The 60,948-nt window shown below is 37.8% G+C and overlaps 2 protein-coding genes across 7 annotated transcripts; both read right to left on the reverse strand.

Moving 5' to 3' along the window:
- Positions 1–9,254: 9,254 nt before the first annotated feature.
- On the reverse strand, positions 9,255–9,752 carry LOC140514047 (ribonuclease 8-like). Its single transcript, XM_072624022.1, has one exon. The coding sequence runs from the start codon at positions 9,750–9,752 to the stop codon at positions 9,255–9,257; it is 498 nt and encodes a 165-aa protein (XP_072480123.1).
- A 26,059-nt stretch (positions 9,753–35,811) lies between these two features.
- Positions 35,812–60,738, reverse strand: LOC140513290 (ribonuclease pancreatic-like). Of its 6 annotated transcripts, XM_072622861.1 has the most exons (4): positions 44,180–44,384; positions 39,432–39,619; positions 38,803–38,883; positions 35,812–36,568 (listed from the first exon to the last, which is right to left on the reverse strand). In XM_072622861.1, the coding sequence occupies exons 2-4, from the start codon at positions 39,432–39,434 to the stop codon at positions 36,095–36,097; spliced, it is 558 nt and encodes a 185-aa protein (XP_072478962.1). In that variant the 5' UTR covers positions 39,435–39,619; positions 44,180–44,384; the 3' UTR covers positions 35,812–36,094. The 6 variants fall into 6 exon arrangements, with proteins under 6 accessions (XP_072478962.1, XP_072478959.1, XP_072478963.1 ...); XM_072622858.1 differs by lacking the exons at positions 39,432–39,619; positions 44,180–44,384 and adding an exon at positions 60,553–60,738 and having other exon boundaries at positions 35,812–36,563; XM_072622862.1 differs by lacking the exons at positions 39,432–39,619; positions 44,180–44,384 and adding an exon at positions 60,553–60,576.
- Between the last annotated feature and the right edge of the window lie 210 nt (positions 60,739–60,948).

Below are 60,948 nucleotides of genomic sequence, written 5' to 3' on the forward strand. Positions count from 1 at the left end.
CTCTGTGCTCTATGATTGTTTCATTGTATTCCAAACCCAAGCCTGGACCTCTGGACCACTCGACCCCTGGCTGGCCTGGTCCAGAAGTTAATTTGAATTTAAAGAATAAATGCATTTTGAATATGAAGAGTAAATTTTGAATTTGAAGAATAAATATGTTTTCTTTAACCAAATTGATTTAGAAATCATTTGAGATTTCTGAGGACTTGTCTGGATCAAGCTCCTCTCTTTCAAATGATAATTTCTTGGCTTCATTTTCAGTGTAGAATTATAGTCTAGAATTCAGCCAATTGCACTGAAAATTTAAAAAATATTAATAATAATGACTTTCCTGGCTTCAAATTCCACCTAAAATTTCACTTTCTATGAAAAGTCTTTTCTGATCCTCCTTCATTCTAGTTTCTTCCTTTGGTTTATTATTTTAAATTTATCCTTTATCTATTTTGATTGTATATAACTGTTTCCATGTCCTCTCTCCCATTGGACTGTCAGCTTTTCAGAGGTACTGTCTTTTGCCATTTTTGTATCCCTAGTAGACACATTAAACATTAATGAACCTTTATTGGCTGATGACTGATTTTCAGTAGAACTAAAATATTAGGTTTCCCAGAGAGGAAAATAGATCTGATTTATGTCTAGTGATTTTCAATAGATAAAAAGAAATATGCATATTTTCCACTGTGCATAGCACTTTTATAAACATTGATCATGTCTTAGGGTATTAAAAAGACTCACAAACAAATGAACAAAACAAGAACTATCATACATATCCTTTTAATCACAATATAATTTAAGTTATATTGAAGGGCCCTTGAAAAAGTATCTGAAAGCTTCTAGAGAATAATTAACTTAATCCCAAATAATTCTTGGGTCAAAAAATAAGTAATAAAAATGAAAATGTCATTTAAAAATGGAAATGAGACAATATTCCAAAATCTTTCTGATACAACTAAAAGAGTCCTAATGAGAAGTTTTATTTCACTAGACACTTCTAACAAAAAATTAAAGAAATGTATCAGAGAATTGGGAAAGTAACTAAAAATACTAGAAAACCAACAAATTTTAAATTCTAAATTAAAAGCCAAAATAGAAATTCTGAAAATTAAAGAAGAAATTAGCAAAATTGAAAACAAGCATTTAGTTGATAAAACTAGAGATGGATTAAAAAAATAAAACAAAACACTGACTAAATTGATTAAAAAGAAGAGGAAAGCCATACCACCAGTGTCAAAAAGTAAAAGAGGAGAATGCACAAGAAATGAACAAGAAGTCTATTGTTAGAAATTATTTTGCCCAACTATGTGTCAATAAGACCTTCAATTTCAATGAAATAAATGAATATTTTCACAATAATATAATACTAAAAACAAGTCAAGGGGTTAGAGTCAAGATGGTGCAGTAGAAAGACACATATACTCCAGTGCTTTCCCCATCGCCCACAAAATACCCGTAAAAAGTGACTCTCAAAAATTCCAGAGCAGCAAAAGCCACAGAGCAACAGAGTGAGAGATTTCCAGCCAAAGGTAACCTGGAAGACCTACAGGAAAGGTCTATCCCATAGGATGCTGAGTGGAGCAGAGCCCAGCCCTGGCCACAGGGCGTGCGGACAAACAGGACCTGAACAGGCCCAGGACAGAATCCCCAGCACAGAGGATCCCAGATCCCACAAGCAAAAAAGAAAGTTTCAAAGGTCAGTGTGGGAGGGCTTTCCCAGCTGAGAGAGAGGGAAGCAGTGTCCCCCCAGCACTGACCCCAGGTGGCAGCAGAGGTGATGATAGTAGCAGCAGCAACAGCAGGGGGCAGCAGGTTACTACAGTGGCAACAGAAGCAGCCTGGTTCCATTGTCCAGGCAATTCAGCTTAAACTCTCTGGGGGAATTGAGCAGTTGATCTGAACCTCAGCCCTGAGCATGGTCCTGGGGGGAGGAGGAGCATTAGGACCCTCTGCTTCACAAAGGATTCAGAAGTCAAGTAAGTGGCTGGGAAAATGCTCAAAAAAGGAGAAAAAAATTAGACCATAGAAAGTTACTTGCTTGGTCAACAGGTATCTCCTTCCATCCTTTCAGATGAGGAAGAACAAAGCATACTGTCAGAGGAAGTCAAGGCTTCTGCCTCCAGTACTTCCGAAATGAATACAAAATGGGCTCAGGCCATAGAAGAGCTTGAAAAGTGAGTCAGTAGCTTGCTAAAGGAGAACCAAAAAAATGCTGAGGAAAATAACACCTTTAAAAAGAGACTAACTCAATTAGAAAAAGAGGTCCAAAAAGCCAATGAGGAGAAGGAGTCTTTCAAAAGCAGAATTATACAAATGGAAAAGGAGATTCAAAAGCTCACTGAAGAAAATAGTTCTTTAAAAATGAGAGTGGAGTTCATGCAAACTAATGACTATGAGATAAACCAAAAAGTTACAAAACAAAACCAAAAGATTAAAAAAAATAGAAGATAATATGAAACATCTCATTGGTAAAACAACTGACCTGGAGAATAGATTCAGGAGAGACAATTTAAAAATTATGGGACTACCTGAAAGCCATGATCAAAAAAAGAGCCTAGACATCATCTTTCATGAAATTATCAAGGAAAACTGCTCTGATATTCTAGAACCACCCATCACCTCCTGAAAGAGACTCAAAAAGAGAAACTCCTAGGAACATTGTAGACAAATTTCAGAGTTCCCAGGTCAAGGAAAAAATATTGCAAGCAGCTAGAAAGAAACAATTCAAGTATTGTGGAAATACAATCAGGATAACACAAGATCTAGCAACTTCTACATTAAGGGATTGAAGGGCTTGGAAAAGGATATTCCAGAAGGCAAGGAACTGGGATTAAAACCAAGAATCACCTACCCAGCCAAACCGAGCATAGTACTTCAAGGGAAAAGATGGTCATTCAGTGATATAGAGAACTTTTAAGCATTCATGATGAAAAGACCAGAACTGAATAGAAAATTTGGCTTTCAAACATAAGAATCAAGAGAAGCATGAAAAAGTAAACAGGAAATAGAAATCATAAAGGGCTTTCTAAAGCTGAACTGTTTACACTCCTACATGGAAAAATAATATTTGTAACTCTTGAGACTTTTCTCAGTATTTGGGTAGGTGGAGGGATTATACACACTCACACACACACACATACGTATAGACAGAGAGTACAGGTATCAGAAGAAATGATATCCATAAAAAGATAAAATAAAATTAAGGGGGGAGAGAGGAACATATTGAGAGGAGAAAGGAAGAAATGGAATGGGGCAGACTATTACTCATAAAAGAGATAAGAAAAATCTTTTTCAATGGAGAATAAAGGTGAGGAGGTGAGAGGTGAAAAGTAAAGCTTACTCTCTTCACATATGGCTGAAGGAGGGAATAACATCCTTACTAAATTTGGTATGAAAATCTACTTCACACTACAGGAAAGTAGGGGAGAAGGGAACAAGAAGGGTGAAGGGGATGATAGAAGGGAGGGGAAATGGGAAAAGGGAGTAACCAGAAGTAAACACTTCTGGAAAGGCAAAAGGTCAAATGAGAGAACAGAAAAAAAGGAGGGGGACAGGGTGGGATGGAGGGCAATATAACTAGCCTTACCCAACATGACTATTATGGAAGTCTCTAGCAAAACGACACATATATAGCCTGTATTGAATTGCTTGCATTGTCACTGGGGATGGGTGGAGAGGGAGGGAGGGAGAGAAGTTAGAATTCAAAGTATTAGAAACAAATGTTAAAAATTGTTATTGCTTATAACTGGGAAATAAGAAATACGGTAATGGGGTATAGAAATCTATCTGGCCCTACAGGAAAAAAGAGAAGACAGGGACAAGGGAAGAGTGGAGTGTGATAGGAGGGAGGGCACATTGAGGGAAAGTGTAATCAGAATACAAGGGGTTATGGGGCAGGGGAGGGGAGACATGGGGAGAAAAATTGGAACTCAAAACTTTGTGGAAATGAATGTTGAAATCTAAAAATAAATAAATAAAGCTATTTAAAAAAAAAAAAGACCAAGCTAAAAATGAACTTAAAGGAAGAAAAGTTCAGGATATATTCAAATGAATTCTATCCAACATTCCAAAAGGGACAGACGCATCTGAACTGACTGAATAAACAATGACAACAAATACAGTTGCACATTGCTGCTTTTTAATCATTTAATATCATTTTTGGACTCTAATAAGGACAAAAGCCTGAATTAATCAGAAGCAGAGGCTAGACCTAACAGTCTCTTTGTTCTCTGAGTAAACTCAGAGAATACTTCTTCCTTTATCAACAAGACCAGATGGGGCTGACTTAAGACCCTTCTTTATGAGACCGTTAACCCAAGACACAATCTTGAATAATGAAACTTTTTCCATATTTTAGTATTTTGCGGACCTATACCATGTTATAGCATGTTAATGATAAGGTAAACACATACATCCCAGGTTGTGATTTCAATCGACACTTTGTTAACTCACTTATCTTATAATATTTACAACTTATTCAACTATGAAAATTCCTTTCTTACAGTATAGTTAAACACATATAGAGATCATAAATCTGAGGGACACAGACATCCTGGGATTGTCCTAAAACATATTTAAGCCTGATCATTCTTGTATCACACAGTCAGAAAGTACATTCTGGCTCCTTGAACAAGTTTGCTAGCTTAGACTAGCTTAAAGAGAACAAACTATATGAGTTAACATATTGTGTAGCTTGTTTGCCTCCTTTAACCAAATTTCCAGGTCAACATGTTGTATGTGTGAATTACTGCAGGATGAGTATGCTTATTTCTTATTTTCTGTGGCTTCTTTTCCTATATTTTGTGCTTTATTAGTGCCATATTAAAGCTTATTTTTTGTTTTGTATACATGTCACAGCTAGCAATTAAGTATTTTAAAAATAGGCCACTTGAGAGTGTTGTTGTTACAGCTAGCTAGCTTTCCTTTGTTGACCAGGTTTACTGCTTTTGCTTAATTGCTTTGTACTGTGGACTTGCATGTGCTTTTGAAATGTGCATACGATGTATTCTGTATGTAGTCAGGCATGTTGTGAACATAGTATCCTTCCAGGTTATGCTTGGTATAGTGCAATGTATACTGTGCTATGTGCTGTTAATGTGCATTTATTTATTTTAATTTTAATAGTTTTGTAAGTTGGTTACATGGGATACCAAGAAAATCACCCTTGTTCTTTTAAAGGGCTGATGCTTCTGATTAATACTGTATAGTTACAGGTTTGAGAATTTTCCCAGCTGATCTTTGAAAGATACTGCAAAGAGTTTAAATCAAGGGAGATATGTAACCCCAGGACCAAAGCTCAATGATATGGGATGCTCTCCTTATTGGTAGAAATCAACACCCTGTACCTGCAAGGCAGAGTTAGAAAAAAGAGAACAGGAAAAACAGCTCCAGTCTCTCCAAGTCTCTTCACTCTTTTCATTCTTTTCTGGCTCTTTACTCTCCTCATATCTCTCGTCTGTCTCTTTGGAGTGGCAGTTGCTTCCAGTGCCTCTGGCTTTCAGCTTTGAAAGAAAATGTTGGTGCCAGTCCAACTTCAGGTTCCTAAGATAGAATAAGACTCTGGATAGAAGCCAGCATAAGGAGAACTAGCAGCTTTCAGCAGATCAGTATACCTAGTTTTCTACACTAGAGACTTCCTCTGGAGAAAATCTGGGAGTCTTTGTCTTTTGGTTGAACCAACTTACCTTATTCCTAATGAGAGAACATCATCACTCTGTATTGACTAGTTTAGATTCTCTTGTGTATCCTTTCATTTCTGTTTAGCAATACACTTTATTCAAGTTTTCTTTGTCACTTACTGTGTGTGTTCATTGTGATATTTGCTAGGAAGAAAGTGAAGTCTTGGATATAAAGCATGGATCTTCCTTTCCCCATTAAGAAATAGAGAACAGAAGTTTAGCTTCAACCTGAAAATCATATCCCCTAGACCTTTACTTCACGAAGGTGCAGATAGATATAATTCTGACACAATATCCATATTCTCTGAAGGAGAGCAGAGTGGTCAAGGATCTGGCCCCAATTTCCTGCTTCCCTTACTAGCAGGGAAGTCTTGTAAAAAGCTACACAGGATGGGACTGAGGTGGAAGGGTTTGGAGATGTTTGCCTACTTCCAAAGCACACAAAATGCCTGTATCTCATGTGTAGAACAAGCCTGCTACACCATTTTTCTTTTGAGTTAAAATGTGAAGTAGAAGAGGTTTTCTTCTGTACTTTGTTGCAATCCTTCCTAGGGAAAAATCATTCATTGATGCATAGAGGAAAGTATCTCCATAGGACATGTGCTTCTGAATGCAAGGCATTCCCCACAATTACTTAGTATACAGAAAACATATAATCATGCTAGGTCAAGTATTGGTCTTGAAGGAAGTTGGTTGTGACTTTCTACTCTTCTAATATGTCATTAACTTCAAGATCAGAGACAGGGTAAACTATTTGGTCTTTTGATCAGTTTTTCACAAAAATTAGAATAAAGAAGATAAAATACATCTACCCTTGAATGGGAGGCTTATTCTAAAATGGTATTTATCAGGTCAAGAAAGGGAGAAATATAATGATCAGCTTGTACACTCAAAATATATCTATAGATAAACCTGCTACCTTCCCCAGATACACTACAAGATCGCACTTTTCCAATTGTGTTCCCAGCACCTAGCATAAGGTGGCTCCTAGGTTCTTAGTAAGTACTTACTGGCTGAGTGATGACTTGATGAAAGCAACCCTTCTCATTTTTCCAACTAAGGTATTGTATTAGCATATTTCTGGGTGGTCTCAGTTGTCTAAACATCTTATTTCCATATAGTACAGTCATTTACTCCTCTAAATCATCTCTCCCATCTAAGAAGTAACCCTTCCATGATGCCACTTTGTCTGGATTCTGGAGCCATAATGGTTGTCTCCAATTTCTCTCACTTTGGCTTCAAGGTCTTGCCACTATCATAACTCCCTTTGGAAAATCAACCAACTAATTGGAAAGATAAGTTATCAATTTCCTGTTCATTATCTCTGACTCCAACCTTTCCTCCTTACTATAGTACCAATGCCCAAGCTTCTTTTCTCTTGTAGACCTTTTTGTAATAATTTGTAACAAAAGAAGCAGCCTAGTGCGGTGGGTAGAAAACTAGTGTGGAAACCAGGAAGGCCTGGCATCAAATTCCATCTCTGACACATAATGACTGTGTCACCCTGGGCAAGGCACTTCACTTCTTAGTGACCCACGCAACTCTCTATGCCTATAAATTGCAGAGAAGGTGAGGCAGAGGGAGTTCCCTCAATGAGGAGTTAGTTCCCTATGCTAAAGAAATCATAAGTCAAATCATCCCTTTGCTTATAACAGAAGACTCCCCACAGTTGCATGCAAAAGGCCTTTATGGAAACCAGCACAACACATCTGTTGTCCAGCTCTTGCAGTGCAGCTCATAGAGGATAAGCCTCTTTCTCACTTTCACCTGGGATATATATTAATCAGAAAAAACACTGTTGACAGGATTTCTACTGAGCCAGTCTCTAACCTGAGAATGCTCGAAGTAGCACAAAGCAGACCTAGAGACAGGAGTGCCAGTAATCGAGTAGTTTAATTAATCAGTTTCAGGGTAAGGAATGTTCACTTAGCTGAAGTAAAAGCACAGGTTATGAACCGAAATCACAAGTGGGGAAGAAGGGAGGCAAGGTAGACTACAAACAATCATTCAGTGGTTTCCCACAAAAAACCTGTAAGTCCCACAAAACAACAGTTTTGGAGTGAAGTATTTGGGGGTCATGGCCATCTCTCCTAGAGTACAGAATCAGTCCTGTGAGGGAAACAGGTTCTCCAATCTCTGATTCACTTAAGATGAGCACTGTGGGTTTCAGTTAATCAGTTTAAGCTGCATTGTGAGCTCTGACTCCTAAGCCAGAGAGGCAGCTCTTGAGAACATTAAATTATTATTGTATTTATTTTATGTACCATATTGATTAGCTGAAAATTACAAATTCACTTTTGAACATTAATTTCTTCCATTCTCAGGATTACATAGCTAGATAGAGTCTACATAGATTGATAGATAAATTCAACATAAAAAGGTTATAGATACATAAGTAGACGGACAGATAGAAAAGCAATTGAAAAATATTTTATTTTCCTCCAAATTAAATGTAAAAATAATTTTAACATTCATTTTGAGTTTCAGATTCCAAATTCTATCCTTCCCCTCCCCCCTCCCTGATATAGTAAATAATCTGATATAGGTTATAGATGTGTAATCGAGTAAAACATATTTCTATATGTCATTTTGTAGAAGAAAACTCGAAGAAAAAGGAAGGAAGGAAGGAAGGAAGGAAGGAAGGAAGGAAGGAAGGAAGGAAGGGAGGAAGGAAGGAAGGAAGAAAAGAAGGAAGGAAGGAAGGAAGGAAGGAAGGAAGGAAGGAAGGAAGGAAGGAAGGAAGGAAGGAAGAGAAAAAGTAGTACAATTCAGTCTGTACGCAGATGCCATCAGTTCTTTCTATGGTGGTGGATAGCATTTTTCATTGTGAGTCCTTTGAGATTGTCTTCGATCACTGTGTTGCTGAGAATAGCTAAGTTGTTCCCTGTTGCTCATCATGCAATATTGTTGTTAATGTGCACAATGTTCTTCCGGTTCTGTTTGCTTCACTCTGTATCAGTTCATGTAAGTCTTTCCAGGTTTAGAAAAGCAATTATTGAGGAATTGCTAGGTGTCAGTCACTGTGGATAAAACGTATAAGCTAGGAAGATAATCCCTGCTGTCCAGGAGCTTACATTTTTGAAAGAAAACCATGATGCAGGAAAGATGGAAGAGTGGTACCCAGAATCAGAACACCCAGAGGTAGAAAAAGATATTGTTGGAGGTTGAAAAAAGTCGTGTAAGCAGTAGAGTGGAAAGATGGCAAGAAGCTAGACTAAAAGCATTCCTATCTACCTCCTCCTTTTCCCTCTACTTGGATCTAAGATGTTAAGTAAGATGGGAAAGGTGAAGCAGTGATGAACGTGAGAGAGAGATGATTCTATTTCACATCATTGTTAGGGTGGAGAATGAAGGAGGTCAATTTCATTTATAAGCATCAGATTAGAATAATAGGAGAGTCTGATGCCCTGATAAAGCCCTCCAGAAAGGTAAGCTCAACCCCATAAAACCTTTTCCAGGAGAATTCTTGCTAAGTTCATGAGAAGATAGGATTACTAAGATTTGTGCAGGAAAAAAAGGAAGAGAACAGATTTCCATAGCATATCTTGAAGCAAAAGGGCAAAATGGTGAAACAGGGGGAGATTAGAAATCAAGGAGATATGAGTATGGGTTCTGACCCCAAGTTTTGTCCAAATGTGTAGGAAGCAAGGGACTTGTACTGTGCTCTCCTGGTGAGGGGGGCAGACAGCCAACCACAAAGTGTGACTGTTTAGATCTGCCACTGTAGCGACAGCTGGGAACACGGCTAACCAGTTGACAGTCAGTGATGTTAACAGCTCTATTACTATAATGGCAGTTCTTGTATTTTTTCCTCTTACAGCGGATGCTGCTCTGGAAACAAGTCATGATGATATCATCCAGCGGGTCGTGCAGGAAGCTGTTGAAGGATTTGCACACGCCAGTATAATGATTGATTCGTCTCATCTCATTGTTGCAATATACATTTTCATTTAAGGCATTCTTCTTGGGATACTGCACATGCTGCTCGTTGAACCACTGTGCTCGAGTGAAGCCAGGAGGAATCGCTTCAGTGACCAGGAACATAGTCACCCCAAGCAGCAACAGCTGGAAAGTTCCCATCACAGTGTGCTATCTCTCCTAGTAAAGAGAAGAAAGCAAATGAGGAAGAGGGAAGAAAATATCCACTTGCTCTCCCAGCCCATTTGCTATGTGACTGCCAAAGTATTATATTACTATCCCCTGTCACCTCTGTGTCTCCATTTGGTCAGCTGACCATCAGTTTGATCACCTTGTATGCAAAGTATCCTAAGAGGCAGTGTAGGGAGAATTAATGGGAAAAGGAAGAAAAGATTATAAAGACATTACTACAAAGCAGAAAGAGGGCATCACTTAAAATGAGACTACAGACTCCATTTTACTCCAGGATGTCTTTGTTTTTCTCTACTAATTTTGATGGCATATGTTCCAGAGGTGCTTTTCTGCCTACTGATGTCAAGAAGCCTTGTTTGACTTTGGTTGGATTCTACCACCACCTCAGATTCTTCTGGTAGCAAGACAGAATACAACTGTTCTAGGTAGATCATGTCTGGAATATTATGTCCAATTCTGGGTTCCCTAGCTTAGAGAGTAAATAACAAATTGGAGAATATCCAGAGCAGGGTAAGGAGTTCATGTCACATTGTATGAAAGAACAAGAGATGTATAACCTGGAGGAGAGACAGGTCATCGGGTCAAACATATAAAACTGAAAGGGACCTCCTAAAGGGCCATCTAGTCCAGCCCCTTGGTCAGGGGAAACATGACAGCCGTGCTCAACTATTTTAAGGTTTATGAGGTGGAAGAGGAATTAAACTTTATTTGGATACAAAGAGTAAAATAAATAGAAATGGATAGAAGTTGAAAATAAGCAGATTTAGCCTCAATGTCAACAACAATTAGTTATTTAAAAGTCAAATGGGCTGCCTCAGAAAATAGTGCTTTAGTTCTAACTGGAAGTTAACCAGCAAGCACTGGATGATCATTTGTTATATATTAAATTAGGGCCTTCTTTTGTAGTATGAATTGGACTAATTAATCCAGAAGCCTTTTCCAACTCTAAAATTCATGGATTGTCTGATATCTTCAAATGCAGAAATGGATATGAAAACTTGTTGTCTACTGACTGTGTCACAAAAATGAGATGCCTCCAGGACTTTCCCCCATGAACTCTCATTCCCTCTGAACTTTTGTACTTAATGTTTTGAATCCAATCATATTTCTCTCCATATTCCCTTCATTTCTCTTGGACTTGTGTTCCAAGATGCCAAGATCGATTAGGACAATGATTCTTTTAACCAATGTTGTGAACGATCCCTCCCAGGGTTGGTAATCCACTATTCCAAACTGAGTAAACACATTACTGCTTTTCATCCTCTCCTCTACCTGCTCCTTTTCCTGGCCTCCTTCAACATTTGTTTCAAACTCCACCTTCGGAAAGAGGCCTTCTCCAATCCTCTTCTTCTGACACCCAATATGTCAGTGCTAGTACTCTCCCTCTCATACTGCCTTCCATTTATGCTGGACATATTCTGAATTAATATAGTTACTTTTTATGTTGTCTCTCTCATTGGAACATGAGTTCTTTAAAGATAGGAATCCTGCTGGGGCATTGGATAAACCAATGGACTTTGAGTCATGTAGACTTAATTCAAACATTATCTTACATGCTTCCTAGCTATGTGACCTTGGATAAGTCTTTGATCCTCAATTACCTTATCTGCAAAACTAGGATAATAACAGCACCAGCCTCACAGGATTATGGACTAACATATAAAGCACTGTGCAAACCTGAATGCTCCACATAAATTCCAGCTATCGCTGCCATAGTTACTGTTAGAGCCCCTGCTTCTTTCAACGCTTAGCTCAATTTCCAGCTCTCACACAAATCCTTTCCAGATTCCTCCCCAGTTATTGCCCCCTTTTCCCCTACAAAGTACGCTATATTTAAGTCAATATGAAATACATACAAATTCTGTGTACTTGTTTCCATCCGGTATGAAATAGCTATCATAAATTCTTAGGTTAACCACGTTGTATCGCACAGGCAGCAATAGAAAAGTACCTTCCGGGTGTGAACAGGCTGCTACACACAACCAAAGAGGAATACCAAAGAAGTACATTACAGGACTTTAGCCAACTGAATGACAGAAAGAGAAGATGGTCTGCTCATGTGGTAAGAGTAAGAAATTACCCATGGATGACCCTAGCTAATACTCCACTAAATAACCAGATCATGGGGTATATTGGAGAAGGAATAGAAGGTGAGAATGAGGAAATAGAGAAGTATTATGACAACGGGCAGTAGGGGACAGCAGGGCCTCACTTTCCTGCCTGAGGTGCAGTTTCTGAGCAGTCAGACCACAAGAGATGAATGAACCCTTGTTTAAACGAATGTAGTCATCAGAAGATACAGTTACTGAAAAAAATGCTACCCCAGGCAACACGCTAGAGAAGGAAAGTCTGCATTTTGCCTCCAGATTCAACCCTGAGAGTATAGAAAAAATGGTCTTTTTGTTCAAAGATGAAAGAAGAAGCCCTAGCAACTTTTTCAGGTTAATGGGAATCCATGACCTAGGATATCTGGATTCTTTACTGGGCTGATCAGGCAGGTAAGAGGAAAAGAACACCACCCTCTCTCCCCCATTGTCTGAATGATAGTCCCCAGGTGTTGCTTTTCTCCTCTGATCAACTGTTGTCTCACTATAAGGTAGACAATTCCCGTTTTTATGGTGTTTCCCATGCACCCATAGGTTCCTTTCTCCTCTTTGATTTGGGTCCCAGGGAGGGAAGCTCGCCCTGGCTATTGGACCTAGAACAGGGCTCAGCCTCCCTAGGGCTCAGTTTCTTTATCTATTGAAATGAGGCAATTGTTTTAAATTACATCTGTCATCTCTTCAAGCTCTAAAATTTTGTAATTCTGTATGCTTCTTTTTCCAGGACCTTATTTTCTCAAGGCCTCTCACACTCTGACTACCTCCCTGACCTCCAAGTAAAGGTTGAGTTTTATTGGATCACTTTGCCTCATATCTTTAAGACTTTTCTATTTTAAAAAAGTTTTTTCCCCCAAATTCCTTTCTGGATTAAACTTATAAATTGTCTTTTAGTCTGGTTAGTTTGAATATAAAAAATAAAGAGATCTAGTTTTTATCTGTTCATTGAAGCTGTCTACTCCCATCTCTTGAATAACATGAGGGCAGAGATGGTGTTCTCCTCTCTACCAAGAAAAGAAACCGTACTCTAAATTCTTAATTTCTATGTCTCAGATTCTTTGCTCTCTGGATGCTCTTACTTTACCTAAATTTCCATGCTTTAAGCTCAGTCCATTCTCTTCTACATATCTGATCTTTGAGCATTACCCATTGAACAACATTTTTCCATTGGCTTGAAGATGATTATCAAGTCTCCCATCATCCTTTTGACTCTAGCCTGAATTATCAAAATTCTCATTCACTTATTCCACCATCACCTACTTGTCCAGCTTCTTAAGCTCTGTTATCTGATATGAGATTGGCAGGCTTTCAGGCTCATCATCTGTCTCTGGTTTTGCCTTTTTATAAGAATCCCTGTCCAGATACAAAAGACACAATAAAACATGAAAGCCAAGAACAATTGGGCACAGTCAAAGGTAGCTGTGACTCACCAAACATGGAAAGAATTACCACATACAACTAATGCCAAATCTGAAGAACACTGAGACAGTTCTACAGAATAGAATCCATTCATGTCTATCAAAGCTCCCCCTTTCCTTATGAAGAATATACAAGAAGAGTGTGAAGACCAGGGTGCTTAGAGTAGATTCCTTTCTTCAGTGAAGCTGTAACAGGGAAAGGGTTTTGATGAGAAGAGAACAGTGAGGGAAAAGGGCAAGAATGACTTTAGCAGAGAATTCTGTAAATGCTGGGAGACCAGAAGAGACTCCTGACATCTGAAGAATCCGGAAAATTTTACCTAGAGTGCTCCTTTTCTTGTATGGGCCTAGAAACTAGGAGAAAAGAAAGATTTACTTCTTTTTCACCAACTTAGTGAACATGTGGTCTGGACCTTTAGTGGACATATGGTGAAACTATGTGGAAAATACTGAGCAAAGATGAACCCTACCTATTCATCTGTACTTCCAATAAATAGCCTTAAGAGGGGTGTCTGTGAAGACTTTACACACACACACACACACACACACACACACACACACACATACATACACACCTTCACACACCACACATATTTCACAATATAGGTGAAATATACACATGTAAACATATGGAGATGTGTGTGTATAGTCATTGGTTAGAATTTCAATTAGTGAATTCACTGACACAGTTGGGTCCAGTACATGTTCAATACACAAACCTGTGTTTGGACATTTTACCCAACAACATTGACTTAACACTCAAGTTTTAAAATGATCTCATTAATAAACAGAAACCCCAAATATCCACCAATCGGTAGTGATATGCTTTATATATCCACAGTGCTTTCCTGGGGTCTTGTGGAGGTTGATCCATCGTTGAGACTGTTTTCATCTGACAGCCTCCCCAGACTGACTCTTATTGTAAGTAACCCATTATGATCACTAAAAGCCATTTATTAGACTCCATACTTAATCATAATGGAGCCCTCAGCCTTTTTCTTCAGTACCAAATTAGCTCCCCTGATTGGGGAAGCTGAGAATATTCCAGTGAACAAGGATGTCAGCCCTGGAAAAGGTTCAGAGTTTCCCAGCCAAGGGAATTCTGTACCCTATTTCTCTACTGATTAGAGAAATATAAATTAAAGCAACTCTGAAGTACCACTTCACACCTATCAAAAATGACAAATGCTGAAGGAGAGGAGGAAAAAATAGGTATGCCAAAGAACTGTTAGTGGAGTAATGAACTGGTTCCCCCATTCTGGAGAAGTATGTGGAACTATGCCCAAACAACTGTAAAACTGTGCATACCCGTTGACCCAATACTACCACTATTTGGTCTGTATCTCAAAGACATCAAAGAAAAAGGAAATGGATCTACATGTATAAAAATATTGATACCAGTTCTTTTTGTGTTGGCAAAAATTTGGAAATCAAGAAGATACTCATCAACTGGGGAGTGGATAGCTTATCTTCTCTCCCCCACCCCATCTCAAACTGTGTCCCTCATCTGAATTCCCACATTTCTATAGAGAATACCACTATCCTTCCAGTCTCCTAAGCTGGAAATCTCAATTATTCTTGATCCCTCACTTTCCTTCACATTCCATATTCAATCAATGAACAAATTTAGCCATTTTCAACTCTACACTTCTCTCACATCTGACCATTTCTTAAGTCCTTCCTTCTTCCAATCTGTCCTCCACACAGGAGCCAAAGTGGGTTTCCTTAGAAACAGTTCTGACCATGTTATTCCCTTATGCAATAAATTCTGATGACTCATTGCCCCTAAGGTCAAGTATAAATAAAAATGAGCAAAGAAGAACATTCAGAAGGAATTACATAAAAGTAGGACAATTTTGAAATAAATATATTTGCAAAATGAGTGAAATTTTGAAAGGGTGAATGTTTTGCATACTTTTAAAAAGTGGCATGAAATGTAGATTCATGATTTCATATAGAATGAAATGTCCTTCTCTGTGTGACAGTGTTCTCTCCCTCTCCCTCTCCCCCTCCCTCCCTCCCTCCCTCCCTCTCTCTCTCTCTCTCTCTCTTTCCCTCCTTCCCTCCCCCCCCTTCTCATGTTTAAGTTCAGGATAAACAAAACTAGAAATAAAAAGCGTTGAAGGGACAAATGAGTGACCAGAGACTTACTCTCCAGAAAGACACTGATAGAAAGAGGCAGTAACTGAAGGAGCAAGCAGCTTCCAACAGTTGGACTCACAAGCAGCAGAAATGAGATCCAGCTATAGACTCAAAAGAAAACTAATCTTGACAGCCAAGAGCGATGCTTTCAAACAGAGCAGACCCTGAGAGCCTAACTGAGCAACTTATGTAGTATTGGTAAAGAGGGATATTTGTGAGGAATCCATAAGGAAAGGAAAGACCAGATCTGACTATATCCTCAAAAGAAAGACTAGCAAATGACATGCTACAAACATGTAGAAACAACAAATAATTAAATACAATTAACTATTAACCACAAAAGTTCATGGGCTGCAGCTAATAATTCCTCAGAGGAAAGTTCTACCTATGAATATTTAGGTTAGCAAAAGTTTTAAATATCAAGGAACTGAGCATATCATTTTAAAAAACGTGCTTAAAATGGAAAGGTTTTACATGATTGCACATATATAACGTATATAATATAGTTTACCATCTCAGAGAGGAGGGAGACAGGGGAAGGGAAAGATAGAATTTGGAACTCAAAACTTAAAAAAACAAACAAATGTAAAAAAAGAATTTTTACATGTTATTGAGAAAAATTACATACTATTTAAAAAATAAAAGACTAGTGTCAAAAAGGATTGCCTAGTTGCTTGGTTTGTTTGGCTTTTAGTTTTTTGTTTTGTTTGTTTTTTGCCTGAACACTTCCATCGGTAACTGTTAGCAAGGTTGTAGTCCCACCCAAATTTATTAGGGCCAGTGCTCTCTTCACTCAGTCATCCTTGTTGGCAGTGCCCTCTATACATCCTGGTTACCTCTTGGAAGCCAAATGATATTAAATAAATACCCCAAATTTTACTCAACAAAGAAGAAAGAGCATTTAAAGAGGGCTTCTGAGTACATCTCACAAAGACCATATACAAAACCTTTCCAAGATGATAGATCCTGCTGGAAATTGTCATCTGCTAGTATAGTCTTCAAGAGATCCCCTGAATTTCATAATGTATCATCATGGAATTTGAAGGGGAAAGGCATTCAGTAGCAGGAAAGTAACAGGAGCAACCTAGAACCACCTATGTTTTCAATGTTTTGGTAATCATTGTGTCCTGTAATTCTCATAGCTAGCTGTGTTCTCATATACCTATGTAAAAATAACCACAGCACAGAACTGGAAATAGGTCACATCTACTGTCTTTGGGTAGCCTAGCTAATTACAAAGAGACTGACCACTAGGAAGCTGACAACTAGTTGATTAGTTATTTAGCACTGGCAAGTCAAGAAGGAAAGAAAAAAGACAAAATCGTCATCATTCCTGCAAAGCCCACTTCTCCCTCTGCAGTCAGGATGACAGGAAGGTGAGAGAGTGGTTACTAAGAATTACAGATTTCAGCTGACATTCCTATGTGGGAAGATGGTATTTGTAACTCATAAGACCTTTCTCATTATTAGTTTAGTTAGAAGGAGGATAGATAGATGATAGATAGACAGATAGATAGACGGACAGACAGACAGAAAGAAAGATAGATAGATAGATAGATAGATAGATAGATAGATAGATAGATAGATAGATAGATAGATAGATAGAAAGATAGAAAGATAGTTGGCACAGGTGTGAGTTGAATATGAAGGGATGATATCTAAAAAAATAAAATTAAGGGGCAAGAGTGGAATGTACTTGGATAAAGAGAAAAGGAAGGTAGGAAGGGGTAAATTATATGATATAAAAGAGGTAAGAAAAAGCTTTTACAGTGGAGGGGAAGAAGGCGAGCATGAATGAACCTTACTCTCAATAGAATTGGCTCAAAGAGGGAAATAACATACATACCCAATTGAGTATACAAATCTATCTTACCCTACAGCATAGCAGTGGGGAAAGGGATAAGAAAAGGAGGGCATAGAAAGGAGGGCAGATTGCAGAAGGGGGAAGTCAGAAACAATACACTTTTGAGGAGGAACAAGGTGAAGGGAGGGAGAGAATAGTATAAATGGGATGGGGAAGCTAAGCTCTGATAAAGGCTATGTTTTCTTTTAGAAAATTATTATGGAAGTGTTTTGCATGACTATATGTGTATAACCTATATTGAATTGCTTGCCCACTCGATGGTGGGGGGAAAGTGTGGTGGGGAGGGGAGAGATTTTGGAACTCAAAGCTTAAAAAATGAATGTTAAAAATTGTTTTTACATTAACTAGGGGAAAATAAAATACTTTAAGAAAAGAATTACAGATTTCAGATAGTCTATGAAATTCAATTTAAATGTTAGTTCTGTGAGGGTGAGATCCTTATCTAGGTTCTAGGTATCTTTTCCCCACTTTGTCCCTTGCTTTAGAGGACCCCTGTAGACTAGAGCCAAAAATAAAATAATTCCTCAATAATATGAGATCAGGATAGAATTGAAGCCCTGGGAGCTAGATTCCCCTATTTAGGAGACAGGCAACTCCAAACCTATAAACACAGAGTCAAGGTTCCAGATCCTGTCCAGCATGGCTAGCTGTTGGGTGAGAAGTTAACCAAGACAAAAGAAAGCTGCTGTAAAAGAAAGGAGGATGAAGATGGTGGAATAAGCAAGATTTCTGAATATCTTCCTGAATCCAGCAACCTAAATAATCAACTAATACACCAAATATAGAGAGAAGAAAAATTTTAACCCAAAGACAGATGACAATAGGAAACAACTCTACAGTAATGTGAAAGCTTTCTAATGTGAAATGACAGGGTAGGAATGATGCAAAACTTTCATCATCTGCACCCTCTTCTTTTCTGCCTCAGACCCATATCCTGAACAACAATACCCGTCTCCCTTTGGAAGGTTAATATGGTTTCTATCATTTCCCTCATGGCATTTAGCTAGTCTAACTGTTCATACCCTTCCTCCAGGAGCAGAACACTCACCTAGTCCTGTTGAAGATGGTAATAACTGATGGGAGACCCAGCAACAAATCCAGTTCTTGTGGAGGCAGGGGGTAAATTTAAAGTCCAGCTTTAGTTGGACCACTGGAGTCTTTTATATGGCCAAAAGATGCCAAGGAAACATTCCCTATTGCGCAAACTAAAGTGAACTTTGAAATGATCTGAACCTGGTTGTTGGGACAGCAGAAAATAAAGAAGTTGTGGTTAGGAGGGAAAGTACAGTCACCAGATTCAATGACACTTTAACAGAAGGTCAACAGAGAGAGTTTAGCAATAATTCCTGAACTATGGATGGGGAGGCGGAAGAGAATGGGGAAAATCATAAGCAAAATCTGGAATAATCCTTCTTCTAATAAGGCAAGCCAAGGAGTTCTAAAAGACCAGCTCATAAAGTCTGAGGATAAGAAACATTCCTCAGAATATGAAAGAAGATTCACAAAGAAGAAAATTCTAAAAAAGAAATCTGGGAGAACCTTTTTCTAACCTGATTTAATTTCATAGGAAAATCAGATTTCCAAAATTAAAAATTAACCTTCAAAAATAAGCAACATTTCTCTATAATAATATTAAAATTCAAGAGGCAATAATAGAAAGGAAAATCTCATTCAAAATAGCAACAAAATGCAGGATCAATCAACCAAAACACACAAAATATTTTTATAGATTAAATTACAAAATCCTAATGAAAGAAATAAAGAAAAATGTAAGTACCTGGAGAAAGATTCAGTGCTTACGCTTGTGTCATATCAATACAATAAAACTGACAAACCTACCAAAGTTAATTTACAGTGTTAACACTATCCCAATTATATTATTAAAGAGATACTTTACAAGACTTGATAAAAATAACTACAAAATTCATTAAAAAATAACAAAAGATCTACAACAATAAGGGAAATATGGAAAAGAGATAGAAGGGATAAAGTGGAAATAGTACTTCCAGATCTCAACCTATTTTATAAATCAGCAGTCATCAAAAGCATCTGGTATTGGTTTAAAAAATAGAGAAGCAGCTCAATGGAACAGACTGGACAACGGAATTCAAAAATCTAATAATTATGTAACTAGGAAAAATAAGAAAATTCATTTAGAAGAACAAAGGAATCACTATTTAAATTAAATAATAGAGAAAATGGGAAGCAGGAGGACCTAAAATTTCCATCAATAGTTAAACAATCAAAAAGTTGATTAGTGAAACAAATTAGGCTCAGTGTTCCATGAATTCAGACTAACTACTGGAGGAAAGACTCCCTACTCACCAAAAATTGCTAAGAAACCTAAAAGACATTCTAAGACAAACTAAGTTTAGATGAGTATTTCACCACGTAAAAAAATAAGATCCAAACATACACATGACTTAGATATAAAAAAATCATATTATATATGAAAGAAAGAAAGAAGTTGCTATTTTCACAGTTAAGGATAGGGGAAGAGTTCTTGGTCAGACAAAAGATAGGGAGGCTTTGTTGTGCTTCAGTTTTTTGTCAGTCTTGTCTGATTCTTTGTGACCCCATTTGGGGTATTCTTGACAAAGACATTGGAGTGGTTTTTCATTTCCTTCTCCAGCTCATTTTACAGATGAGGAAACTGAGGGAAAGAGGGGTCACACAGTAAGTGTCTGTGGCCAGATCTGAACTCAGGAAAATGAGTCTTCCTGACTCCGTACTTGACACTGTATCCAGTATATCACTTAGCTATCCCTTGCATTCAAATACTTGTGTTCTAACAAGTAATGTACAGGACAAATTGGAAATAATCAAGAGACAGAAGTCTATAGAAGATAAAAAGGATCATTCTGACTACATAAAACCAAAATCCACCAATCACTTCAAGAAAGAGATCCAAAAAGAAAAACTCCTAGGAATGAAATGAGAGGAGGGGGGTAAATAGAAGGAAACACTTTTTGGAGAGGGATAAGATCAAAAGAGAGAATAGAATAAATGGGGGGCAGGAAAGGAGGGAGGGAAACATAGTTAGCCTTACACAACATGACTATTATGGAAGCTATTTGCAAAACTACACAGATATGGCCTATATTGAATTGCTTGCTTTCCCAAAGGGAATGGGTGGGGAGGGAGGGATGAAAAGAAGTTGGAACTCAAAGTTTTAGGAACAACTGTTGAGTACTCTTCTTGCTACTAGGAAATAAGAAATACAGGCAATGGGGTATAGAAAGTTATCTGGCCCTACAGGACAAAAGAAAAGATAGGGACAAGGGAAGGGAGGGATGATAGAAGAGAGGGCAGATTGGTGACAGGGGCAGTTAGAATGCTCGGTGTTTTGGGATGGGGGGAGGGGACAAATGGGGAGAAAATTTGGAACCCAAAATTTTGTGAAAATGAATGTTAAAAGTTAAATATATAAACTTTAAAAAAAAGAAAAGGATGATCAATTATTTTGTTACCCAAAAATAAATTTGACCTTCCTATAGATTTCTGAAACAGTAAATTTTCTTATTATTCTTCTCACTCTACATATGAAGAAACTAAACAATTAAACTGAAACACCTCAGATTTTATTTTTTTTAATTTAGTCTTCTGGATTCAATTTAGGATACCAATAGGTATCCGAAATTTAATTTCTCCATAACGTTTCTTATTGTGAATATGAATCTAAGCTGGTCTATCGTTTCTAAAATCATCTTTCCTCTCTTAATTACATGAAATATGGTTAGTACTGTTGCCTTGCTCAAGCCAACAAAAACATACTTTTAGAATCAAGTCATGGCAGCTAGCTGGTGCAGTAGAGAGGGCAACTAGCCCTGGATTCAGAAGGAACTGACCTCAGACATTCACTACTTGTATGACTCTGGGCAACTCACTTAACTCTGATTGCCTTAAAAAATCAGAATTAATCGCTGGTCTATCAGATATGCATATAAGGACAACACAAAGTCTTGCAGAAAGGATTTTACCCACTGGATAGACAGTATTCAGCTTACTCATTTCATTTAAACTTTGGTAAAGAGGCTTGTGCGTAGAACAACCTAGAAAGGGGTCTATCGACTTCTTATGCTCAGGCCACCACTAGCCTTTCATACAACCATGGTGGTATATTGAAGAAAAGTTGAGTCCAAACATATCTGATTTTCTCAGAGATACCAAAATTGAAATCAAACATTAAAAAAGTTTCTGGCAGCAATGTGAAAAACAGGTAAAGCTAAAAGAAAGTAACATGACCTGACAAATGCTTTAGTATTAAATTTTGAAGGCAAAGACATTTGATTATGTATTTCAGCAGACTGGAAACAGCCTTTCATATTTTGGTGCCAGGGGAGAACACATGCAAATAGAAATTGTAATAAACTGAACCCTGGCAGAAGAAGAAGAAGAAGAAGAAGAAGAAGAAGAAGAAGAAGAAGAAGAAGAAGAAGAAGAAGAAGAAGAAGAAGAAGAAGAAGAAGAAGAAGAAGAAGAAGAAGGAGAAGGAGAAGAAGAAGAAGGAGGAGGAGGAGAAGAAGGATAAGAAGAAGAAGGAGAAGAAGAAGGAGAACAAGAAGAAGGAGACGACGACGAGGAGGAGGAGGACGAGGAGGACGAGGACGAGAACGAGGACGAGGAGGAGGAGGATGAGGAGGACGAGGATGAGGACAAGGAGGAGGAGGAGGAGAGGAAGGAAAGGAAGGAAAGGAAGGAGAGGAAAAGGAATATAAAAACTCAGAAGTCAAGCAAACAAAAAGAACTAGGATGCCAAGCAAGGGAGGGGATGTGAACAAGTGATCTCAGGTGGTACAGAAAAAGTCACATTAGGATGGAGGAAAATTGGAGGGAAATGAACTTCTGAAACTGTTGAAAAGTTCTATTCACTACTGACTCTGAGAAAGCAGGGAGGAGGACACTCAATCTGCTTCCTTTCTTTTTCTTCCATCTTCCAGTTTCTCCACCTTGGAAAACTGAGACTCTTTGGGGCTACTTAATAAATTATTGTTGGATACTCAATTTTTCTTTAAATAATTGATTAAATTTCTAATTAAAAAATATAATTTAATGAAAAATTAGACATTTGTCAGCTTTTTTCAAAGGTCTCAGTTCTCCAAGGAGTTATTCTCTTCTGGCATATGAGTCTGTACGAGTTTGTCCTCATTCACATAGGCAACTTTGAATGATTCCATTGCTTGATTTTTCTTCTGTTATTTATTTCCAAGAGGCAATAAAATATGGAATATAGAAAGTGGACCTCAGAGTCAGAACGACCAGAGTTCAAGTTCTATTCTGATACATACTAGATATGGGACAAGTCACTTAACCTCATCACCCAAGGCCACATCTAAGACTGAAAGTTGGGATCTATATTGATAGACAAACTTTCCTCACCTGTGAATTTCCCATGCCAATGAAATCACAGCTCTGGACACAGAAGTGCTATGCTAATTAGGCCTAATTAAATAAATGCTTTTTAATTTAATTGATGGTTTTTGCCTGGTCTCTTGAAGTAGAATATCCTTGACAGGAGTTGAAGGCAAATATTATCCCCACATTGAACTCAAGGAATTACGTAATTAAATGATGTGTGGAATAACCATTGTATATATGAAAATCAATAATTTTACAAGTGTGTAACTAGGCACTACCTCAGTATAATTATTGCGGAAGATCAACAATAATGACTGTGCTATTTTAATGAACAACTAAATGATTATAAAAAAAGATTTCAAGATATTAAAAAAAGAGGACCAGGGAGAGATTTCTTTTGGTTATCATTTATTTTTAACACAGTTTATAACAGATAAAGCAATTTCAACTTTTGGTCAGGTGATACTTCTTTTTAAAGCATTAACAATACGGACCACAAAAGAAATTTTCTTTTTTAAACATTAACCAACTGAGACACAAATAATATCTATGTTACTAACTTCACAAGCCCCTGACCTAATTGTCTTCACAGTATTACGGAGAATTAAAAGACCCTAACCTGTTGTTGGTCTGAAGTCCTATGCCTAATAACTTAATTTTAGACAACCTCAGAGGTTCCCCTACCCATATTCTATAATTGAATAGATCTGGTATTAAGCTTACAAACCTTTTGGCTATAGAAAATTGCCACCAATAGTAAGGACACTGCAGGAAAACAATATCTCCCCAACTTCATGGCAATTCCAGGCAGGATTAGATCATCCACTTGCATTCAGTCAGGCTTAAAGTCTGCCAGGTGTCAGTGGGGAAATTAAGTCAGGAGAATCCCACCTCAGCCCACGATGAACAGCCACTCTCCCAACCTTCTCTTGAGATCACCTATGCAGTTCATACCAGCATCTCAGCAGCTTACTGGCATCATGTATTGGAGGCTCAGATTGCCTTTCTTGCTACCCGTACCTGGAGTTAGACTCAGAAGAACAGTCACTTAGGAGTCCTATAGTATCTAAAAATGGCAAGTTCCAATAACTAGGTTGCAAATATGATTATAGTTTCACTGGCTAAGGAACATCTTTTCAGGCAAGTCTTAAGTGGCTTACATGCCTTTCTATACACATTCTAGTTCCTGATTAAATGGCAATCATAAAATCAAATTTACCATTAAAACCTTCATTTTTCCATCAATGTCAAATTTTACCCGAGGTTAAATTCCTCGAGGAAATTTAGACTGAAATTCTTTTCTCCAAACCAAAGATGTCATTAATTTATTCTCAATAATTATTTCAGTCTATTGTTTTAATACTAATTGCTTTTACCACGCTTTGTAATGTGTCCAATTTTTTTCCCCACCACTCCCCTCCCCCTGCTTCCTAATACCTTGCATTCTGATTACTCCTTCCCTCCATGTACCCTCCCCTCCATCACACCTCACCCCTCTCCTATCCCCATCTTCTCTCTTTTCTTGCTGGGCAAGATAAATTTCCATACCCCTATCCCTGTAGTTCTTATTTCCCAATTACATGCAATAAAAATTCTCAGCATTCATTTCTAATACTTTGAATTCCAACTTCTTTCCCTTCCCCCCTCCCTCCCCAGCCCTACTGAGATGGCAAGCAATTCAGTACAGTCTAAATATGTGTTGTTTTGCAAAATAATTCCATAGCAACCATGTTGTGTAATACTAATTATATTGCCCTCTGTCCTACTCTGTGACCCCTTATTTTCCCCACTAAAATTCACCTTGTCCCTTCTCGAAAGTGTTTCTTTCTAGAGACTCCTTTCTCCCATTTTCCCTCCTTTCTCACATTCCCCTCGCTCCACTTGTTGTCTCCTCTCCTACTTTCCTGGGGTGTATATAAATTTTCATATCAAATTTAGTGAGCTTGTTATTCCCTCCTTCAGCCACATGTGGGGAGAGTAGCTTTATTTTTCCCCCTTCTCCCTTATCTCCTCCACTGAATAAGATTTTTCTGATCTCTTTTATGAGCTATAGCCTGCCCCATTCCATTACTCCCTTTCTCTTCCCAGAATTTTCCTCCTTCACCCCTTAATTTTTATTTTATTTTATTTGTGTGTATGTGTGTGTGTGTATCATCTCTTCTGATATAACACACCCTGTACTCTCTATCTACCTATGTGTATGTGTGTGTGTGTGTGTATGTACAATCTCTCCAACTGTCCAAACACTGAGAAAAGTTTCAAGAGTTCAGAATATTTTCTTTCCATGTAGCAAGTTACTGGACTTGTGAGTTTCCTCTCCACAACCACCTTGCCTCCAGTTCTGCCCAGCCAGTCCTTGAGGGCTGAGATTCAAATGAGCTGCTCACAAACCTTAGGGGTTTTCAGCAGGGGTGGGGCTGCTATTCAGTGTGAGATTAAGTTCAGCTGCTCAGGTGGGGGTAAGTTCACCACACCAGGGCTCAGTTCCCTCAGGGGGTTTATGATGAGACCTTCAACAATGGATGCAGGCTTCTGCCTGCTTTGGGACCCCTCTGTCTGCTGCTGCCTCTACTACTGCCTCCTCAGGGGGCCTGAGTTATGGGGATACCTTGCTCCACCCTCAGCCAGCCAAAAAGACAATCTCACTGACCTTTGGCACCTGTGGGTTGAAGGACCTGTGCTGCAGCTGGAGATTCTGTCCCTGAAGCCTGCTTGGATCTGCTCCTCTCAGTGCCCCATGGCCAAGGCAGGGCTGGGCTCTGCTTTGCATCCAGTGCACAACAGACCTTTAACCTCAGTTTTTCAGGTCTCTCTGAATAGAAATATCCTCCACTCCATTGTTCTGGGGCTTCTGTTGCTCTAGAATTTATTGAGAGTTCTTCTTTACAGGTGTTTTATGGGCTGTAAGGTAAGAGCTAAGCGTAGGTGTATCTTTCTCCTCCACCTTCTTGGCTCCTCCCCTACAGGGAGAGATTTTTTAAACCAATTTGGTTAGTTTCATAAATGATAAGAACTAAGCTTGGTGATGTGTGAATGAGCATGAACAGTACTAGTGAAATAATGACTATTATAAATCTTTCTGGATTTAAAGAAAATTTTTAAAAATACAATAAAGAATAGATAAAATTTCTCAATTAGAACCTAATATATCTAGGTTAGACCCCCTATAAAAGGGAAAAGGATTTTTTTAATAAAAGCTGAAAAGCTACTGTTAAGGGAAACATTTAATGTATAAAAAACCATATAGAGTGAAGATGAGAGAGGATGGACTTGCTGTGTTCCAGTTGATGACAGTAAAAGTTAGGCTTCCACAAAATGTTGTAATGTCAAGGTGGTATAAGATAACAAGCACTACCAACCAATCAACCCTCAGGAGAAGAAGCTAGCCTAATCATAAAGTTCTTGAGAAAGTGGGCCAGGCTTGATACTAATCTAAACCAGTAGGGGTCAATGAGAGGAAGAAAGCCTTTCTTCACTGCACTTGCTTAATAAGCTTCGTGTGTATTAACTGACACACTCCACATAAAATTATCCCTCCATTTTCTCATCATGGGCTCTATGTTGAAGCATGTTTGGGAGAACAGAACACCAAGGACTGTCAAGTAATGGGAGTGTCAGAAAGATTGTAACCCTGAAGAGTTCTGGACCAATCTTGACTTCAAGGGGAGGTTTGATCACACAAACAATTTTTAAACTGATTTTTGCTTCTCCACAGGGTTCTGTTCTGTTCTCTGTGAACAGCACCCACATTCCAACATGTAAAATAAACTACCTTCCTCTGCTCACTCTGTCCTTGAGTTATTTTCATGAGCATGCCATGTTTCCAACACACTGGAAAATCTTGAATTGTGGTGAAGATTTGTAATGGTAATAGAAATGAGAAGATCTTTCCCATTCATTAATAGTCCCAGGTGACCTGTTTAAATCCCATGGAAGCCTAAGTCCCATGTGGTGGGAGGACCATCCTGAACAGGTAGAGTAGGAAGGTAGAGAAGGGCTGAGAAGAACTCAGTCAGGCTAGTCAGAGCTGGTAAGACACAGGCAAGGAGGCACAACTAGAATTGTAAGTGTTTGTTTGTGGGAGGGCTCCAGTAAGGGGAAATGCTTGGGAACGGGGTTGTTCCCTGGAGTGCTAATGCTTATTGACTTCTTGGTTACTATGATGGATTTGACTTTCTGGTGTCTGACTTCCTGATTGTTTCTCTGCCTTCTACATGCAGGGTCTGTTATACTTTGCAGTTTGGAACTGCACTGACATATTCATAGTTGTCTTCAGTGCTGTGAATACTGCCTGGAACACACATTTGCTATCATGAACAGGATGGTAAGGTATAAAATCTCTATTTGGAGGCAGAAAAGATTTAGAAGAAGGAACATATCCCAGGATGGGAAAATTTACCATAGTCCTCCCTAGTAAAGGAATGTGCTGAAGGCACTAGACTGTGAGAACTGGAAACCGAGGTTATATGAATGGGAACCTAGAGACTTGGAAAGGTGTTTGCAAGGAATACCAATGAGACCAGAGAAGGAACTGACAAGAGTGTGTAGAAGAGGCTGGATTTTATTAAGAGGTTACCATATTGTGTGTAAAAGCAGAGAGAAGGTGCTGGAAGAGAAATCTCAGATGCAAAAGGAGTTGGCTAGTTTCCATGAGGAACTTTTTATCCTGTAGCATTCAAATTCTCCTTTAGAAGAGCAAGCTAGAAAGTTTCAGATGTTAGAAGAAAAAGTTGTTTTTAGTTTAGATCATAAAGAAGCAAAAAAGTACCAAAGAAAGGATGTGTGGGAGGTTTCTCAAGCAGAAGCACAACAAGAGAATCAAGGGGGCCACAAAGTGTTTGGGGGGGTTCATCGAGGATTTTACTCAGTAGGAGATCACAGATAGTTTGTTTTGGTTCACCCAAAGGACAAGAGAATGGTTGGTATCTTGGATGGTGAGAATCGGTGAAAGAGATAAATTTTCTCAAGAGAAGCATAAATAGCCTGTGAATTCAAAGTCATGATAGATTGACAAGAAAAGAATTGTTTATTGCTGTATTCAGAACAGAGGTAGATTTAGGAACAAGCATTCCAACTAATGAACTATACAAAATGTACAGAGAAAATGGGCTGCATATTCTACCCTCCACTGTCTCTCAAAGTCTCTCCAAGGTCATGTTCATGGTGATGAAGCAGATAGGAGTGTTCAAGGCAGATGGAGCAAATAGCATATGGGATGTGAGAAGAGATAGATCTGTCAGGACATACTCAAGAACCCAACTGTTAGTGTTCTCGTCTTCCTAAAGTTGTCTCGCATTTATTTATCTGTATAAAAGGTGGAAACCTCTACTAAAGTATAAAATCCTTAAGATCAGAACCCCACCTTCTGTCTCTCCCCCCTCCCTCTCTCTTTCTCTGTATTCTGTTGTCTTTCTTTCTATTTCTCTCACTCTCCTCTAATTTTTCACCTTTTTTTAATGTTTTCCATTGTTCATTTTCACTTCTGTGTAATAATAGTTATCATGGCCAAAATATTCATTGCCCCACTGCCAACCTATTAAGAATCTCTCAAAATTTATCTAACATGATCCTCACATCACTTATAGTCTCAGATAACATATAATAGGATTCTTCTTCAGCTTTGATAGGAGATGCCAGCTTGGTAATAACATGGGTTTAACATTAGGAAATATGAGGCTACTTTGAGTTTGAAGCAATGAGTAAAGATGTGTTATTTCGATGGAGCCAATCATCCGCAAAATGCTTAAATTTGTTGTGTGTGTCATAGAACACTGGGACAGTCTGGTAAAGCTTTTGAACAGTTCAGTGTAATATTTTTAAGTGTACAAAATAAACTACATAAGATTACAATTATTGCACTTGTTTTATTTTCAGGTCTGTATTTTCTCCTCTCCCTTTTCCCCTCCCCACATTGAGAAAGTAAAAAAAGAACCTTGTGACCAACATGTAGAGTCAAGTGAAACAAATTCCTGCTCTGACAATGTCCAGAAACATATACATTTCAATCTGTAATGACTGTGTTTTTATCATGCCACTGCTGTACAGTCATGTCCAATTTTTCAAAACCCCCATTTGGGGTTTTCTTGGCAAAGATACTGAAGTGGTTGGTCATTTCCTTCTCTAACTCAGTTTACACATGAGGAAACTGAGTTAAACAGGGTTAAGTGAGTTACTCAAGGTCACACAGTTACTAAGTGGCAAAGATCAGATTTGAACTCAGGTCTTCCTAACTTGCAGACCTGGTCTCTATCTACTACGAGCTATACCTGTCTCTCACATGTCACCTGGGTACTCACTCTGTTTTATGACTGGCAAATCTGAATCACCAGATTTACCAATAATGATCCCTCAGTCACACTGGCACCCGAGGAACCACACAGGAAATCACTTAATATTTAGTGGCCCCATAGTCACCTAAACTCTGACAACCAACTTAGGGCTATTCTCCCTTGCCCTCAGTAAAGGAACACACACTTCCTTGGTTTTGCACTGTCATATTTTATTCAGTGAGGAGAAAAACAATCAGCTCAGCCAGGCACTGGAGGAACCAATTACAGGAGCAATTCTCGTCCCAAACAAACCCCTTCTTGAAAACAGGCACAATGATTCTGAGCTGAGAAATTCTGCTTCTGGATGAGTCAGAATGTATGCTCTTAGTATTGTAAGATATCAGGAATATGCAATAAGAAAAAAACATGCTTCCTGATAGGAAAGCAGTCAGCTAAGCTCTTGCTGATAACCTGGCATGAGATGGCAATTATTAAGCATGAATAGTCTTGTTAAGGAGAATAGGTAAGCCACCCCACAATTGAGGATGATATGTCCATATGCTCAGGTGGCTCAGCATCTCTGCAAGTTGTGTGTGTTGGTGAGAAAGGGTTTTATTTCAAGTTTCCTGATGCTTACAGGTGGAGCAGAATCTATACCTTGCTTAGTCTCTAACCAATTTGTTGACACTTCTTCCTCTTCACCTTTCTAAGTTGACAAAACATTACAGTGACTATAGGGGTTGCACTGATTACCTTTCTATGACTCATTCCAATGCCTTCATGGAGTCCTCTTTGTTTAGAAAAAGTAGAATCAGTTGCAGGCCCAGAATGAGCAGCAAGTGAGGTCCTGTATATCACAGAATCATCGCAAGCTTTCCCAAAAGAGGTTTCGGCCAAGGATAAAACCATCCTGTGTATGTTAGCCAGTCCTTTATTTAACAAAATCACCCCCACTTAGCGTTGATGTCAGTAGGATACCCACCTTGCTCCCAGATTCTCTAAGGTTGATACTTTAACTCCATTTCATGTTTCCTTTTCAGGTAACCTATATCCACATTAACTTCAATCTTCTTTGATCTCTCTTAGCAGGGATCCCACACACTCGACCAGCCTCAGCACCGCAACATTCCTCATCTCTCCATCTAGCTGTTCCTCCAGGACTTCTTCCTTTCTATATTTCCTGTCTTAAGGTGATTCACTGCCCATTCCTGCTCATTCCACACCTCCACTGTATCCATTCTTTAGAACTTATTGCATTAAAAATATTTTATCCAGGTGAGACATCCGATCTTCCTGCAAAATCTGAACACTTATCTGACTGAATCTCTGTCTGAGCCATGTACTCTGACTTCTTCTAGGGTCTCAGTTTCCCATGCCTACCCCCTAACTATAATATTCTCCCTACCAGAAGAAAGTTTTATTCCAAAGTAGGACATTGCTGTATAAAGTCATTATAATTTTCTATAGAATTACAGAGTTGTAGAGTTAAAGGACACTTGGAAATCATCTCATCTTATCCCCATATTTTAGAAATAAACAGACCAAGAGCAGTTAAAGTGACTTGCCTGAGGTCTCATAATATTAGCAGAGGCAGAATTTGAGCCCACCCTTTGACTCCAAACCCTGCTCCTCATACTAGATCACCTCATTTTTACAATATTCATTATTTCACACATTTCATTCTACCATCGTTCATCCATGTTATTTCCTTAAGAACATAGAAAACACTTTCTGAGAACATACCTGACAAAGCAAAGGTTTTCATGAGGAAAGTAGATGGTCTTGCCCTGGTACAAGAATCATTAGGGAGTTTCAGCACGTCTTTACCACCTCTCCCCACTAAATATTTAACTGCATATTTTCACAAAGAAAGCTGTATCTCTCCCCAAACTTGGTTGTTTCCCCTTCTCATTCCTCACTTTCAGGCAATAAGTCAGTCAGAAAGCATTTATTAAGGGCCTGCCATCTGTCAAGTGTTGTGCTAAGTAACAGAGATACAAAGAAAGACAAAAGATTCTTCCCTCTTTCAAGGAATTTCGTCTAATAGTGATCACAGACTCATTTTTTGCTATACTTTCTGTCAGTGGCAGGTCTCCAATCCTAAAGACTCTCCTGTCATGAGATGTATTTATCCCAATCCCCTTTACCTCCAGACTCTGAAACATAAAACTATGTCAACCTCTCCAGGTCTCTCCTTACATTGGTTTCTGCAAGCTCTTGAATGGACAAACTATGACACCAGACTTATTAACTCTGACTGGGAAGATACTCTTATATCTCTTCCAAAGAAACCTGACACTCAAGCAGGGAAAGGTCAGGAAGGACCAGTTTGCCAGGAAGCCTCAATTTGGGGAGTGGAAGAGGTTAGAATAGGGTTGCATCACCATTGGCACCATCTCTCAGGAACTGGCAGGAACATTCCTTTAAAGGAGCAAGGTCTGACTATTTAAAACTACAATAAACAAGTAAGGAGAGTTATGGCAATAAACAATATTTTACTGAAATGGTCTAGGAATTTTATTCAACTTGTAACACTCCTAGTTATCCATTTAGGCTTTCATAAATCCCTTGGAGTTGAAGTTCTATGCAATAGCTTTAAGAATTCCTTGTTTTTCCTTTTTTCTCCCAGGTTCCCAGGAAACTTCTATGTCTTCCTAAAGCTCCTCCCATGGGAGAGGCTAGTATTGCTTTGAACATTAGGAGACCTTTCTCTGCCTCGGACTATTACCTTATTGACTTTCCTCTTTACGCTATTGGTAAATAAACCCCATTTGTGAAATTCTCTGTGCTCAGTGATTGTCTCATTTTATTCCAAACCCACGCCTGGACCTCTGGACCACCCTACCCCTGGCTGTCCTGGTGCAGAAGTTCATTTTAATTTAAAGAAGAAATGCATTTTGAATTTGAAGAGTAAATTTTGAATTTGAAGAATAAATGTTTTCTTTGACCAAATTGATTTAGAAATCATTTGAGATTTCTGAGGACTTGTCTGGATCAAGCTCATCTCTTTCAAATGATAATTTCTTGGCTTCATTTGCAGTGTAGAATTACAGTCTAGAATTCAGCCAAATGCACTGAAAACCTAAATAATATTAATAATAATGACTTTCCTGGCTTCAGATTCCAGCTAAAATTTCACTTTCCATAGAAAGCCATTTCTGATCCTCCTTCATTCTAGTTCCTTCCTGTAGTTTATCATTTTAAAGTTATCCTATATCTGTTTAGATTGTATATAATTGTTTACATGTCCTCTCTCCCATTAGACTGTCAGCTTTTCAGAGGGACTGTCTTTTGCCATTTTTATATCCCTAGTAGACACATTAAACGTTAAGGAATGTTTATTGACTGATGACTGATTTTCACTAGAACTGAAATATTGGGTTTCCCAGAGAGGAAAATAGATATGATTGATGTCTAGTGATTTTTCAATAGATAAAAAGAAACATACATCTTTTCCACTGTGCACAACACTTTTTAAACATTGATCATGTCTCAGGGTATTAAAAAGACTCACAAACAAATGTATTAAAAAAGAACTATCATACATATCCTTTTAATCACAAGATAATTGAAGTTTTATTGAAGAACCCTTGAAAAAATATCTGGAAGCTTCTAGAGAATAATTAACTTAATCCCTAATAATTCTTGGGTCAAAGAACAAGCAATAAAAATGAAAATTTCATTTAAAACTGAAATGAGACAATATTCCAAAATGTTTCTGATGCAACTAAAATAGTTCTAACGAGAAATTTTATTTCTCTAAACACTTCTAACAAAAAAGAAAAGAAATATATCAGAAAATGGGGACAGTAACTAAAAATGCTAGAAAACCAACAAATTTTAAATTCTAAATTAAAATCCAAAATAGAAATTCTGAACATTAAAGAAGGAATTAGCAAAATTGAAAACAAGCATTTAGTTGATAAAACTAGAGTTGGATTAAAAAAAATAAAATAGAACATTAACTAAATTGATTAAAAAGAATAGGAAAACCATACCACCAGTATCAAAAAATTAAACAGGAGAATTCACAACAAATGAACAAGAAGTTTACTGTTAGAAATTATTTTGCCCAACTATATGCCAATAAGACCTTCAATTTAAATGAAATAAATGAATATTTTCACAATAATATAATACTAAGAACAAGCCAAGGGAGCGGAGCTAAGATGGGGGAGTAGAAAGACACATATACTCTAGTGCTTCTCCCACAAAATACCTGTAAAAAATGACTCTCAACAAATTCCAGAGCAGCAGAAGCCACAGAACAACAGAGTGAAAGAGGTTTCCAACCAAAGATAACTTGGAAGACCTACAGGAAAGGTCTATCCCAGAGGATTCTGAGTTGAGCAGAGCCCAGCCCTGACCACAGGGAATGAGGAGGAACAGGACCTGAACAAGCCTCCAGGGCAGAATCGCCAGCAGGGAGGATCTCAGATCCCTCAACCCACAAGCGACAAAGAAAGCTTCCATGGTCAGTGTGGGAGGACTTTCCCAGCTGGGTGAGAGGGAAGCAGTGTCCCCCCAGCACTGACTCCAGGTGGCAGCACAGGGGATGATAGTAGCAGCAGCAACAGCAGCATGCAATGAGTGGCTATGGTGGCAGCTGAAGTAGCCTGGGTCCATTGTCCAGGCAGTTCAATTTAAAGCCCCTGGAGGAATCGAGCAGTTGATCTGAACCTCAGCCCTGAGCATGGTCCTGGGGGCAGGAGGAGCACTAGGATCCTCTGCTCCACAAAGGATTCAGAAGTCAAGTAACTGGCTGGGAAAATGCCCAAAAAAGGGGGAAAAAATTAGACCATGGAAGGTTACTTGCTTGGTGAACAGGTATCTCCTTCCATCCTTTCAGATGAGGAATAACAATGCATATTGTTAGAGTAAGTAAAGGCTTCCACCTCCAGTACCTCCAAAATGAATATAAAATGGGCTCAGGTCATAGAAGAGCTGGAAAAGTGAGTCAGTAGCTGGCTAAAGGAGAAGCAAAAAAAAATGTTGAGGAAAATAACACCTTTAAAAAGAGACTAACTCAATTGGAAAAAGAGGTCCAAAAACCCAACAAAGAGAAGGAGGCTTTCAAAAGCAGAATTAGCCAAATGGAAAAGGAGGTGAAAAAGCTCACTCAAGAAAACAGTTCTTTGAAGATGAGAGTGGAGTTCATGGAAGCCAATGACTATGAGATAAACCAAGAAGTTACAAAACAAAACCAAAAGACTGAAAAAATAGAAGATAATATGAAACATTTCATTGGAAAAACATCTGACCTGGAAAATAGATTCAGGAGAGACAATTTAAAATCTATGGGACTACCTGAAAGCCATGATCAAAAAAAGAGCCTAGACATTATCTTTCATGAAAGTATTAAGGCAAACTGCCCTGATATTCTAGAACCAGAGGGCAAAATAACTATTGAAAGAATCCACCCATCACCTCCTGAAAGAGACCCAAAAAGAGAAATTCTTAGGCATATTGTGGCCAAATTTCAGAGTTCCCAGATCAAGGAGAAAATATTGCAAGCACTTAGAAAGAAACAATTCGAGTATTGTGGAAATATAATCAGGATAACACAAGATCTAGCAGCTGCTACTCTAAGGGATCAAAGGACTTGGAATAGGATATTCCAGAAGTCAAAGGAACTGGGATTAAAACCAAGAATTCCCTACCCAGCAAAACTGAGTATAAAGCTTCAAGGGAAAAAATTGTCACTCAATGATATAGAGAACTTTTAAGCATTCATGATGAAAAGACCAGTACTGAATAGAAAATGTGACTTTCAAACATAAGAATCAAGAGAAGTATGAAAAGGTAAACAGAAAAGAGAAATCATAAAGGACTTTCTAAAACTGAAGTGTTTACATGCCTACATGGAAAGCTAATATTTGTAACTCTTGAGATTTTTCTCAGTATTTGCGTAGGTGGAGGGATTATACACATACACACATACACACACACACATACACACACATAGAAAGAGAGACAGTACAGGTTGAGTTGAATCAGCAGAGATGATATCCATAAAAAAATTAATAAATAAAATAGAAATATTGGTCACTTTGGAGAGATATTTAGGCATAGAAGTTCGCCATGATGATCATTACATCAAAAAGTCTAGCCATGATGCAAAGAAAGGAAGTAGAATTAATAAAATTTATCCTAAACTTGCAGACTCAAGGGGAAGTCGGGTCTTCCATAGATTATACCATCTCTGCCCTTGTCTCTCTTAATACTATCATTCCTCCCTCAGAGAAGGGAAGGGAAAGGGACAAAGGAATAAGTGTCTATATAGCACCTACTACATGCTAGGCACTCTTATAAGCACTTTACAAATATTATTTTATTTGATCTTCACAACAATCTTATGAGAAAGGTGTTTTTTACAGTAGAGGAAACTGAGGATAATAGAGGTTAAGTGACTTGCCCAAGGTCACAGAGCTAGTGTCTGAGGCTGCATTTGAATTGAAGCCTTCCTGACTCCAAGTTCAGCTCTCTACCCACTGTACCGTCCAGCTGCCTCAAAAGGCCATTGGAAAGGCTGAAAGGAAATGGTCACATGCTATTTGACCTTAAATAAGTCTCTTTCCTCCTCTGGAACTCAAATTTTTTTCATCTATAAAATGAACAAGACTCAATGATCTCTAAGTTACCTTGTAGTTCTAAAATTCTATATTCTGTCCTACATGGGAAAGTGTGCTTTCAACGGCTGGATTACTTCCATGAGAAACCCCTCCCCAGGAGAATAAAATAAGACTATCAACTCTATGAACCAAGATACCCAGACAGAGTGATTCAAATCTCATACGCTCAGCATGGTGTCCACTGAAATTTTGTGGGAAGGTAACCAAAGAAACAGACTATGAAAGTATGTGACTTCAGGGAGCTCAGTGAAGAGGAGATAGGTTTTATTGAAAACAGCAGAGAAGCAATTAACATGTGAAACTTTTACATTCTCCCTCTGCCCAGGTATCTGACCACCACCCCATCAACACTTGGGCAAGGATCTAGTTCCAACCTTGTTAAAACCTCATGTACTGAGAGCACAGGTAGCTAAGGCCATGTGTTGAGTAACAATAGGTGACAGAAGTGGAAAGGTGTAATTTCACAAATTTTGTCAGGTATCAGGTGGTGACTCAGGGTTCCATCTGTTTCTCACTGCTCAGACTCTATCCTATTCGAGGTGCACTGGCTTCAAGGGGTTCCCATCACAGGCCACAGTGACTTGTTTCTTAGTATTTTGCATCCTGTATTTGCACTTGGGTGGCGTGGAAGTTCCCTTCTCGCGGCACACGGTGATTCTCAGGGGTTTATTGCTTTTGTAACAATTGTGCATACTTCGGTTTGCACACGGCGTCTTTGCCTCGTGACAAATACGCTGAATTCTGTGGTAAGATTCACGCACGAAAGTATTGGTTGACTTGCATATCGGTATTGTCATGCCCCGTTTCCGCATCATGCGGTCACAGTATTTTCTTCCAGGATCGCGTTTAGCGCCTGAGTCCACATGCTGCCTCTTAAACTTATCTTCTCGGGACTCTGCTAAGGAATGCTGGCTCAGTACCAACACCAGGAGACCCAGCAGGGACAGCGAGAGGAGTGATCTCTGCAGAATCATCTTAGCTTCACCTAGCAAAGGAATTCTACCCTAGAAAAGGAAGGGAAATCAATGAAGAAAATACACATCTTAGAAAAGAAATCAATCTTAGACACAGACTGTAAGCCTTTGGGGCTCCTGTTTCATAAGCTCTTGGGTGAATACTGTGTATTGAATTCTTTGGGTAGATGAATAATCAATAATTAAATCTATTTTTTTTTCAGATAAAATTATAAGTTTAAAATTTGGATGTCTGTCCAGTTATTATATGTTGGTCATTTGTACAATTAAACATTTTTTCATTAGCCTTTAGTAATCATAAAACTTAGATATGGGGTCTAAGGTGCTTATTAAAAATAATAGCCCAGCCCTTATCTTTCCATAGCTTTTCTGGCTAATAAATTCCCTCAGTTCATCACAGTCATTCTTTTACTAGGTAGCAAAACCTCTTTTTAAGGCCAGAAAGAATCTTTACTTCCTAAGAGATCCTCCAGTAAGCAGTACGACTCCAATCCCTCAGTCATTCTGAGTTACCTGCTTGAGCATTTTCCCATTCCCTTTCTAATGTTCACTCCCCTTCAACAAAGACAAAATTTTTTCAAAGTGTAAGGAAATATGGACTGGGAGTAAGTCCCTCAAAAGGAGCTGGGGAACCTTCCTACAATACAGGGGACCCAATGAAGGGATGTATGAAGGTCCTTCAAATACACTTTAACTTCTGTTCATTGCTATTAGTGTTCATTGGTTCAGAGCTAAAAGAGATCTTGGAAATCATTTAGTCCAAACACCATGTTTTACTGATTAAAAAAAAAAAAAGAATAAGTGATCAAGTAACTTTGTTGAGGTCTTATCGCTAGCTAGTAAGTAGAAAAGCCTGGATATTAATCTAGGTTCCCTTACTGCAAACCTAGGGCTCTTTCCTACGTCATTCGTTATTTCGTAGTTTGGGATCTACTGTAGTTCATAGCATATCCTTAGGTACATAGCAACTACCTGACACAGCCTGGATAATCTGAAGGAAAGGAGACACCAACATCTTTAAGAACATCATTCTCCCTCAATCTAATTGTCTTTCTTTGTCTTCCCCTTTCCATAGGTGACTGGTCTTCTTCCCCAGGGTCTCCCACTATAAGACTCTATCACCAGTATACTTTGACTCTAGATCCTCAACAACCAACATTTCTATGTAATTCCCCTAGGCCTTCATTCACACATTTATTTGTTTTTTCCTGATCTCTCTCCTGAGTGTGGAGTAACTGAGTCTCTGAGCACTGGCTGAGTCACTCTACCTATGATCCATTCATTTTACAGATGAGGAAACTGAAGTCAAGGGAGAAAAATTATTTCCTCAAAAGCAATAAAGGTAGTGGCAGAGATGAGATTAGGCCTTCCAAGGCCCACCTTCACCAGTCTTCACATCGCACCATGTTGCCTCCATCCTTCTCTAAGCAGAAGAGGGAGTTAGGAACAGTCCTGACAGCTACTATCAACAGTCTCAGGAATTGGCAGGAAGAAAGGAGAAGCTTTTATGTCTTTGTTTGGTACTTTTGCCATTCAAAGAATGGAATAGGAAAAGCCATAAGAAGGGGGAGATATTATTCAAGGAATATCTCCCACATTGGAAAAAGCCTTATCTATTAAGCCTTTCATTATCCAAAGGAATTCTTTGGAAGAGAGTTGTGGTGGGATGTGATCATTTTAAGGAAATTCCTTTTTTTTTCCTTTCTTACAAGTTGCTTCACAACTTTGTGTCCCACAGGAGCTTTTCTCTGGGTTAAGTTCTACCAGTTACTTCTAAGAATCCCACAACCCCCATTTTTGGGTTTCCCAATAAATCTTGAGAAAGTAATTTTGCCTCTTATAGCCTCAGTTTCCTCCTCTCTAATATGGGGGTAACAATACTTAGGCATCTCATCATATAGGGTTGTTAGGAAGAGTGTCCTGTAAACTCTGAAAGACTATCAAATGTGAGCTATTTTTATTGTGTAGTCTAAACTCCCCTTATCGAACCAAAGTAGATACTTGACTTAATCTATGTGCACTTCCTTGTGAGAGGAGGATGGAATTGACCTAATCAATATCTTTAACATCAAATCATAGCTTCCTGTGAACTTAATATTACATAAATTTTCATATTAACAATAGTTCTATTATTTAATCCCCAAATTAAAATTCTCCAAGTTCCAGATCCAAATAAGTAAGGACTGAAATCTCCTGTTCATGTCCGACCCAAATTAAATAATCCTAAATCCTTGTTCTAGTTTCTCCATTCATCAACAACTTACCCAAATTCTTGTGTTCTGTGTCCTGTGTGAGGATGACCAGGTATTGGACTGGTTCTTCCTACCTGTCTCTGGTCCTGAGTCCTAAGGGAAAGAATGAGTAAGACAACTTCTGAGATAAGTGTATCATAGCCACTGGGGTAAATGAGACATCCATTGTGGGGGGAAATCCCTTAAGGAACAAGGAAGTTGGATTTAACTTATAATAAGGGAAGTATGTGAAAATATAACCCATAGTCATCTCTCTCCATCTTTGAGTCCTTAAGGATAGACATTGAGAATGAATTCATCCTAAGGGTCATGGGGCATGACAGGTACAGTGATGGTTTGGGGATAAATATCTGAGCCTATTAAGTCCATGTTTATGCTTTTTCACATGGAATTAGAAAGTCTAATATTTACCTCAAGAAATTATTTCAAGTGTCCTTATAAAGCTGGTAAGTAGTAGTGTGGGAGAACATCTGTATTTGATATATATTTCAATAATAGACTGATTCATCTCAAAACTCATAGTTAATTTCAAATTAACAGTAAGAACAAGTTGAGGGGGAAATACAGACAACTACTAACAACAGTAGCATTAAAGGTCCATAATTTAAATTATAAGTGTCTCAAGTATTAAGTAATTTTACCATGTTTGAGATTTGTTATGGAGAGAGCCAATATGTCCTCTTTCTCCACTTTGATTTTCAATAGAGTAAAAGAAGCAAGCCAATCAAAGAATCCAGGATCCAAAGGCCCATATAATACTTCAGATATAACAAAAACACTCCTTCTACAATATCCCCAAATATTCATCTTCACTCTCTCCATGGACCTCCTAAAAAGAGAAATTCATTACCTTTGAAGGCAGCACATTCTGCTTTAAGATAATTCCAAATATTAGAAAACCTTTCCTTACATCAAACATATCTGTCTTTGCAATGGCCAGCAATTGCTCCTGGTTTTATACTTCCAGATCAAAAAGAACAAATCTAATCCTCCTTTCACATCATGGTCTTTCAAATATTTAATGGTAGTTATCCTGTAATCTCAGTTCCTTCAACTGATTTTCAGAGAATATATTCTCCAGTCCTGTCATTACCTTGACTACTCACTTCTGAACACATAGCATGTCTTTCCTAAATGACGATGCCTAAAACTGAACACAGTATTCCAGGAATGCCATTACCATAACAAAGGCTACTAAAACTCTTGCTTCTCTTGCTCTAGAGTTTATGGATCTCTTAATAAAACTAACGATAGCATTAGATTTGATGAGTTGCCATATCATACTGGTGACTCATATTGAGCTTGGAGTCCATTAATATATTCAATTTTTTTTCTTTTTTTAATACTTTGATTATATTTTATTTTGTTAAATTCAGCAAAAAATCTGCTTTCTCACCCTTCTCCCTAACCCCCACTTCCAACAATTGAGAAGAAAAGAAAAACAAAATCCATCATAAACGTGTATGATCAATCAAAACAAATTTTCACATTGGCCTCCCAAAAAAAAGTTTTTCTCATTCTGCATTCTGAGTCTTTCACCTCTCTATCAGGAGGTGGCCAATATGTTTCATCCTTAGTCTTCTGGAATTGTGGTTGGTCATCACACTGATAAGAGTTCCAAATTTTTTAAGGTTTTTTCCTTTACCCTGCTGTTGTCATTGTATAAATTGTTCTCCTGGTTCTATTTGCTCTGCATTGGTTTATACAAGTCTTCCCTGGTTTCTTTGAAAACTTTTCCTTGACCATTTCTTATAGGACAATAGTATTCCATCAAATTTATAGACCAAAACTTCTTCATCCATTACCTAATTTATAGGCACACTCTCAGATTTCCATTCCTTGCCTCCCCAAAAAACTATAAATATTTTTGTACACCCCCAAAGTTTGTTTTGCATAGGACTATTCTCCCCCTTAACTTGTCTTTCTAATTTCCTCTTACCCCTTACCTCTTTCCCTCCTGTTACCCTATTGAATAAAATAGATTTCTATACCCTGCTCTATCTCCCTACATATTCTTCCTTTCTTTGATTTGTTCAGATGAGAGTGAGGTTGAAGTATTGGCTATTCTCACTCATTTCTTCTTGTTTGTAGAGATGTCTACTTTGAGCACCCTAATTATGTAAGGTAACTTTCCCTAACTTTCCCTTCCCTTTCCTCCTTCCATTACTTACAGTGCATTCCTCTTTCCCCTCTCTTTTTCTTCTTCTCTTAAGATCATCAAGACATAATAGAACCTGGTCCTGTCTATTTCAGTTCCCTCTGTGACACCCTGATGATGATAGGATTCAGTGGGGACATACGCATCATGTCCCCATGTTACAATGTAAGTAGTTCATCCTTTGTTCAGTCTTTTATCATGGTTTATTTATATTTACCTTTCGATATTTCTATTCATTCCTGTGTTTGAATATCAAAGTTTCTATGCAGCTCTGGTCTTTTCATCCGAAATGCTTAGATACTCTCTATTTCATTAAAGATTCATTTTTTCCCCCTGTACCATTATATTCAGTTTTCTGGGTAAGTTATTCTTGTCTATAAGCTTATGTTGTAGAATACAAGAATATTGTATTTCCAGTTCTCTGCTCCCTTATCGTTGTGACTGCTAAATCACGTGCGATCCTGACTGTAGCTCCTTGGCACTTGAATTCTTTATTTCTGGCTGTTTGTAGTATTTTTAATTTGATCTAGAAACTCTTTTAGCTATGACTTTCCTAGGAATTTTCATTTTGGTATTTCTTTTAATAGGTGACCAGTAGATTCATTCTGTTTCTGCTTTGCCCACTGATTCTAAGAAAAATGGGTGGTTTTCTTCTGAGATTTCTTGAAATATGATGTACAGCATTTTTTTTATTCATGGCATTCAGATAGTCCAATGATTCTTAAGTTTTATTCTCTTCAATCTGTTTTCTAAATGAGCTGTTTTTGCTGCAAGTTATCTTATATTGTCCTCTATATTTTCAGTCTGTTCACTTTGTTTTCATATTTCTTGTTGCCTCATGGAGTCATTGACTACTACATGGTCCCTTCTAATTTTCATTTGTTGCTTGGACAAGTTTTGTAATCTCTTCTGCTAACCTATCAATTCCCTTTACAGTTTTTTCCATCCATAATTTTATTGGAGAAATAGAAAGGTAAACTCAAAGCTTTAACCTCATGAGGTTCACTAAAATAGCAAAGATGAAACAAATAATCCACTAATCAGAAAGTAAAACTGAGGATATATTGGAAGGGGGAAAAAAAACAATGAAAAGGAGAAAGCAAATAAAAACGTCTTGAAAAACACTGCTGTGAAAGAATATTTCTAAAAATAATAACTTGGAGGGGAGGAAAAGAGGAATGATTTTGAGCTAATTGCTTAATAGAGTGGAGAAAGAGAAGGAGCAAAAGGAGAGAAATAAATGTTTTACTTAGAAATTTCAATAAGATTTTTAAAACTTGAGATAGGATAGACAAATTGAAGTGAGGTACAGGAAAGAGAGTCTGTGGTAATAGACTAACATCAGAACAGTTCAAGCAAAAATAACTGTATAAACAAAGTATTAATTCAATAGAGAAAAGCAATTTTTAAAAAAGTAATAATAAAGAAACTAATTGAGAAAAACACAGGTCTACTAACTATATCTTTAAACATGAATATGTAAAAAAAATGGAACAAATGGGCAGTGCCAGAACACATAAAACAAAATCCAACTATCTGTTATATGCAAAAACAAATAAAAATACATCTAAAAAGTAAAGACCCATACAGAATAAGAATAAGAAGCTGGATAGCTGCATTGGATGAAACCTGAAAAGGAAGAGTTTCAATCATTCTATCAGATAAAGCAAAAGTAAAAATTCAGTAGCAATAGAAATCAAAATAAACACTATATTATATTTAAAGGAATCATGGACAATGAGCCAATAGTAATACTAAACATAGAAGCCACAAATGATATGTCATCTAAATTAATAAAGGAAAAGTTAAGTGAATTGCCAAAAAAAAAATCATAATAATAAATGACTTAAAATTCTACTTTTAATTGAACAAATCAAACAAAAAATAACCAAAAACCAAAACATAGAAGTAAGCAAGTTGTTAGAGACTATAGAGCTGAAAGACTTGTAGCACTTTCTGAAGGAAATACTAAAGAAGATATATGTGTATATGTACATATACATGATGAGTACACACACACACATGCAACATCATATGTTACTTTTACAAAAAATAGGACACAGAGAAATTATAAATAATTGAGTTTTTTAAAGTGCAAGGGATATTAACCATATCCTTTGTAGGTTATAATTAAGTGAAAGTAATTAGTAATATAGAGAATCAACAGATACAAACAAAACTAAGAAAATAATTATATCCTGAGTAATGACTGGGTCAAAGGACAAATCACTGAAAGAATTAATAACTATGAAAGACAATGATAATATAAACCTGAATACAAAAATGTCTGGGATGAAGCTAAAGCAGCCTTCAGAAGACAATTACAGTCCTTCGAATGATATTACCAAAATAGAAAGAAAAAAAAAGCAAGTATTAATGAACTGAAAATACCAGTTTTAAAATTAGGAAATAAATCTAAAACAAACACAGAAGACTAAATCTTGACAATGAGAGGAAAACTGGATAAATTAAAAAGCAAAAAGACTACAGAACTGACCGAATTAAAAGCTGATTCTTAAAAATAAAAAATACTAGCAAATTTGATAAGCTACTAGCTATCTGATTTTTTTAAAAGAGGGAGAGAAATCAAATTAATAAAAGAAAATAATGGTCAAGGAAAATCACAACAGAGAAGAAATAAATAGAATTACTGGAACCTGCCATACATAGTTCTATAATAGCAAAATTGAGAATTTAAAAGAGGATTACCTAAATGGAATATTTATATTATATTTTTATAAATTATATAATATATTTATTTGTATATTATAAACTTATATAATTACATATAATTTACTTTATATATAAATTCTATGTAATTTTATATTATACTATGCACTCGTACAGGTTTGCAATCCACGTAAACATCCAAAAATTTTGAGGAAATGCTGCATAGACACAAACCCTCCATCTCTTGTGGAGCAATTTTTTTTTCAGTCCAAGCATAAAATTTTCCATTTCCTTAAATTGACAGATTTGCTGATGTAGCAAATTCCCTTTTCATCGGAGCAAATTGAATTCCAGCTATGGCTTCCCATCCAATGTCATTCTTGCCCCTATCCTTCCACAGAAGAGTACCCAGTATACTACTGACCTACTTTTAGGTTTTTCTACATTTCGTGGGTACCAATACAGCACTGAAGTTCTCCGTCTATTATGTCCCACAGTACTATATGAACAGTCCACCTCCTTTCCTGGTTATGAACTTCCTGGTTCATATCCCTTACCTACCAGTTTCCAGACATAGATAAGAATATTCCTTTGTGTCTTTATAATCATTTTCTTCTTTGATGACTCTTTGGAATCCTTCTATTTTTTCAAAGAAACACATCATTCTAATCGTCTAAAGAGTTGTTCTTCCGGCCCCTTTCACTTTCTCCTTTAGGATGGAAATTAAGCTGCATTGAAGTGGTAAATGGGTATTATTAACTTGTACTGGAAGAAGCACACAAAGGGAACATGTTTTTAAGGGTCATTATTAGATTATGCTTGCTCTCCAAATTTACTTAAAGAATGTTCTGCCATATTTTGCATTCTTTTTTGGTGATCTCCTCCATTAACCTCTCTCTTTACTAACTCCTTTAACTGTTTTCTAAACTCCTTGTCACCTCGAAAGGACAATTTTCACTTTTTCTTTATGTACCTAGCACTTAGCACAGCACCTGTCACAGACTATTCACCTAATAAACGTTTGCAGATTAATTGTTGATTAACACTTGTGGATTACTAGTGAAGCAAATTATTCCCCAATACATGAAGCTGGAAATATGAACATAATGAGATTCATTAACCTTGTTTCACCCTGTTGCTGATCTCTAGGTATAATAAATTCCCTATAAATTAGGCTCTCAGGTGACATGGGGGATTAAGGAAAAAAAATATTTTGACAAGTAGAAGCATTCAAGACAAGAGAAAAGACAAAATCCATGTGTATAATGAGCTTTAAATATCTTATTTCCCCTTGCTGCTGCTCTCCTCAACATTCTTTTATTTCTCTGAGTATTAATGGAACAGTAGCATAAAGTCATGACTTGTTGTACTGGGAGCTGTGAGGACCATCCCATGGAGCATGTATAGGGATAGGCATGGAAGGAGGAGGTATCCCATGGACTCAGCACTAAAAAATTCTAGTGTTTATGATTCAGCAACCAATTGTCGATCCCAAAGACTTGTGATCTGGGATGAAACAGCAATCCTAGTTGTTCCCACAGACCCCAGAAAGACATATGATTGTATTAGGACATCTAACAACTCAGAAGTGGATCCTCCAAAAAGAACTGTGTTAGCCATACAGGAGGAAAGTACCACCAAAAAAAAAAATTCAACGATAATATTGCTTTTGAAAGACATAGGCAAAGGAAAAATCCCAGGTACCCAGAGATACAGGCAATCAAGATTATTGGTTACTGTCCCACTGAAAAGTGAATTATCACAGGCAAGTTGCACAAGATCCAACCTGAACCAGCACCAGTGGAGTCTGAACCCAGAGACCTTCTAGAATAAAGAACAGGAGCTGTCCGATTTCCCAACTGGGGAAAAGGTGAGGTTGTTTCTCATTACAGAAGAGAACAGCGTTGAACTCCACTGAAAAGCCAACCAAGACTCCCAGACATTAGGAGAAACTAAGGTTATTCACTATGAAGAACAGATTGAGTGATGGATTCTAAGTATATGAAGAGATTCTATACAGAGTATCCTATGAGAAATTTGCCTAAAATGGGTTTCCTGGATCTGAGTGCTCTACTCCTTGGTTTGGAAAGTAGGGAGATGGAGGATGTAATCTTCTTTCTGCTCATACAGGAAGGGTCACTCCCATTGGGGAGTAGAGGGATGAAGAACCCAGGATGGAGATTATTCTAGAAAGAATCAGGATGTGCCAAATGAATCAAGAAAGCTAAGAAACATCAAGGTCATTTACTTTATCAGTGAAATCCAGGTCCACCTCTAAACTTTCTGTAACTTTATCCTTGCCTTTGTTATTTGAACTCCCTTTCTATTCCCACCCACCTCTCACTCCACAGTCCTCCACAATAATAATCTGTGATTTCAAGAGTATGAGGAAACTTTGGTGTGACAACTCCAGTGGTTTCTGACGTAGAAATTAAATTCTGGGATTTGCCTGAGGCACATAAAAGTTAAGCGATTTGACCAGGGTCAAGTGTCAGGATCATAAAATTAAGAAATTTAAAGGTAAAAGAGATCACTGGGCAGTGATAGCAATTTTTTAATATACATATGTTTGTTGAATGAACAAAAGCATTAACACGGACTATGGCTCACCGTCATGCTATCTCCCACCAAGGTCAAATATTGAGGTATAATCTGTCGTACCTACTTTACTGGACAATGTCTGTCTGGTAATTCTTTTCTCCCAAGAGGTGTTCACTTTAAGACTGGTTTAGATTATCCGGTACACAAAATTGTAATTGTAACACATGCAAAAATCAAAACTATGGCTTTCCTCGCTTCAAATTCCAGCTAAAATTTCACTTCCTATAGATACACAAACCAAAACATAATTTAACTATGGTAAGGAAATCATCGTGCAGTCTTCTCTTCACAGGAAGTTTAATTGTCTATGGGCTGAGGGAGAGGAGAACATGTATCTTACAAGGATTTTAAGAGGATTATGAAAGAATATACAAGTAGATTGTCTAAACTGATGGTTTAATGAGGTCATATGAAACAATGGACAAAAAACTTGATTTGACATCAGAGAATATATATGCAAATCCTGCCCCTGCTGTCCACCAGCTAATTTGACTTTGCTCAAGTCTCTTATCTCTCAGACTCAGTTTCTCTGTCTGTCACATTATTAAGTTGAACTAAATGCCCTCTAAGGTTCCTTCCAATTCCAAGTCTATGATACTAGGAAACTATAAGTTCTGCATCTTCTGAGGGAATGCACAGAAAAAATCATTAGAGTTGGGAAGAAAAGGGGCAATTATCAGGTACCTTCTCTTAGTGACATCCTGAAAAATATTTCATACTATGGTAATACCATGGTCGTTCTTAGCATTCTCAGTCCCACCTCCAAATGGTCACTGAGATAATGTCCCTCAAAAGAAATCCTGAAATGCAGATAAAGATTTCTATCAGGAGACATCTATGGCGGGTGGCCGTGAGAAGGGAGGAATGCTGAGCTGAGCAGCAGAAAATTCAGATTGATCTCTTGGCTCAGTCCTTAGCCATATGATGATGAGCAGGTCGTGGAAACTATCTGCTGAAAATGAATATTGTACAGCTAAAGAACTGCAAACATTGTGTTAATAAAGACTATTGACAATTATCACTCTTCCATTTGCGTAATTCCATAGGTTATTTCTCAAGCAGACATTATATTTGATTGTGATGGACTTTGTCAGGCTCTTTGACTATTTTTAATTAAACATTTTTTAAGAATTAAATAACTATGATGAAACAACAGTAAAAGTATTCATAGTAGTTCATTCTCTCTGGTCAGTCTTGGAAGACTCATAGTTCTCATTCTCTAAACCATAAGCATTGCAATAAGGCAAATTCATTAGTTGAACAAACCTGTAGCTGTCCAACTCTGACAAAGAAGACCTTTCTAGAACATTTAAAGTCCATAATTGGCCCCAAATTCCTCTAAATCTATGCCAGCTTTACATTTACTACCATCAAACATTCGACATTCCAGCCAAATTAGCCTATTAGCTATTCATCCCATATGACATGCCATCTCCCATCTCCATGCATTTGCAGAGGCTGTTCCCAAGTCTGTACCATGCTCTCTCCTCACTGTAACTTCTTAGAGCACTTTGCTGGGACACTGGATAAAACAATGGACTTTGAGTCATGTAGACTTAGTTCACACATTACCTCAGATGCTTGGACCTCAATTACCTTATCTGCAAAATTAGGATAATAACAGCACCAGCCTCACAGGATTATGAACTAACATATAAAGCATCGTGCAACCCTGAATGCTCCACATAAACTCCTGCTATCGCTGCCATAGTTATTGTTAGACCCCTGCTTCTTTCAAGGCTTAGCTCAATTTCCAGCTCTCACACAAATCCTTTCCAGATTCCTCCCCAGTTATTGCCCCCTTTTCCACAACAAAGTATGCTATATTTAAGTCAATATGAAATACATACAAATTCTGTGTACTTGTTTCCATTCGGTATAAAATAGGTATCATAAATTGTTATGTTATCCACTTTGTATCGCACAGGTAGCAATAGAAAAGTACCTTACGGGTGTGAAAAGGCTGCTACACACAACCAAAGAGGAATACCAAAGAAGTACGTTACAGGACTTTAGCCAACTGAATGACAGAAAGAGAAGATGGTCTCCTCATGTGGTAAGAGTAAGAAATTAACCATGGATTACCGTAGCTAGTACTCCACTAATTAACCAGATCAGGGGGTGTTATTGGAGAAGGGATAGAAGGTGAGAATGAGGAAAAAGAAAAGTATGATCAGAACAGGCAGTAGGGGACAGCAGGCCCTCACTTTCCTGCCTGAGGTACAGTTGTTGGTTTCTGAGCAGTCAGACCCCCAGAGATGAATGAACTCTTGTTTAAATGAATGTAGTCATCAGAAGACACAGTTACTGAAAAAAATGCTACCCCAGGCAACACACTAGAGAAGGAAATTCTGCATTTTGCCTCCAGATTCAACCCTAAGAGTATAGAAAAAATGATCTTTTTGTTCAAAGATGAAACAAGAAGCCCTAGCAACTGTGTTAGGTTAATGGGAATCCATGACCTAGGATATCTGGATTCTTTACTGGGCTGATCAGGCAGGTAAGAGGAAAAGACCACCTTCTCTCCCCCATTGTCTAAATGATAGTCCCCAGGTGTTATCTTTCTCCTCTGATCACCTGTAGTCTGACTATAAGGTAGACAATCCCCGTTTTTAAGGTGTTTCCCATGCACCCATAGGTTCCTTTTTCCTCTTACTTTGTCTTGGGTCCCAGGAAGGGAAGCTAGCCCTGGCTATTGGACCTAGAACAGGGCTCAGCCTCCCTAGGGCTCAGTTTCTTTAGCTATTAAAATGAGGGAATTGTTCTAAATTACATCTGTCATCTCTTCAAGATCTAAAATTTTGTAATCCTGTATGCTTCTTTTTCCAGGACCTTATCTTCTCAAAACCTCTCACTCTCTGACTACCTCCCTGACCTCCAAGTAAAGTCTGAGTCTTATTGGATCACCTTGCCTCATATCTTCAAGACTTTTCTATTTTAAAAAAGTTTTTTCTCCCAAATTCCTTTCTGGATTAAATTTATAAATTGTCTTTTAGTCTGGTTTTTTGAATATAAAAATTAAAGAGATCTAGCTTTTATCTGTTCATTAAGCTATCTACCTCCATCTCTTGAATAACATGAGGGCAAAGATGGTGTTCTCCTCTCTACCAAGAAAAGAAACTACGCTCTAAATTCTTCATTTCTATGTCTCAGATTCTTTGTTCTCTGGATGCTCTTACTTAACCTAAATTTCCATGCTTTAAGCTCAGTTCATTCTCTTTTACATATCTGATCTTGGAGCACTACCCCTTGAACAACATTCTTCCATTAGCTTGAAGATGATTATCAAGTCTCCCATCATCCTTTTGACTCTTGCCTAAATTATCAAAATTCTCATTCAATTATTCCACCATCACCTACTTATCCAACTTCTTAAGCTCTGTTAACTGATGTGAGATTGGCGGGCTTCCAGGCTCATCATCTGTCTCTGGTTTTGCCTTTTTGTAAGAATCCTTGTCCAGATGCAAAAGACACAATAAAACATGAAAGCCAAGAACAATTGGGTACAGTCAAAGGTAGCTGTGACTCACCAGATATGGAAAGAATTACCACATAAAACTAACACCAAATCTGAATTATACAGAGGTAGTCTGTATAATAGAATATATTCATTCATGTCTATAAAATCTCCAAGTTTCCTTATGAAGAATATACAAGAAGACTGTGAAGAGCAGGGTGCTTAGAGTAGATTCCTTTCTTCCATGAAGCTGTAACAGGGAAAGGGTTTTGATGAGGAGAGAATAGTGAGGAAAAGGGCAAGAATGACTTTAGGAGAGAATTCTGTGAATGCTGGGAGACCAGAAGAGACTCCTGACATCTGAAGAATCCAGAAAACTTTACCTAGAGTGCTCCTTTTCTTGTATGGACCTAGAAACTAGGGGAAAAGAAAGATTTACTTCTTTTTCAGCAACATAGTCAACATGCGGTCTGGACCTTTAGTGGAAATATGATGAAGCTGAGTGGAAAATACTGAACAAAGCTGAACCCTATTTGCCGCCTGAATTAAGGGGCAAGAGAAGAATGTATTTGGAGAGAGAGAAAAGGAGAGGTAGAAAGGGGTAAATTATATGATATAAAGGAGGCAAGGAAAAGCTTTTAGAGTGAAGGAGAAGAAAGGGAGCATGAATGAACCTTACTCTCAACAGAATTGGCTCCAATAGGGAAATAATGCACACACCCCAGTGAGTGTTCAAATCTATCTTACCCTACAGCAAAGGATTGGGGAAAGGGATAAGAAAAGGGGTGGGGAATAGAAGGGAGGGCAGATTGGGGAAGAAAGAAGTCAGAAACAATACACTTTTGAGGAGGGTCAAGGTGAAAGGAGAGAGAGAAAAAAATAAATGGGATGGGGAAGATAAGCTCTGATAAAGGCTATATTTTCTTTTAGAAAATAATTAGGGAAGTGTTTTGCATGACTACACGTGTGTAACCCATATTGAATTGCTTGCCCTCTCAATGGTGGGGGGAAGGTGTGGTGGGGAGGGGAGAGATTTTGGAACTCAAAGATTTCAAAATGAATGTTAAAAATTGTTTTTACATTAACTAGGGGAAAATAAAATACTTTAAGAAAAGAATTACAGATTTCAGATAATCCATAAAATTCAATTTAAATGTTAGTTCCGTGAGGGTGAGATCCTTATCTAGGTTCTAGTATCCTTTCCCCACTTTCTCCCTTGCTATAGAGGACCCCTGTAGACTAGAGCCAAAAATAAAATAATTCCTCAGTAATATGAGGTCAGGATAGAATTGAAGCCCTGGAAGCTAGGGTCCCCTATGTAGGAGACAGGCAACTCCAAACCTATAAACCCAGAGTCCAGGTTCCAGATCCTGTCCAGCATGGCTAGTGGTTGGGTGAGAAGTACATCCAAGACAAAAGGAAGTTGCTGTAAAAGAAAGGAGGGTGAAGATGGTGGAATAAGCAAGATTTCCGAATATCTTCCTGAATCCAGCAACGTAAATAATCAATTAATGCACCAACTGTAGAGAGAAGAAAAATTCTAACCCAAAGAAACATGACAATGGGAATCAACTCTAAAATAATGTGAAAGCTTTCTAAAGAGAAGTAAAAGGGTAGGAATGATGCAGAACTTTCATCACCACCACCCTCCTCTTTTCTGCCTCAGACCCATATCCTGAACAACCATAGGAATCTCCCTTTGGAAGATTAATATGGTTTCTATCATTTCCTTCATGGCATTTAGCTAGTCTAATTGTTCATACCTTTCCACCAGGAGCAGAACACTCACCTAGTCCTGTTGAAGATGGCAATAACTGAGTGGAAGACCGAACAAGAAATCCAGTGCTTGTGGAGGCAGGGGATAAATTTAAAGCCCAGCTTTAGTTGGACCAGTGGAGTCTTTTATATGCCCAAAAGATGCCAAAGAAACATCCCATATTGCCCAAACTAAAACGAACTTTGAACTTATCTGATCCTAGTGGTTGGGACAGCAGAAAATAAAGAAGTTATGGTTAGGAGGGAAAGTACACTTACCAGATCCAACTACACTTTAACAGAAGGTTAACCGAGAGACTTTAGCAATAAGTCCCAAACTGTGGCTGGGGAGGGGTCAGAGAGTTCTGAAAATCATAAGCAAATTCTGGTATTATCCTTCTTGTCATAAGGCAAGCCAAGGACTTCTAAAAGACTAGCTCCCAAAGTCTGAGGATAAGAAACATTCCTCAGAATAAAAAGGAGATTCACAAAGAAAGAAAACTCCAAAAAGAAATCATGTAGAACCATTTTCTCACCTGATTTTAAAAATTGATAGGAAAATCAAATTTCCAAAATTAAAATTAACCTTCAAAAATAAGCAATATTTCTCTATAATAATATTGAAATTCAAGAGGCAATAATAGAAAGGGAAATCTCATTCAAAATAACAACAAAATGCAGGATCAATCAACCAAAGCACACAAAATATTTTTATAGATCAAATTACAAAACGCTAATTAAAGAAATTCAGAAAAATGTAAGTACCTAGAGAAACATTCAGTGCTTACTCTTGTGTCATACCAATACAATAAAACTGACAAACCTACCAAAGTTAATTTACAGTGTTAATGCTATCCCAATTATATTATTAAAGAGATACTTTACAGGACCTGATAAAAATAACTGCAAAATTCATTTAAAAAAACAAAAGATCTACAACAATAAGGGACATATTGAAAAGCCATAGAAGGGATAAAGTGCAAATGGTTCTTCTTGATCTCAAACTATATTATAAATCAGCAGTCATCAAAAGCATCTGATATTGGTTAAAAAAATAGAGAAGCAGCTCAATGGAACAGACTGGACAATGGAATTTAAGAATCTAATAATTATGTAACTAGGAAAAATAAAAAAATTCATTTAGAAGAACAAAGTAATCATTATTTAAATTAAATAATAGAAAAAATGGGAAGAAGGAGGACCTAGAATTCCCACAAACTAAGTTTGGATGAATATTTCACCATGTAAAATAATAAGATCCACATATACACATGATTTAGATATGAAAAAATCATATCATATATGAAAGAAATGAAGAAGTTGATATCTTTCACAGTTAAGGATAGGGGAAGAGTTCTTTGTCAGACAAAAGATAGGGAGGCTTTGTTGTGATTCAGTTGTTTGTCAGTCTTGTCTGATTCTTTGTGACCCCATATTGGGTTTTCTTGACAAAGACTCTGGAGTGGTTTGCCATGTCCTTCTCCAGCTCATTTTACAGATGAGGAAACTGAGGCAAACAGGGGTCACATAGTAAGTGTCTCTGGCCAGATTTGAACTCAAGAAAATGAGTCTTTCTGACTCCAGGCTTGACACCCTATCCATTGTATCACTTACCTATCCCACCCTTTCAAATACTTATATTCTAACAAGTAATATACAGGATAATTTGGAAATAATCAACAGAAGGAAGCCTACAGAAGATAAAAAGGATAATTTTGACCACATAAAACCAAAATCCACCAATCACTTCCTGAAAGAGACCCAAAAAGAAAAACTCCTAGGAATGAAATGAGAGGAGGGGGGTAATTAGAAGTAAACACCTTTGGGGAGGGATAAGATCAAAAGAGAGAATAGAATAAATGGGGGTCAGGAAAGGATGGAGGGAAACATAGTCTTTCACAACATGACTATTGTGGAAGTCTTTAGCAAAACTACACATATATAGCCTATACTGAATTGCTTGCTTTCTCACTGGAGATGGGTGAGGAGGGAGGAAGGGAGAGAAGTTGGAACTCAAAGTTTTAGGAACAAATGTTGAGAACTGTTTTTGCATATAACCGGGAAATAAGAAATACAGGTGATGGGGTATAGAAATCCATCTTGCACTACAAGAAAAGAGAGAAGATGGGGATAAGGAAAGGGAGGGGTGTGATGAAAGGGAGGGTACATTGGGGAAAGGGATAATCAGAATTCAAGGTGTTTTGAGGGGGAGGGGAGAGAGGGGGAGAAAATTTGAAGCTCAAAATCTTGTGGAAATAAATATTGAGAACTAAAAATAAATGAATGAATTGAATAAGAAAAGAAGAGAAAATGGTCCAGGAAAGAACCTTGGGAGCTACCTACAATAAGCAGATGTGACCTGAATGGAGATCCAGCAAATGAGGCTGAGAAGAATAGGTCAAAAAAAAAAACTGTAACAAAGGAGTGCTACAAAAACCTGAGAAAGAAGAGATTATTAAGAAGATGGTGCTTGACTGAAAAGTGGTCAAGAAAGACTACGATAAAGAGTAGACTTAGATGTTGAATCACACCACATCAGTACCAAAGAGAAAGGCAGGAAGGGAGGGAGCAAGCATTAATATAGCAATTCCGACATGCCAAGGACTGTGCTAAGCACTTCCAAGCAGTATCGCACTTGATCATTGAAAAGACTCTTTCTAGTTAACTGTTTCTTTTCTAATAATTGTATTGATTTTATTTACATAAAAGCTTTTCAATTTTGTGTAATCAAAGAAAGTGTAAATGTAAAATGACTAACAACTTTGCAAGCATCTTTTTATGTTTAAATACAGTTTTTGTATTAACCTCCTGGTTGCCTATACTGCTAGTGAAACGCTATTATTGAATTCTGTCCTAATCATTATTCTAGTAAAATCTCTGGTTTCTTTTAAGCTTAGCATTCCACTTTTCATGAGGAATAAGTCATTTGTCTTAAATCCTTTTTATCCATGTACATTGAGTATTCTTTAAATTTCCCCATTTGGGGAACTGTTGGGGAACCATTAGACTTTCAAGTCACAACTATTACAACAATTAACAACTTGCCCCCAGAAGCTGGGGTTGTGCAACGTGATAATGATGGTGAAAAGGAGCAGCCTACTACTCCTCCTAAATCAAGCTTCCCCAAAGCTGAACCTGAGCTAAATGCAACGTCTAAGTAGATGGCAGGGAGTGATATGTCAGCAACTAGTCCTATGGGCCCTAGCTCACAGATACCTCTACCTTTTCTGCCAGATTGAAATGGGGAACTAAGATCCAGAGAAATGAAGTGACTTGTACATAATAAATTACTGGATCCAGGACTAGAAGCTATGTCTGCTGCTAATAATTTCAGTGTTCTATCTACGTTCTCTACACTCTAACATGCTGCCTCCTACTTATTGTATCACTCATATAGGCTTACCATGGGGCTGAGGCACAAAGATTTTCCTTAGAAATATTCATGGAATTCTGTCTATTTGTGTAAGAGGCCCAGCTCCTATGAAGTTCTTTTCAAACACAAAATGGGTGGTGCTATTATTTCAGCTAAATATAAACCTTCACCTTACTTTCTCTTGGGATAAACATTCTCTTGTGTGATAATTATGTTTGACTTTTGATAAGGTGTATTAGGGGCAATGATTCATGTATGATAGATTCACTCCTAGGCTGCACTCAAAGTTATAGCTGATTGTCAGAAGATATTTATTGCTAATTCATTTTTCCAGTTACAATGACAAAGACAGATATCCCCTGTGAAAAGGATGATCAATTATTCTGTTAGCCAAAAATAAATTCAATCTTCCTATAGATTTCTGAAAGAGTAAATTTTCATATTATTCTTCTCACTCTACATATGAAGAAACTAAAGAATTAAACTGAAACACCTTCTCAGCTTTTATTTTTTTTAATTTAGTCTTCTGGATTCAATTGAGGATACCAATAGGTATCTGAAAATTAATTTCTCCATAACTTTTCTTATTGTGAATCTGAATCTAAGCTGGTCTATCCTTACTAAAATCATCTTTCCTCTCTTAATTACATGAAATGTGGTTAGTACTTTCACCTTGCTCAAGCCAACAGCAACATACTTTTAGAATCAACTCATGGCAGCTAGCTGGTGCAGTAGAGAGGGCAACTAGCCCTGGATTCAGAAACAACTGGCCTCAGACATTCACTAGTTGTATGACTCTGGGCAACTCACTTAACTCTGATTGCCTTAAAAAAACAGAATTAATCGCTGGTCTATCAGGTATGCATATAAGGACAACACAAAGTCTTGCAGAAAGGATTTTACCCACTGGATAGACAGTATTCAGCTTCCTCGTTGCATTTAAACTTTGGTAAAGAGGCTTGTGGGTAGAACAACCTAGAAAGGGGGCTACTGACTTCTTATGATCAGGCCACCACTAGCCTTTCATACAACCATGGTGGTTTATTGAAGAAAAGTTAAGTCCAAATATATCTGATTTTCTCAGAGATACAAAAATTGAAATCAAACATTAAAAAAGTTTCTGGCAGCAATGTGAAAAACAGGTAAAGCTAAAAGAAAGTAACATAACCTGACACATGCTTTAGTATTAAATTTTGAAGGCAAAGACATTTGATTATGTATTTCAGCAGATTGGAAATAGTCTTTCATATTTTGGTGCCAGGGGAGAACACATGCAAATAGAAATTGTAATAAACTGAACCCTGGCAGAAGAAGAAGAAGAAGAAGAAGGAGGAGGAGGAGGAGGAGGAGGAGAGGAAGGAGAGGAAAAGGAATATAAAAACTCAGAAGTCAAGCAAACAAAAAGAACTAGGATGCCAAGGAAGGGAGGGAATATGAACAAGTGATCTCAGGTGGTACAGAAAATGTCACATTAGGATGGAGGAAAATTGGAGGGAAATGAACTTCTGAAACTCTTGAAAAATTCTATTCACTACTGACTCAGAGAAAGCAGGGAGGAGGACACTCAATCTGCTTCCTTTCTTTTTCTTCCATCTTCCAATTTCTCTGCCTTGGAAAATTGAGTCTCTTTGGGGCTACTTAATAAATTATTGTTGGATACTCAATTTTTCTTTAAATAGTTGATTTAATTTCTAATGAAAGAATTTAATTTAATGAAAAATTAGACATTTTTCAGCTTTTTTCAAAGGTCTCAATTCTCCAAGGAGTTATTCCCTTCTGGCATTTGAGTCTGTACGAGTTTGTCCTCATTCACATAGGCAACTTTGAATGATTCCATTGCTTGATTTTTCTTCTGTTATTTATTTCCAAGAGGCAATATATAATACGGAATATAGAAAGTGGACCTCAGAGTCAGAATGACCAGAGTTCAAGTTCTATTCTGATACATACTAGATTTGGGACAAGTCACTTAACCTCATCACCCAAGGCCACACTCTAAGACTGGAAGTTGGGATCTATACTGATAGAGAAACTTTCCTCACCTGTGAATTTCCCATACCAATGAAATCACAGCTCTGGACACAGAAGTGCTATGCTAATTAGGCTTAATTAAATAAATGCTTTTTAATTTGATTGATGGTTTTTGCTTGGTCTGTTGAAGTACAATATCCTTAATGGGAGTTGAAGCCAAATATTATCCCCACATTAAACCCAAGGAATTATGTAATGAAATAATGTGTGGAATAAACATTACACACATGAAAATCAATAATTTTACAAGTGTGTAACTAGGCACTACCTCAATATAATTATTGCAGAATATCTACAAATAATGACTGTGCTATTTTGATGAACAACTAAATGATTACAAAAAAAGATTTCAAGATATTAAATAAAGAGGACCAGGGAGAGATTTCTTTTTGTTATAATTTATTTTTAACACAGTTTAAAACAGATAAAGCAATTTCAGTTTGGCTCAGGTGATACTTCTTTTTAAAGCATTGACAATATGGACAACAAAAGAAATTTTCTTTTTTAAACATTAACCAACTGAGAAACAAATACTATTTATGTTAATAACTTCACAAGCTCTTGACCTAATTGTCTCCACAGTATTACAAAGAATTAAAAGACCCTAACCTGTTGTTGCTCTAAAGTCCTATGCCTAATAGCTTAATTTTACACAACCTCAGAGGTTCCCTACCCATAATCTGCAATTGAATAGATCTGGTATTAAGCTTACAAACCTTTTGGCTATAGAAAATTGCCACCAATAGTAAGGACATTGCAGGGATACAGTATCTCCCCAACTTCATGTCAAATCCAGGCTGGATTAGATCATCCACTTGCATTCAGTCAGGCTTAAAGTCTGCCAGGTGTCAGTGGGGAAATTAAGTCAGGAGAATCCCACCTCAGCTCATGCTGAGCAGCCACTCTCCCACCCTACCCTTGAGATCACCTATGCAGTTCATACCAGCATCTCAGCAGCTTATTGGCATCATGTATTGGAGGCTCAGATTGCCTTTCTTGCTACCCATACTTGGAGTTAGACTCAGAAGAACAGTCACTTAGGAGTCCTATAGTATCTAAAAATGGCAAGTTCCAATAACTAGGTTGCAAATATGATTATAGTTTCACTGGCTAAGGAACATCTTTTGAGGCAAGTCTTAAGTGGCTTACATGCCTTTCTATACATGTTCTAGTTCCTGATTCAATGGCAATCGTAAAATCAAATTTACCATTAAAACCTTCATTTTTCCGTCAGTGTCAAATTTTACCCAAGGTTACCTTCCTCAGGGAAATTTAGACTGAAATTCTTTTCTCCAAACCAAAGATGCCATTCATGTATTCTCAGTAATTATTTCAGTCTATTGTGTTAATACTAATTGCTTTTGCCTCACTTTGTAACGTGTCCAATTTTTCTCCCCACCACTCCCCTCCCCCTGCTTCCTAATACCTTGCATTCTGATTACTTCTTCCTTCAATGCACCCTCCCCTCCATCACACTCCTCTCCCACTCCTCTCCTATCCCCATCTTCTCTCTTTTCTTGCTGGGCAAGATAGATTTCCATACCCCCATTCCTGTAGTTCTTATTTCCCGATTATATGCAATAAAAATTCTCAGCATTCTTTTCTAATACTTTGAATTCCAATTTCTTTCCCTTCCCCCCTCCCTCCCCAGCCATACTGAGATGGCAAGCAATTCAGTACAGATTAAATATGGGTTCTTTTGCAATAGAATTCAATAGCAAACATGTTGTGTAATACTAATTATACTGCCCTGTGTCCTACTCTATGACCCCTTATTTTCCCCACTACAATTGACTTTGTCCCTTCTCGAAAGTGTTTCTTTCTAGAGACTCCCTTCTCCCATTTTCCCTCCTTTCTAACATTCCCCTTGCTCCACTTGTTGTCTCCTCTCCTACTTTCCTGGGGTGTATATAAATTTTCATATCAAATTTAGTGAGCTTCTTATTCCCTCCTTCAGCCACATGTGGGGAGAGTAGCTTTATTTTTCCCCCTTCTCCCTTATCTCCTTCACTGAATAAGATTTTTTTGATCTCTTTTATGAGTTATAGCTTGCCACATTCCATTACTCCCTTTCTCTTCCCAGAATTTTCCTCCTTCACCCTTAATTTTTATTTTATTTCATTTTTGTATATGTGTGTGTGTATATCATCTCTTCTGATATAACACACCCTGTACTCTCTATCTCCCTATGTGTATGTGTGTGTATGTACAGTCTCTCCAACTATCCAAATACTGAGAAAAGTTTCAAGAGTTAAGAATATTTTCTTTCCATGTAGTAATGTAAACAGTTCAACTTTAGAGAGTCTTTTATAATTTTTCTTTTCTGTTTATCTTTTCATGCTTCTCTTGATTCTTGTCTTGGAAAGTCAAATTTTTAAATACATCTGGTCTTTACCTCAACAAAAAATCTTGAAATTCGACTATATCACTGAATGACCATTTTTTCCCTTGAAGTATTCTATTCAGATTTGCTGGGCAGGTGATTCTAGGCTTCAATCCCAGCTCCTTTGACTTCTGAAATATCCCACTCCAAGTCCTTTGATCCCTTAATGTTGAAGCTGCCAGATCCTGTGTTCTCCTGATTGTATTTCCACATTACTCAAATTGTTTCTTTCTAGCTGCTTGCAGTATTTTCTCCTAGATCTAGCAACTCTGAAATTTGACCACAATATTCTTAGGACTTTCTCTTTTTGGGTTTCTTTCAGGAGATGAATGATGAATTCTTTTAATACCCATTTTGCCCTCTGATTCTATAACATCAGGGCAGTTTTCCTTCATAATTTCATGGAAGATAATGTCTAAGCTCTTTTTCTCATCGTGGCTTTCAGGTAGTCGACAATTTCTAAATTATTTCTCCTGGATCTGTTTTCCAGGTTAGTTTTTTTTCCAATGAGTTGTTTCACATTGTCTTCTATTTTTTTCAAATTTTTGATTACTAACTTCTTGGTTTAACTCATAGTCACTCGTTTCCCTGAACTGAATTCTCTCTTTCAACGAATTATTTTGTTCAGTGAGCTTTTCAACCTTATCCTCCATTTGGGTATTTCTGCTCCTTAAAACCTCCTTCTCCTCCTTGGCTTTTTGGACCTCTTTTTCCAATTGAGTTAGTCTCCTTTTAAAGGTGTTATTTTCCTCAGCATTGTTTTGGTTCTCCCTTAGCAAGCTGCTAACTTGTTTCTTTAAGGTCTTCTATTACTTGAGCCCATTTTAATTTCCCTTTGGAGGCAGAGGTCTTGACTTCCTCTGACAGTGTGCCTTGTTCTTCCTCATCTGAAAGGATGAAGGGAGACACCTGTTCCCCAAGAAAGTAACCTTGTATGGTCTTATTTTTTTTCCATTTTGGGGGCATTTTCCCAGCCAATTACTGGACTTCTGAGTTTCCTCTCCACTACCACCTTGCCTCCAGTTCTGCCCAGCCAGTGCTTGGGGGCTGAGATTAAAATGAGCTGCTCCCAAACCTTAGGGGTTTTCAGCAGGGGTGGGGCAGCTATTCCGTGTGAGATTAAGTTCAGCTGCTCAGGTGGGGATAGGGCCACCACACCAGGGCTCAGTTCCCTCAGGGGGTTTATGATGAGACCTTCAACAATGGATGCAGGCTTCTGCCTGCTTTGGGACCCCTCAGTCTGCTGCTGCCTCTACTACTGCCTCCTCAGGGGGCCTGAGTTATGGGGATACCCTGCTCCACCCTCAGCCAGCCAAAAAGACAATCTCACTGACCTTTGAACCTGTGGGTTGAAGGACCTGTGCTGCAGCTGGAGATTCTGTCCCTGAAGCCTGCTTGGATCTGCTCCTCTCAGTGCCCCATGGCCAAGGCAGGGCTGGGCTCTGCTTTGCATCCAGTGCACAACAGACCTTTCACCTCAGTTTTTCAGGTCTCTCTGAATAGAAATATCCTCCACTCCATTGTTCTGGGGCTGCTGTTGCTCTAGAATTTGTTGAGAGTTCTTCTTTACAGGTGTTTTATGGGCCGTGAGGTAAGAGCTAAGCATAGGTGTATCTTTCTCCTCCACCTTCTTGGCTCCTCCCTTACAGGGAGAGAATTTTTAAACCAATTTAGTTAGTTTCATAAATGATAAGAACTAAGCTTGGTGATGTGTGAATGAGCATGAACAG

This window comes from Notamacropus eugenii, chromosome 7, assembly GCF_028372415.1.
Source record: "Notamacropus eugenii isolate mMacEug1 chromosome 7, mMacEug1.pri_v2, whole genome shotgun sequence".
NCBI classification, from domain to species: Eukaryota; Metazoa; Chordata; class Mammalia; order Diprotodontia; family Macropodidae; genus Notamacropus; species Notamacropus eugenii.

Excerpts from the sequence above, each read along its gene's own strand:
- LOC140514047 (XM_072624022.1), bottom strand. The coding sequence starts at position 9,752 with ATGGGAACTTTCCAGCTGTTGCTGCTTGGGGTGACTATGTTCCTGGTC.
- LOC140513290 (XM_072622858.1), bottom strand. The coding sequence starts at position 60,671 with ATGCAAAGCAGAGCCCAGCCCTGCCTTGGCCATGGGGCACTGAGAGGA. Across the intron at positions 38,884-60,552 it reads TTCAACCCACAGGTTCAAAG|GACTCAGGACCAGAGACAGG; the intron begins GTCAGTGAGATT and ends TCTTTCCCTTAG. Across the intron at positions 36,564-38,802 it reads CACAGAACACAAGAATTTGG|AATTCCTTTGCTAGGTGAAG; the intron begins GTAAGTTGTTGA and ends TTTCTAGGGTAG.